Source organism: Capricornis sumatraensis, chromosome 9 (assembly GCF_032405125.1).
Source record: "Capricornis sumatraensis isolate serow.1 chromosome 9, serow.2, whole genome shotgun sequence".
NCBI classification, from domain to species: Eukaryota; Metazoa; Chordata; class Mammalia; order Artiodactyla; family Bovidae; genus Capricornis; species Capricornis sumatraensis.
The window spans coordinates 60,571,977-60,644,065 of record NC_091077.1 but is presented as its reverse complement, the minus strand read 5'-3'; the positions used below and the strand labels follow the sequence as shown (position 1 = coordinate 60,644,065).

At 45.2% G+C, this 72,089-nt stretch overlaps 1 protein-coding gene and 1 non-coding gene across 2 annotated transcripts; one reads left to right on the top strand and one right to left on the bottom strand.

Moving 5' to 3' along the window:
• Positions 1-28,100: 28,100 nt before the first annotated feature.
• ARHGEF37 (Rho guanine nucleotide exchange factor 37) lies at positions 28,101-66,530 on the bottom strand. Its single transcript, XM_068981295.1, has 12 exons — positions 66,345-66,530; positions 64,721-64,844; positions 55,416-55,563; positions 46,788-46,987; positions 45,496-45,626; positions 42,835-42,939; positions 40,833-40,943; positions 39,850-40,179; positions 36,095-36,223; positions 33,093-33,288; positions 31,443-31,600; positions 28,101-28,361 (listed from the first exon to the last, which is right to left on the bottom strand). The coding sequence occupies exons 1-12, from the start codon at positions 66,528-66,530 to the stop codon at positions 28,152-28,154; spliced, it is 2,028 nt and encodes a 675-aa protein (XP_068837396.1). The 3' UTR covers positions 28,101-28,151.
• Positions 29,042-29,114, top strand: TRNAC-ACA (transfer RNA cysteine (anticodon ACA)). Its single transcript has one exon. It is a non-coding gene; the product is annotated as a tRNA-Cys (tRNA).
• Positions 66,531-72,089: the final 5,559 nt, after the last annotated feature.

The window sequence follows — 72,089 nt, the reverse complement described above, 5'->3', positions numbered from 1 at the left end:
TTTGTCTTCCATACTGCCAGCCCAGAGGTGAATGCAGCACCTACTGATAAATGCTGGAGTCAGGCACTGTGACTTTCGCAGTCCTATCTGACAAAAATGTGTTCTGAGACCATACAAAATTTTACAGTGTTTTAGTTCTCCAAGATTTCATTGCAGATGTTAGAGCTTCTATCTGAGCTGTGCTGTCTTCTAAGCCTTAAAGAAATCAGGAATCCTTGACTCCTGGTCTAGAGTGCAATTTTTTAGTGAACAGCAGAACAACTTGAATACCTGGTCAGGCTGGAACATGGGAGTATTTCAAAACAGGTCCTAGGATCCTGAGGAACAAGAAAACTCTTTAGCTAGAAACCTCCTGATACCATCATTCAAATGGAATGCAAAAAAACCTTAGGGGTCATTTAAAGCTATCTTATTTGTACAAATCAGGAGACCTAGGCCCCAGCTAGAGAAGTGATTTGCTGCAGGTCACATAACTAGTCAAGAAAAGAGCTGTGAGTGCAGCTGAGATTCTGATTCCAGGCCAGGGCTCTTTCCTCAAAACATGTGGAGTCAGAGAATTCACATCTAAACCCCTTCCAAAGCTCCTCTGCTCCTAATTGGAGAGCATGACCTTTCTCAAAGCAGCACAGACTGGGGATTAAGGGCCCTGTTTTTTGAACCAGACAGTTATAGATTTAAATCCCAGCACAGCCACCAAGGTCTAGTAACTTTGCTCTTTGATCCTTAGTGTCTTCTTCTTTAACAGTTAATACTACCTACTTCAAGGATTATATTTGTAGTTATTATTATCTATCTTACAGGACTATATCAGATTTTGTTGTTTCGTCGCTCAGTTATGTCTGACTCTACAGACTGCAGCATGCCAGGCTTCCCTGCCCTTCTCCAACTCCCAGAGGTTGCTCAAACTCATGTCCATAGTGTCAATGATGTCATCCAACCATCTCATCCTCTGTCGTCCCCTTCTCCTCCTACCTTCAATCTTTCCCAGCTTTTTCTAATGAGTCAGCTCTTTGCATCACGTGGCCAAAGTATTGGCGCTTCAGCTTCAGCATCAGTCCTTCCAATGAATATTCAGGACTAATTTCCTTTAGGATTGACTAGTTTGATCTCCTTGCAGTCCAAGGGACTCTCAAGAGTCTTCTCCAACACCACAACTCAAAAGCGTCATTTCTTCGACGCTCAGCTTTCTTTATGATCCAACTCTCACATCCCTACATGACTTCTGGAAAAACCAAAGCTTTGACTAGACAGACCTTCGTTGGCAAAGTAATGTCTCAGCTTTTTAATAAACTGTCTAGGTTGGTCATAGCTTTTCTTCCAAGGAGCAAGCATCTTTTAATTTCATGGCTGCAATCACCATCTGCAGTGATTTTGGAGCCCCCCAAAATAAAGTCTGTCACTGTTTCCATTGTTTCCCCATCTATTTGCCATGGAGTGATGGGGCCGGATGCCATGATCTTAATTTTTTGAATGTTGAGTTTTAAGCCAGCTTTTTCATTCTCCTCTTTCACCTTCATCAAGAAGCTCTTTAGTTCTTCTTCACTTTCTGCCATAAGGGTGGTGTCATCTGCATATCTGAGGTTATTGATATTTCTCCCAGCAATCTTAATTCCAGCTTGTGCTTCCTCCAGCCCGACATTTTGCATGATGTACTCTGCATGTAAGTTAAATATACAGCCTTGATGTACTCCTTTCCAAATTTGGAACCAATCCATTGTTCCATGTCCGGTTCTAACTATTGCTTCTTGACTTACATACAGGTTTCTCAGGAGGCAAGTAAGGTGGTCTGGTATTCCCATCTCTTTAATAATTTTCCACAGCTTGCTGTGATCCACACAGTCAAAGGCTTTGGCATAGTCGATAAAGCAGAAGTAGATGTTTTTCTGGAATTATCTTGCCTTTTCTATGATCCAACGGATGTTGGCAATTTGATCTCTGGTTCCTTTGCCTTTTCTAAATCCAGTTTGAACATCTGGAAGTTCTCGGCTCACATACTGTTGAAGCCTGGCTTGGAGAATTTTGAGCATTACTTTGCTAGCATGTGAAATGAGTGCAATTTAAATGAGCCTAATTCAGTAAGCACTCATTAAACTGTGCCTTTAATTTTCCCCCTCTAACTGCCTCCTCTCTTGGGTGATTTGGCTACGAGGATATAAAGATTAATTTATCATAGCATAAGGAATTCCTAGTTCAGACTGCAGGAAGTTAGGTGGATCATGTGTCCCCCACTTTGTTATTTCATCTGGGTTGGCTTGAGTTGCCACCCCCCAAGTCATTCCTTTATTAAACCAACATTCACAGCAGAGGGACTGTCCACATCCTTGTTTATCTCCACTGTATAAATTAGAAAGAGCTGAGAACAGTGGTTTGGTTTGGTTTTGATCTCAGTGGTTCTGTCAACCTTCACTGCCGTTAGAATCATTTGGGAGCGTTACAAAAACACCAGAGATGGACCCCATTCCTTCACTTACCCCTTATCCTGATCAGATTGGGAGTAGGACCCAAGAGGCTTAAAAGTTCCCGATGATTCTCAGTGAAGTCAGGCTGGAGGGCTACTGTTCTACATGAGTGCTTCTCAACTTTACCATCCATCTGAGTCACCTATAGAGCTGGCCCCCTTCCAGTCAGTAGGTCTGGAGTGGAGTCTATGAATTTGCAGTTCTTACAAGTTTCCACGTAATGTGGATGCTACCAATCTGGGGAACAGTGCTCTTCATTTTTTGTTAATTCTTTGTTTATTTTTGGCTGTGCTCGGTCTTCACTGCTGCAAGGGCTTTACTCTGGCCGTGGTGAGCAGGGGCTGCTCTTCGTTGCAGAGCATGGGCTTCTCGTTGCAGCGGCTCTTGTTACAGAGCGCTGGCTCTAGTGTGTGCAGGCTTTGGTAGATGTGGCCCACGGGCTCAGTAGTTGTGGTTCTCGGGCCCTAGAGCACATGTTCAATAGTTGTGGTGCACAAGCTCAGTTGCTCCACAACATGTCTGATCTTCCCAGACCAGGGAGTGAACCCATGTCTCCTGCATTGGCGAGTGGATTCTTCACCACGGAGCCACCAGGGAGGCCCTGGGGAACGCTCTTCAATAACCGCTGATCTAGATGAACCTGAGTGGACCTTTGGGTTTCTTTCCTTCCCAGCATCATTTTCCACTCTGGTAAGAGCTCGTGACTTGCCTTTAGTGAACTACCCATCCTCATATCTTAGGCCATAGATGTAAGTGGCCTCCCAACTTTGGAGGTAAGAACATGACCAAGCCTGGCCAGTAAACAGACTCTACACCCTGGCTCCAGCGAGTGATTGGTTCAGCAATGGGCATGTCACTTAACAGTCAAGTGAGAGTCAGCCCTGGTACTTTTGCTGGAACTCTTGGGAAGAAGTGCTAAGCTGGTAAGATGGAAGCCTAGGGCTGCTTGGGAAGAACCTGCCCAAGGATGAAGCAGGCAAAGGAGAGCAGAAGAGACTAGAAGAGACCAAGTCCTGGATGATAACCTTCTTATCTCCTGGATCCAGCCAAGCCTGAATTCAGACCTAAATATTTCAGTTATCTGGGTCAATAAATTCCCTTTTGGTACATCACAGGGAATATAACCAATATTTTATAATAACTTTCAGTGGAGTATAATATATAAAAATATCAAATCACTATGTTGTGTATCTGAAATGAATATAACATTGTAAATCAACTACATTTCAATAAATAAATTCCCTTTTTAGCTTAGGCCAGTTTGAGGTGTGTTTTTTCATGTGCAGTTCAAGAAGTGCTGGGAATTACATGGTGGTCCAGTGGTTAGGAGTCTGTGCTTTCACTGCCAAGGGCCTGGTTTTGATCCCTGGTTGGGGAACTAAGATCCAAAAGCCATGCCACTTAGCCAAAAAACAAAAAAAAAGTGCTGCCTACATGGAATATCTAAAGTGCCTTCCTACCCAGAGACTGGGTGGGACTCCAGGTTCTATCCTGGTTGCTGCTCCTGCTAGGCAATGATCTTCCAAAAGCCCCCAGAACAGAGCAGCAGAGCTCCTAGAGGTCATTTAGTGCCACTCTCTTCCTTGTTTCTGTGGGAGACCTGGGGCACAAGGAGGGGTGAGGTCATGTCCTGAGTCATGCACACAGCAAAGCTGAAAGGATATCAGATCTTGGCTCTGTCAATAAATCCACCCAAACCAGTGGGTGATAACAGCCACCACTTCGATGCCCAAACACTGACAAGTCTCCTTCTCAAGGACACCCACACAGGGACTGAGGCTCCCTCCTTCAGCATGAGAAGCAGCGTTACTGTGTCTCAGTTTCTGTAATTGCAATTGAACAAACACAGAGGTAAATTCTATTGTTCTTAATAAAGTGGAATTTATGGAAATAGGGAAAAATTTTTTTTCAGGGGACAAATATGAGGAAAAAGAAGAAAATAAAACCCCCAGTAGTCTCACCACTTGGCTAACATTGACAACATTTGGGGAGCGTGTTCCTTTGTGTTTGTTTGCTTTATCTATACAGATTTACATAAGGTAAGGTGGAGACTGGCCCTGAGAGACCCAAACTACCTTCAATCAGGAATGAATTGGGGTGAGTCTTAGAAGTGAAAGAGGAGGAGATTTCTTCCTGTCTTGGGGGTTGTATCAGACAGGGTTCTTTGTGTAAGCACCAGAAATGAGAGAGGAGGGGATTCTTTTGGAAGACCAATGAGAGCTTACATAATTGATAAAAGACTAGAAGAGCACACTTGGGTCAGCAGGAGTTAAGGAAACTCTGAGGGTCAAGAAGAAGAAAGTAGGAAAACCATCATTCACTTGATAGGGACATAGGTCAGGATGATATCAGTGATCCACAATGGCTATTGCCACAAAGAGAATGACCAGAAACCATTCCTCTGTCCTTGCCAGAGTCAGAGTCCTGAGAAAAGACCATTTGGGACCACATGTTCCCCACTAGTTCATCCAGGTAGAAAGAGGAGGGACCTGATCTCTTTGACTTCAACTGGAGGAGGCCAGCAGCGGAAGAAAGGATTCAAGAAGTATTGCTCCCTCAAAATAGTCAGGGATGGACAATTTTCCTTAATGAAAGGAGGGTGCCCTTAGGAGGGGGTGGTGTACAGCTTCAAACCAAGAGTTACCCACTAGAGAGCTAGAGGGGGCAAGAGCTTCGAGGTTGCTGCTTCTAGGACCAGTTTATCACTGATGCTGCAAATCAGTCCCAAGCCACTACCCCAGCACACTGTTGGCATACCTGGGAAATAGAGCAACCATGTTTGAGTGTAGGCAGAAATAAAGAGCCACAACATTGGGTGTCCAGGCTATGGGTCATGGAGTGTGTGCAAGAAAAGTTTCTTCCTTTTCCCAAATCCCTGTGGGAAGCACCTGCAGGACCAGCGAGATGGAATTTGCCTCCATCAGTGAAGTGGTTTCCTTAGAGGGCAGGGGCTGTACCTGGTGCTGGGTATTGTTGACTGTGTGTCTCCAGGCTCTGGAGCTGTGTTAGAGGAGCACTAACTGTAGGCAACCCAGCCGCCCGGTTTTAACAGTGTCCCCATGTGGCAGAATTCAGCAACTGCAGGATACACAACCATCAGGCTTCCAGGTTTTTCTCCTTCAGGAGATGACAATGAGAACTGCCCCTTTGGACTAAGTAACTGCTCTGAGAGTTATCCTGGAAGGGAGGACCCCATGCTGGGGAGAGTCATTCTCAGAAGAGAAGAGATGGGAACTCAAGTCGTTCAATTTTAGTAATAAAAATCACATGACATAGCATCCTCTTCCACAAAACCCAATTCACCAAGATCCTTCTGGTACTGATCTCCTACTGGCTATAATCTATCCAGCTCTCCTTGAATCTGTCTCACAGTTTTCCATCATACATAACCTTGGGGATAGCATGCATCTGCTTGTCCACTGTCTTGCTCAAGTTCAGACATATGTGCTAACTTGCTTCAGTCATGTCCAACTCTTTGTAACCCCATGGACAATAGCCTGCCAGGCTCCTCTGTCTATGGGATTCTCCAGGCAAGAATACTGGAGTGGGTTGCCATTTCCTTCCCCAGGGGATTTTCCCAACCCAGGAATCAAACCTGCATCTCGTATGTCTCCTGCATTGACAGGCAGGTTCTTTACCACTAGTGACACCTGGGAAACCTATGTTGCTATCATTTCCTTGTCAAAGAGGGACTTAAGGGGCTTACTGAAGGGAAGTGAAGGTACTGAATCCCTGACATTCAATGTCCCCTTTATTTCTGTGGGTGGTTTGTTGGAGACTCACATTGTACTGGAAGTTTGGAGTCTTGATCCTCGTTTCGAGCTTGACCATTAACTTGCTGTGTGATCTTGAGCAAGTTGCTGGAGCTTTCTGAACTCTACATCCTTCCTCAAGCAAGTAGCTTCCACATTGCCCATTTCAGGGGCTGTTCATTGGTTTGAAAGAAGTTAATGTTGCAGAACCCTAGAAAAGACAAAACAAATAATTATTAACAACAAGTAATATGGGGAGATTTTCTGCTGCAGTACTGGCTTTTCTGTGTCTGCAGAGCTAAGGAAACAGGAAATAGGGTTTTGGTTCAGAAAAACAGCTGTTAAGGGATATTTCTGTGTGTTGGTGTACATGTGTTTGAATCTCTCTCTGATTCATATTTCTCTCCGGGTGTTCCTCTGTCTCTCTATCTCTCCCCTTCCCCTACTCCTTCTGGACATTTTCCCAGTCTTACCCTGGCCAGAGCTGAAGTGTTATCATGAGTGATAGTCCCCTTAAATCAGGTCTGTCCTGCCCTAATGGTTGCAGTAGGCAAGATCAGGCCAAGCCAAAACAGTCTCTGGGCTTTTCTGGCTCCAGACTTGAAAGACAGAGCTTTTCAGTCTCTTGCAAGTCCTAGGACCTCAGTGGCAGATCAGGGCCAAGGAACTCCAGGCTGCTGTACTAGGCTCCTGGGGATTGGGGTGAAGAGACAGGAGGGGGAGGGGAATTTGCCAGCACTTGGAGACTGACAGCTTCAGGCCAAGGTAGGCAGCACTGATGTCACCAGCTCAGCCCTGCCTCTTGCCCACCCACTGGCCTCTGCCTGCTTTCTGCCTCTAGAGCCTCTGGGATCAAGACAAACCTGGGTGCAAATCCTGACTCCCCCCACCTACTCAGTGTGTAACCTTGGGCAAGTCATCATTAACTTGATGAATTGGGTTTCTTTGTCTGGGAAATGAAGATGAAAAGAGGTAAGGTGTAAGGACCAGGTTGAACAACAGTATAGCATAGAGCAGGAGTCAGCCAGTCATGGGCTGCCTATGAAATCTGGCGCACTCTCTATTTTTGTATGACCCTGCAAGCTAAGAATTTGTGTTTGTGTGTGCCCAGTCATTTCAGCAGTGTCCTACTCTTTGCGACCCCGTGAACTATAGCCCTCCAGGCTCCTTTGTCCATGGGATTATCCAGGTAAGAATACTGGAGTGGGTTGCCATGGTTTCTAAATGACTGGGGGGAGTGGGACAAAAGAAAAAGTAATATTTCCTGACATTGAACATGATATGAAATTCAAACATCAGTGTCTCTAAAGAAAGTTTTATTGGCACACAGTCATACCCATTTATTTATGTGCTGTCTAGGACAACAGAAATGAGTCATTGGAACAGGGACTGTATGTGATACTCAATGCCTAAAGTACTATCTGTGGAGAAGGGAATGGCAACCCACTCCAGTAATTCTTGCCTGGAAAACCCTCATGGACAGAGGAACCTGGTGGGGCTACAGTCCATGGGGTCACACAGAGTCAGACATGACTGGAGACACAGGGCCCCGTCAAATTATACAACTTCCCAGACCTCACGCTGCATTAGAAAACGCTTAAACTTGTGTTGAAAATGGTACAGGTATATAGATTTTGAGGCAGAGGAAATTGCCACCAACACAGTAAACTGAAGAATAGATTCTGGGTCCTTCGAAACATGGGAAAGATCTATACAAGGGAGCTTCCTGAGAACTGCCACTGGGGTCTGAACAACGGGGGCTGTGTGATTGCATGTCAGTGTTCCAGTACAATAAAACGTCCAGGGAAAAGGAACACCAGCAAAGGAGAGAATGTTATCTAGTCACCTTAAGTCTTTCGCACCATCATCACTTTTGCTTGGCAGATCTCTAAGAGAAAGTGAGGGAGGAAATATGATGATCACAGGTTATAAATATAAAACTCTTTAGGAATTCTAATCATGTTTGAAAGTAGATGTAAACTATATTTTAGAAAACAAAAACACTGTAAGTTTTCATTTAAGGTATGTTAAGTTGCAATTTCATTCAGATATAGCTATAGTACTAGAAGTTCAGATAAGTTTTAGAGTAAATGAAGCCTACTTAATTTTGTTAAGAAAAAAAAATGGGAACTTTCAACAGAGTATGGCAATAAAAACACTTACCCATACATTATACCAGCAATGCTGCACTTCTTAAATGTCATAATATTGCAAGTGAGGGTTCCTGTCTTATCAGAGAATAAGTATTCCACCTATGCAAAGAAGAAATACATTTTAAATTTAGCTACATGAAGAAAAACTTAACATGATAAATGACATAACTTAAAATGTATTTAGAGAGACAGCAAAGATGGCATTCTTTCTCTTTAAATCCTCAAATTATATGAATTTTTAGAAAACAAGGATTTCAATCTATGAGAATTCTATCTTTAATATTTACTTCTTTCAGAAGCCATACTCTTCTCTTTGTTTTACATTGGAGATGAAATTCTATAGTAAGATGCAAAGTAAACTTCAAGTCATCAAACCTAAGAAATTCAGAAGTCCAAGTTCATTTTCCTGACATAAGAAATCTCATTAAAAGTACCTAGAAAACATTAAGTAGGTAGATTGATATTGATATACCAATATATGTATACCTCACATGAAAAAGAAAACCAGACTCAAAGCCATTTTAATCATGATCGTGAATATAATGCTCATTTTAAAGACAAATGGAAATTTTGTAGGTGATCATTTCTGTCCAGTGAATACTGCAATGTGGATTTAAAGTTTTAAGATCTTTGCATTATTTGGATAGACAAGAGGGATGCCAACTATTTATTAAGTAAAGTCACCAAAAATGATAATAAAAGGCAGAAATTTTCATGTACGCTTTCAGAAAAAAATAAATAAATAAATAAAGTACTATCTGGCCCTTTACAGAAGAAGTGTGCCTACCCTTGGCACAGGTTAAAGAGTACAAACCACCTGGGTTCAAATTTCTGTTCTGTCACTTCCTAATTTTGTAACTCTGGGAAGGTCACTTAATTCATATGTGCCACAACTTTTTCTTCTGTAAAATGCAACTAACAAGTGTGATTAGAGGTTGTTTCCAGGATGAAATGAGTTAACATTTGTAAAGCACGAGGACCAATGTCTACATGCAGTAATATGTAAGCAAACAAACAAGATCATGTATATGAGGAATTAAGCAATGATTTTGTGTTTTGGATTTGGTTGGAAGGAAAATCAGAAGCAATGGTGGCTTTATTCTTGATACCGTCCTGGGCAACCGTTTTTTTGGGTCAGAAACCTCAATGAAGAGGTGAGATAGTAGAATGCATGGACGGTATGGTTGGGAGTGACTGGGGGAGGATGGAATTGGACTCCTAGAGACCCTGTCAGGAACAAATGTATGGACTATACAGGTAACAATTTGGAGGGCAAAGGCCATGTGTGGCTGATTACAGAGACACTAATGTGTGTTTTGTCATTTTATTTCTGTGGGGGGGGTGGTTTTGCTGCTATTGAATATTAAAAAGAATGAGAGCTAGTTTCTTATCTCCTCCTTGATCACCTCACCTCTTCAAGAGCACAAGACTTTTGATTCATGTAGTCTTAAAAAGAAATTGAAGGGTGGAGGCAGTTCTGCCAAGGTGGGAGAGGGTTTGGAAGACTTAAGGTGACTGAGGAGACATGACCTGGTAGCTGCACATATAATATCCATTTTAATACAAAGCAAAGTGTGCTACACCAAAGTGAGTACAATGTCAGGCCACATTAATAGAAGTAGATATGGTAGAAAGAGGGAAGTTATGTCTTTCTACCTACTCTGGGCAGCCCATTTCCTACCCTGGGCAATTTAAGAGAGATTCGAATAGATGGGAATCCACCTGCCAAAGCAGGGGACACAGGTTCGATCCCTGGTCCGGGAAGATTCCACATGTCACGAGGTAACTAAGGCTGTGCACAACAGATACTGAGCTCATGCTCTAGGGCCCTTGAGCCACAACTACTGAGCCCGAGTGCTGCCACTACTAAAGCCCGTGTGCCTGGAGCCAGTGCTCCAACGCTCCACAACAAGGGAAGCCACCGCAATGCAAAGACCATGCGCCGTGGCAAAGAGTAGCCCCCACGCACCACCGGAGAAACCCTGCGTGCAGCAATGGGAGAAGACGCAGCACAGCCGACAATAAATAAATGAATAAATTTTTAAAAGAGCTGTCTACATTTGCTGTTATCCCCCACCTTCTTGTCAGCTGCACTGGGCTCCTCCCCACCCTCATCATTCCTGGTGCATAGGCGCCGTTGGTAAATGCCAGTAGCTCCCATCTTCCAAACATTCTCAGTTATGCGGAACTCACCCACTCTTTCCTGTGGAAGGCGGGCCTGGAGGATGAATCCCACTGCAGATTAAGAATTCTACTTTATCAGCAGCTACAAAGACATTAACCTGATCCCCGGGCGCAGGGGTGGCGGGGGCGGGGGGCGGGGGGGTGGGGGTTGGTCAAAGTTTAGCTTGTTTTGGGAACTCTCTGGCCTCAGGAACTCCTGTGCTCCCCAGTGGTCTCAGAGCCTGAGTGGCCCACCTCAAAGTCTTCAGTGGCCTCTGCCATGTGTCTGTAGCCTGATTTCCCAGCTTTATCTCCCATTACTCCCCTCTATACTTGCATGACTCAGCCAAAGGAGAGCACAGTTCAGCTTTTTCAAAAGCACATGCTATATTAGTTGCTTTTTGGTTGCGAGGGGCAGAACGCCAGCTCAGACTGGGTTGACCAAGAAAGGAAGATTCATTGGTTCATGTGACCAAGATGTACAGAGCTGTCTGGCATCAGGCCCAGTTGGATCCAGCACCTTAAGATCTCTCTATCTCATTCTCTCGGCTCAGTGTGAGCTTCATTTGCATACCAACTTTCCTTTAGGAAGTTGTAAAATGGTTACTGAAAGCTCCAGGCTCAAATCTGGAACTCAACAACCCTAGTATAAATAGAATTTCACTCCCCCATGAGTTTAAGCTCAAGGCTCAGGAAGTGGCTCTCAGAAAACAGACTGGGGTTATTGTCCATTCCAAATCAAGTCCTGTGGCAAAAGGCATTGAACAGTGATTGAACAGGCTCAAGTCACATGCCCCAGGATGCAAGGGAAGAGACCCTGTTAACAGTTGGGAGTGGACTTCCCTCAGATGGTAAAGCATCTGCCTGCAATGAGGGAGACCTGGGTTCGATCCCTGGGTCAGGAAAATCCCCTGGAGAAGGAAATGGCAACCTACTCCAGTACTCTTGCCTGGAGAAGTCCATGGACTGAGGAGCCTGGTAGGCTACAGTCCATGGGGTTGCAAAGAGTCAGACATGACTGAGTGACTTCACTTTCACTTTTCCAATACAAGGATTACAGGTTCAATCCCTGGTCAGGGAGCAACATTCCCACATGCCTCTCAGCCAAAAAAAAAAAAAGAGTTAGAGGTACAGTGAGAGTCAGTGTTGCTTACACACATGATCTGAGAGTGGGAAAGGGTGACCCTTAAAGACAGTGTGCATTCTGTGCTTCAGAGAAGGGGAAATGGGTGATGGGCATGCAGTGACACAGGCCCACAACCACACATGTTGTACCACTCCTCCTGGCAACCTAGTGACCTAGCATTAGTCTGACAGAGAGCAAGGGAAGTAAAGCCAGGAGAAGCACCTCTGGATGTTGGCGGGAAGGTCCTGTGTTTCTTTAGGACACCTTGCTAGCTATGGGAGGGGAATGGAGGGGAGGATGAGGAAGCCATGGGGAGGATTTTGAAATCTGAAAGTCAACCTTCCTGCAAAGACCATGACTAATGAAAAGAAGGATGCCTCTGGAGCCTGGGCCCAGAATCAGGGAGGAAAATCCAGGGAATTGGGGAGGAATTGTGGAGCAGACACTACCCAACACACTTCCACCTCTTCCATCCTTCTTGAAGAGCCCTCTACTGTTCAGGTGTCCACTCAGCCCAGACTCACGGTGCATCGTAATTGGTTCAAGCTTATCACAATGCCCCACCCTTCTTGCCAACAACTGAACTAAGTCTGAATGTGTGATGTAATTCTGACCAATGACCAATGGCTTTTCAGAACCATTTTCTTTACAGACAAAAAGAAACACATAGGAAGACTCAGACCATCTCCCTGTGCTGGACATTGTCATGTTTGGAAGTGCAGCGGCTATCTTGTAGCCAAGGAGAGTCAGACTGAAGGCCTTGTGACTCCTGAAGAAGACAGACAAGAAAAAGTGAAAGAACCTGAACCTTTGCTTATGACACTGAGCCCCCAAATTAATCAGTCCTGGAATCATCCTACTTTGGGCTTCTTAGAGTGTAGTATAATACATTATCCTTGTTGCTCAGGCCCATCACATTGGAGTCCTCTCTTACTGTGGCCACAAGACACTAGGTGACTCAGATAGGCTCTGCTTATTGAAAGAGCTTCTGAAGAGAGAGGACATTTCCAACACTGGGTGTGGAGGCTCTAAGCATGTTGCACAGCCCCTCTGGAACACGTAGAGTAGTAGAAAAAGGATGTACTTCAGAGACTCCTATGCCTAGATCTGTCGCTTACTAGCTGTGTGCCCTTGAATACATTCATTCACCACATCTCTAGGCCTCAGTGTTCTCATCTGTAAAATAGGAAGAATAACCTGTACTTCATCAAGCTGTTGTGAGGGTCAAGACCATGTACAGAGTTCTGACATATAATTATAATGGCCACATATGGAAGGATCACTTTTGTCTGTACATCATTGGACAAGGATCTCAATGACGTCCACACGATTGATAAAGTAGCGACCCTTTATCAGAACCTCCTCAGAAGCTTCTTGAAGAATCCAGATTCCTGGACTCCATCAATGGGAATCAAGAGTCAATAGATCTGAGGTGGGGTCTGTGTATTAGTCTGGACTCTTTCAGTCACAAATTGCAAAAACCCAACTCAAAGTGACTAAAGCAAAAGCAAAAAAAAAAAAGAAGGAGAAAGAAAACGAAAAAAGAAAAGAGTAATTTATTGGCTTAGTTTAGTTTATTGACTATGCCAAAGCCTTTGACTGTGTGGATCACAATAAACTGTGGAAAATTCTGAAAGAGATGGTATACCAGACCATCTAACCTGCCTCTTGAGAAATCTGTATGCAGGTCAGGAAGCAACAGTTAGAACTGGACATGGAACAACAGACTGGTTCCAAATAGGAAAAGGAGTACGTCAAGGCTGTATATTGTCACCCTGCTTATTTAACTTCTATGCAGAGTACATCATGAGAAACGCTGGGCTGGAAGAAACACAAGCTGGAATCAAGATTGCCGGGAAAAATATCAATAACCTCAGATATGCAGATGACACCACCCTTATAGCAGAAAGTGAAGAGGAGCTAAAGAGCCTCTTGATGAAAGTGAAAGAGGAGAGTAAAAAAGTTGGCTTAAAGCTCAACATTCAGAAAACAAAGATCATGGCATCCGGTCCCATCACTGCATGGGAAATAGATGGGGAAACAGTAGAAACAGTGTCAGACTTTATTTTTGGGGGCTCCAAAATCACTGCAGATGGTGATTTCAGCCATGAAATTAAAAGACACTTACTCCTTGGAAGAAAAGTGATGACCAACCTAGATAGCATATTCAAAAGCAGAGACTTTACTTTGCCGACTAAGGTCCATCTAGTCAAGACTATGGTTTATCCTGTGGTCATGTATGGATGTGAGAGTTGGACTGTGAAGACAGCTGAGCGCCGAAGAATTGATGCTTTTGAACTGTGGTGTTGGAGAAGACTCTTAAGAGTCCCTTGGACTGCAAGGAGATCCAACCAGTCCATTCTGAAGGAGATCAGCCCTGGGATTTCTTTGGGAGGAATGATGCTAAAGCTGAAGCTCCAGCACTTTGGCCCCCTCATGCGAAGAGTTGTCTCATTGGAAAAGACTCTGATGCTGGGAGAGGTTGGGGGCAGGAGGAGAAGGGGTCGACGGAGGATGAGATGGCTGGATGGCATCACTGACTCGATGGATGTGAGTCTGAGTGAACTCCAGGAGATGGTGATGGACAGGCAGGCCTGGCATGCTGCGATTCATGGGGTCGCAAAGAGTCGGACACGACTGAGCGACTGAACTGAACTGAATTTATTGGCTCATGCATTTGAATAGCCCAGAGGAGTAAACTTCAGACATGGCTGGATCTAGGCGCTCATAACATGCTATGAGCTCTCTCTCTCTCTTTTGTCATTCCTTGTCAAAATTTACCTCTGTGTTGATTTCATTGTTAGCCAGCAGTTCCAGTCTGACAGCTACCAGCCTCTGAAAAAGAGAGCATCTTTTCCCCTACAGCTCTGCCAAAATCCTGCAGCTGCCCATTCCAGCCTAGTTTATACCCCTAGGCAGATTACTCTGTGACTGGCCCAGCCTGGGTAACATGCTCACCCCTGGAGATCACCCAAACTCTGTGGGGCTATGTGAGGCAACAATAGCTCTCTAAAATAGGGGCTCTTTTCAGAAGAATAGGAAATGGGTATTGAGCAGATGAACACGCTACAGATCTCACAATCTTTTTCACCAAGTCACCTGGTTGATTCTGATGCACAGGCAGGTTTGGGAACGACTGCTGGACAGATCACTGGTTTTAGGACTCACTAGAGCCATGGAAGGGATGAAGGCAGGAGGAGAAGGGGATGACAGAGGACGAGATGGTTGGATGGCATCACTGATTCGATGGATATGAGTTTGAGCAAACTCTGGGAAATAGTGAAGAACTGGACAGCCTGGCGTGCTGCAGTCCGCGGGGTCAGAAAGAGTCAGACACGACTGAGCAGTTGAACAACAGAGCCACGGAATCCCTCTTTTCCTAGAAAATCTTAAACAGAAGCAAATAAACAAAATAGACCCCAAAGTGGTCCTTTGGGGTGGAAAAGTGTCCTGGTGGAAGGACAGGTTTGGGGGCCTTCTATCATTTCCCAAGCAGCCCCGAAAGCCCCCTAAAAGCTCCCTGCTTTCATTGTTTGCTGAGGTCCCTTTCGCTCTTATTCTCCAGTCCTGCATTTGGTGCAGTGGACTGGATGGGGTGGGGTGAAATCTCAAAGAGCTCACCTAACGCTGTCCCCGCTTCCAGCCCCCACCCGTGCCTCGGCAGTCAGTGCCAGAGGAGTAAATAGGGCCAGGAGGGGCCAGCGGCTGACTTAGGAGGTGCGTCAGACATGCCACATTGGATGCTTCTAGCTTTGAAAGCCCATCCTGGCCCAAGGCCAGATGGCTTCCAGGGCTCTGCAGAGTGCTGGGCCCTGGGGCTGCGTGGGCATTGATGACCTGCCTGTCTGCCAGTGACAGAGGGGATGGCGGCAGCACTGTGTCCACAGTGGCAGGAGGAGACGCTGCAGGGACACACTGGCTGGGGAGACGTGGCGGGGGGTGAAGTCAATTTCACACTTTATTAGTCAGTCTGGGGCCAACTGAGGCCATCCTGAAACTGGGCTGAGGCCCCGATTGTCCCTCCTCCCTTTGCCAGCAAGAAAGGCCTTCATCGCCTGAAACTCTTCTTGTTGAAGGAGCAGTATTTTTTTTTCTCCTCAAAACCCCACAGCATTCAAACAAGGAGCTGGAATCCCTTTTGTTCTGCAAGAGACCAAGGCAGAGGGGTGAACAAATCCAGTGTGTGTGTGTGTGTGTGTGTGTGTGTGTGTGTGTGTGTGTGTGAGAGAGAGAGAGAGAGAGGGAGAGGGAGAGAGAGATGTGAGGCAGGGGATGTTGAACCATGTTGTTTGTTTATTCATGCAGTCATCCATTATCTATTCAACAGATTTGCATTGAGAGCCTACTATGTGCCAGCAAACTGAGGCCAGTACAATGAAACATAGAAGGGAACCCTCATTCATTACCCAGATTTCACTGAACACCAACCAGGTACCTGACCCCAGGCCAAGCTCTGGGGATGCAGTGTGAATAGGCAGACATAGCCCTGCCCTCTTGGAGCAAAGGAGAGCACCTCAGGTAAAAGGCAATTTCAATAGATAGGGATAAGGACCCAATGCTACTGCTACCGCTAAGTCACTTCAGTCAGGTCCAACTCTGCAACCTCGTAGACGGAAGCCCACCAGGCTCCCCCGTCCCTGGGATTCTCCAGGCAAGAACACTGGAGTGGGTTGCCATTTCCTTCTCCAGTGCATGAAAGTGAAAAATGAAAGTGAAGTCACTCAGTCGTGTCTGACCCTTAGCGACCCCACGGACTGCAGCCTTCCAGGCTCCTCTGTCCATGGGATTTTCCAGGCAAGAGTGCTGGAGTGGGGTGCCATTGCCTTCTCCGAGGACCCAATAGAGGCCTACAAAGGAAGAGCACTTGAACCAAGAAAGGAAGGCTTCCTGGAAGAACTGACATGCCACTGAGATTTGAAAGATGATTTGGTAGGAGGAGAGGGAAATGGGAAAGGGTGCACCACCCAGGTGAAGGAGTGAGTGCAAAGGGGACCAGAGAGAGCAATGTAGATTGAACTCAGCCAGAGCACAGAGTTCAAGGAGAAGAAGGGATGAGCAGGGGCCGGACCATGAAGCTGACTCTGGTGGTGGCTTTGTGAAGGAGGTCCCAGGCTGGGGGGTTGCTAGCAGTGGGGATTGTCAGAAGTGGGTGTCTTTGGGAGGTCTGAGGGACATCATGCTCTGGAGGGGGCATTCTCTACAGAGATCAGAGGTTGAGTACAGGGGACAAAGACTGCACTGGCAGTCAGATGAAGCCAAGTTCAGAGCCTGTTCATAACACCTGTGACCTTCAGCAAGTACCTGTGCCTCCTTCATAAAATGGGACTCCATACCCATCTAATGAGATATAGCGCATGAAAAGGCAAGTACACAGGGTATCTGTAACGGACATGAAGGAGCTTATGAAGAGAATGGGAAGAACTCAGAAGTCAATCCACACGAACACATCTCAATGCAAGCCTGTCTGCTTTCTGCCTTCTTCAAAGCAATCACAGATCCAGTGTTCTTTCTTTATAAACCAGGGTTGAGCTCCTAGCTCTGGACCTCTCTCTGTGGCTTTTCTTATAGCTTCAGTTTCCTTGTCTGTAAAATGGGGATGACAATATCAACTTAGTAGGCTGTTGTGGGGATGGCCTGAAAAGATGTATGTAAGTTGCTTAGCACAATGCTTGGTACATAGTAGGTGCTGAATAAACAGTCATTAGGGTTCTCATTAATATTCTTCATTCTTATCATCGCTCACACAGGAACCATGAGGACTTCCTTTGTACCAGATCCTGTGTTGGGCATCAGAGATGAGCTGAAAATAATAAAGATGTCTGTAAATATTTATTAAATGCTTATCTGATCTAATGACTTCTTATGTGTGTGTATAGAGACATTAATTAATTAAGTCCTCATATCAACCCTATGCTGTAGCTACTATTACTGTCAATACCATTTTACAGAAGGGGAAACTGAGCTCAGGGTAATTGGGGAACTTTTCCCAAAGTCACACCATGGGTGAGGAAAGTTGGATTTGAGCCTGTCTAGTTTGGCTCCTGAATCCACACATGATGCCAACTTGCCCCTTGAGGGTCAGCAGTCCAGTGAGCCACTCAGGGCCCCCTTGATTATGAGTGACAGCTGCTCCACGTAGTGGTCAAGCTCTGCCTGGATTTGAAGCCCAGAGTCTGTGTGAACATGAGCACGTTATTTAACTTCTCTGTTCCTCTGTAGAGCAAGCGACAGTAACACCCTCATAGAACTGTGTGAGGTGACAGCCTAAAAGAGATAGTGCCTCCAAAGAGCTTGGCCCAGTGCCTGGCGCACACAAGTGCTCGAGAATGTTGGCTGTTATTTTGAAGCAAAAGGGGAATTTATGGGTACCTGTAAACAAACAAGCGACAGAAAGGATGGGGTGGCCCTGACTCTGGGTGGGTCACTGTGAGACACGAACCCCATCAGAGGGTGTCTACTGGTCTACCTGTGACTTTTGTCTCTCTCTCTCTCACTCATTCTCTATTGCTGTCCTGTTCTGTCTTTGTCTGTCTCTCTCCCTCTCCCCCACCCTCTCTCTTGTCTCATTTTCTCCCTTCTCTTCACATACTGGTTTCATTCTATTGGGACCATATTCCCAAGATGTGGGACCATGAGTCTCAAGCAGGGTTGCCAGTTAAATTCAGGGCACCTAGTTAAATCTGAATTTCAGATAAACTATGAATAATTTTTTTAGTACAAGCACGCTCCATTTGGGACATACCAAAGACTATTTGGATTTAGGACTAAATAAGATGGATAAAAGGGCCTCCCAGGTACCTCAGAGGTAAAGAATCTGCTACCAATGCAAGAAACATAGGAGATGTGGGTTCAGTCCCTGGGTCAAGAAGATCCCCTGGAGAAGGAAATGGCAACCCACTCCACCATTCTTGTCTGAACAATCCTATGGACAGAGGAGCCTGGCGGGCCACTGTTCATGGAGTCAGACATGACTGAGCAACTGAGCATGCACACATGCAAGATGGATAAAATCCTTACCTTTGGGGAGCTTCCTTTCTAATGAGGAAAGCAAACAACAAACAGATAAACAAGAAAATAAGAGAGAGGGGCACGAACTATTATGACAGGAAGACAGGGTGATGAATAGTGAGTGCTGGGGTCAGAGTGCAGAGGGTTGGAGACTACCCAGATGGAGTGGTCAGTGAAGGCATTGCTGAGAAGCTGACCTCTGTGGCAAGAAGCCAGCGAAGGGCAGATCTGGGACAAGAGTGTCCTGGGGAAGGAAAAGGCCAGTGCAGAGTCCCTGAGTCAGAAAGGAGCTTAGAGTAATTGAGGAATAGAAGGAAGAAAGCAAGTGTTGGCCGAATTACAGTGATCAAGGTGGAGGGTGGTACGTGAGGCCATGGGAGGGAGGCAGGGTCCGTTATGCAGGGCCGGTTAGGTCTGAGTAAGGAGTCTGGGTCTTATTCGAATTTAAGCACAGGCGTGACATTCTCTAATTTAGTTTTCCGAAGGATCACTTCGTTCTGTGGAGAGTGGGTGAGGGGAAAACACAGGGGTGGGGATCGAGAGAGTGTCAGGGGGCTCCTTCAGGAGCTCGGGCGAGACAGGAGGGGTGGAGGGAGTGGAGAGGGGAAAAGTGGACCAGCTGGGAAGGTTCTGGAAGTAAAGTTGACAGGCCTTGCTGAAGGACTGAATATAGAGGGCTGAGAGGAAGAGAGGAAGTGGAATGAATCCTGGGTTTTTGGCATGAACAATGGAGAGAAGACTGCAGGAAGAGTGTTTCTGGGCTTATGGTGGCAGATTAGGTATTTGTTGGCACTGTCCCTTACAGGCGCCTAGGGAAGTGTGACAGGCTCTTAGGAGAGAAAGAGATACAATTCAAATTCCATAGTCAATTTTATTAAACATAATATATCACGTGCATATTGTAATACACGAAGAAAGACAAAAGGCACGTGCAAAAAGTGCCTTTTCATAAAACTGAAAAGCAAATCTGGACCAAGTGCTTTTGGTGGAAAATCCCACAGACGGAGGAGCCTGGCAGGCTACAGTCCCATGGGGTCGCAAAGAGTCGGACACGACTGAGCGATTTCACTTTGTGCTTTTTCAGGTGGGGATGGGGACACATGACTCCTAAGGGGAAGTGCCATGCCTTGGAATCTCTGGCTTGGAGGGGGCGTGGGGGGCGGGGTAGTGTAAAGGGGAAGAAGGTAGATGTTAAGATTTTTCCAGTTGTGTACATGCCTCTGCCTCATGTCAGAGGGGTGGGAGAAGGGTGAAAAAGAATTTGAGAAAAAAACATTTAGAAACGTGGCAGGGAACAAACGTCAGGAGAAAGTATATCCACAAAGGCGTATCAGCAAGGCTATCTCCACTGCTCTGCCTGGGCTCTGAGGGAGCTTCCTGACAGGGTGAAGTAATCCAAGATGGCGAGCTCTAATCACCACGGAGTATCCGAGGACATGGTCACATTATGTTCCCAGGGGGACAACCTTTGGCCTCTTAAGACATCCACTTGCTTTCAGTTTGGAAAGCGCCTACGCAGTGAAGGGGTATTTTTTAGAGCCTGAGGTGGTGAAGGGTCAGAAACACAGATGTTAGAGCAAAGGAGACTCGGGTTGGGGTCACGGTGGGCAAACCTTGGGAAGAATCCTTTGGAGGGGGTGGGAGCCAGAAAAACTGGCTGTGTCTTTGAGGATCATTCAAGCAGCATTCCTACGTCACAGACACAGGGCTAATGCCTCCATGACACAGTGCTAACGCCTCCATGAAAGATCCCGTCTCGACATTCCAACAGCCCTTTGAGGTAGGACTATTTCCTGGCTTACCCACAAAGAGGAAAGTGAGGTTTTAGGGAGATGAAGTAACTTGTTCGATGAGGTCACACAGCTGGTAGGTGTGGAGTCGGGATTTGAATTTGGATGCTTTGCAGTGGGAAGTCTGGGCTCCTGACCCCCACAGCCTCTTCATCCCATACCCTCTCCATCCCAGCCCCTCACCCACAGGCAACCCATCTTGTTCCTTAGGTTCAATCCTGTCCTCAGATAGGAGAGTTTCCAGCAGCTCTGGCCCCTAGGGCTCCAAATGAAGCTCCTCGTGCCCAGTGCTGAATCCTGCCTCCTGCCAGTTCCTGATTTTAGTGGACCTGATTGCTAAGTCCCCAGGGCCTAGTACTTGAACTTCAACCCAAAGACTGGTACCCACTCTCTGACCTGGCCTTGATATCTTTCCTGTCTGAACATGAGGTGATACTTGTCCTTAAGTGCCCCATTGCAGTTCTGGACACCTACTATCTGTCCCCATATCTCTGGGGTGTGTGTCCTGGGATCACAGTGATCTCCCAACCTCACAACTTGTCACCTGACTTGACCCTCTTCCTGGCCCTGGCAGCTGGGACTATGTTGCCAGCCCCAGCCCCGCTCCAGGGGAGAGGCCTGGGTTTTACTGCAAACTAGACACCAGCCTATTCCATGAAATGCCTATAGAATAAGGTCCACAGAGGCTGGTTGCTGTTGAGATTTGTAGGGGTTATTTTTTTGTTTTTATTTTTCTTTAGCTTGCAGATCTTGAGAACTTCCTATGTGCCAGCACTGGATTAATCATGTAAAGTGGCTTCCCTCAAACAGCCCTCTGAGACATGAACAGAAGCTGCGGTGATTGCTATTACTGCACTGGCCTTTTCCCAGACCAGAGACTCTGCTGATGTGCCCAGAATCACTGAGACCCCAGAATCAAGACAAGCAGGCTCTTCCCTGGCCAGAAGCCCCACCTCCAGTTCCTCTCTCACTGCCCCTCCCGAGCCTGGGCCAGACTCGAGGCCCTATGGCTAGAAGGAGGTGATCCCCTCCTCCTGCATGCAGCCTGGCTCTGCTCTTACACAGTGATCCGCGGGTCTCCTCTGGGTCTGCTTCTCTGGACCCTGTAGGAACAGCTTCAGCTGCCCCAAACAAGGGTTGATCTGCAGATTCTCACAGCCACTGACCCTGAGCCTGACCCACTCAGCTGCTGTCTACAGCTGAACAGTCAAGAGCTCTGGGTGGGGAGGGCCCGACTGTTCCCTGACCCAGGGAAGGTGTAGCAGACTTGGTGATGCTCCCAGTCTCCTCTGAAGGCTGGGCAGCCCAAGGGGCAGAGGCATCTGGAGCTCCAGCTCCACTATCCACCACCTCCCTGTTCTCTTAGCCACTAAGCCACATAAGAGTCACTGTCCAGTCAGAAAGAGAACCACTCTATGACTTGTGAACAGAGAGACATGGGGAGGGAGTTACACAGGTTAAAGGAGATCCTAGAAGCACCACAGGGATTAACAATAGCAAAAAGACACTCTAGTCTCTAGGTTGGAGGAAGGCAGGGAAGCGGCAGTGTTTCTAGTGCCGGTATCTGACGCTATCTGACAGAAACTGGAAGTACAGCCAGGCCTTCCCAAGGCCAAGAGGCAAGGAACATCCAGTGGAAGCTGGAACCATGGAGGAGACCAGCCGAGGCAGAGATACAGCCTGAAACTGAGAGAGGGAGAAATATCTAGAGTTCTCCTCTCCTCCTTCCTGCCAGTGTCTCCCACTGGCCAAACATACCAGAAAATCAGAGGTCAGAGGAGCTTGGGAAATGTAGTTCTCTCTAGTACACAGCAGAGCTGGTCAGGGAATAAATGTGAGAGCGAGCAAGCAAATGACTAACCTCTGGAAATGAGAGCTGCTCAGAAGTGGATGCAACTCCTACACCCGCTCTGGCCTCAATTTTTCTGAGGCTCAAGGCTGTTCCAAACCTTCAGCCACTGAGCTCCCTTCCTACACATAGGCCTCAAGGCTGCCCAGACCCCTGATGCATGGGTCCAAGGCAGGGAACCCAGAACCACCACCCTGAGGTGCCTGGAAGCATGGGAGCTGCCTGAGTCCTAACGGAACAGCACTCACTAGTGCTCCTGAGCTCAGCATAAATCAGAGCCCGCAAGGACAAATCTAATCTCCCCCTCTCTTTGTTCCTGAATCTGCTACTGGAACCTCCAGCAAGGAGCTTTGGTCCCCAAAGCTGCTGGGTCTCCTGGGAACACCCTGAGAAGATGCTTCTGGATGCAAAGGGCCCTAAGCCTATGAGCAGAGTCCTCCTTCAGTGCGCCTGCATGCCTGATTATCGCCTGAATCCCTGAATTGCTGCCTGACTTGTCCTGAGGCAGTGAACTGCAGAAAGTCCTATCACCAGGGAGAGGCAGGAGAATCTAGGACACTCCTGCCCATGACTGAGATTGTCCTGGATGGGAATGCTGCCCACCCTGACCCAGATGCAGCAGCAGGGATCCAGACCAGGGGAAGTCCCAAGAATCCCTTTGGGGTGTAACAGCAGCCTCTGAGGGAAGGGCTGGAACCAGTCTCCACGAGGCCCTCACAAGCCAGGGGGCTTCATCTACATAAGGGAGTGGCCAGGCCTTGTCACCAGCCCCTATACTGAGAGAAAGGCCCTACAAACCTTCCTCCAAATGTCATGTCATCTCCCCTCACGTCCCCATAATAATGATAAGTATGTTTATTGAGTGCTAATGAGCCAGGCCCTGGCTCATTTATTCCTCAAAAGAACCTTGTGAAACAGGTCCTATGGAGATCCTCATGGATGGTCAGAAAATATGGCTCACAACCTAACAGAAGTTTGATGACAACAATAGTAACAATAGCATAAAAGAGAACGGTGCTCCCCAGAGATCCAAGGAAGGGAAATTAATGTCTGATGAAGTAGTGAGTGAAGTGGAGACACACGAAGGGCTTTCACAGGACATAGACATGAAGCTAATTCTTCAGAGGAGATTCTCCACCAGGGCAGCCAACCCACACTCTGGCAGAAGATGTACTAGGGGGGGATCTTCTGTGACCTGCACAATCTCCACACAGAAGAGTTCACATCAAAAAAAAAAAAAACAAAACAAAACCCTGGTATTTGACTTCTCTCAAAATATCAGAATGCCTGGCACCACTTGGCCCTCATTCTGATGTGGCAACACTGACCGAAGCCGAGCAGCTGCAAGCTCCTGCAGCTGGAGTGTGTTCCTGCTGGTCACAGCCCCTGCCACTCCCTAGGGTCTTTCATCTGGCCCTTCCTCCCATCTGCACCACCTGCCTGGCAGCCTCTGTATTTCAATTTGACCGGGGGCTCTTCCAGGCCCAATCTCAGCTGATAGAGCCCTACTGCCACCTAGTGGTCCGAGTTCACAAGTTCCCTCACTACACAGCAGTGACGCTCCCATTGTGATCAACCACCGTTCACAAGCGTTTCCTTCAATCCTCTCACTTGCCCTGCGAGAAGAGGAATTGCACACACTTTACAGATGAGAAAAACATCTGGGACACTCCAGCCCATGTCTTGGATTACCCTCAATGGGAAAGGTGCCCACCCTGACTCAGAAAAAGGAAGTTCAAAAATTACTGATAAGAAAAACAGAAGACCAAGGGGCAGGCTGGGGAACCCCATCAAGCTTCTTCACATGCACAAACTTGTAGTAAATAAGTTTGCTACTTGGCTGTGGCCAGGTAGGCCCTTACCCTTGTAAGGCCTACACATTAAGGCCAAGTGCTAGACACTTAAACCACGATGCTGCTTTCCAGGGCCTGAGAAGTCTTCCCTTTCCCTTTTCCCAATCCTATGTGCTTAGTCACTTAGTTGTGTCCAACTCTTTGAGACCCTATGGACTGTAACCTGTCAGGATCCTCTGTCCATGGAATTCTCCAGGCAAGAACACTGGCATGGGTAGCCATGCCCTTCTCCAGGGGATCTTCCAACCCAGGAATCGAACCTAGGTCTCCCGCATTGCAGGCAGATTCTTTACCACTGAGGTACCGGGGAAGCCTTGTGGCTCAGTCAGCTCCCCAATCCTATTTATCCACAAACCCAGCACAAGCCCCACTTCCTCCAGAAAGCCTCCCTGATCCCCTCAGCATCCTCAAAGCTCCTCCTTGTCTGAACATCTAGAAGCCTTGGCCACAACAACTTCTGGGGCTGACAGCATTCTGCCCTGTGGTACCAGGTAACTGCTTGATGCTCATATATCCTTTATAGCTGGATGGGAGATACTTGGAGACAGGCTTTGGTGTCCCAATCCCATCTGGGTGTTACCTGAGCAACATGTATTGAACATCTATAACTTGAGGCATGGGACAGATGCTTAGGGAGATCCAGGGATGAACTAGAACTTGCATCCTAAACCACAATCCCGGGTGTCACTCTTCTGCTTGAAACCCTTTAGTGCCCCCTGACTGCCTTCACAATAAACCCCAAAGCTCCTTACCATGCACAGCTCACTAAGCCATCTCCCACTGCACCCACCACCCCTACACACAGCATGTGTTTCAGCCTTACAGCATTTCAGTTTCCAGATGAGCCATGCTTGCTCTTATCTCTGGACCTTTGCACATGCCCTCCCTCCCACCTTCATCCATTCCATTTCCCATCAGCTTGGATATCACTTCTTTCAGGAAGCCCTCCTTAGCCACCAAGTCTAAGTCAGCGGCTGGCCTCCCCCTGGGCTCTGGTGGCACCTGTTATCTAAGTTGTTATCAACAACTAACACTGTGTGTAACTGTTGCCTTGCCTGCCTCCTTCATCAGTATAAGCTTTGGGAGGGCAGGGCCCCGATCTTGGACTTCTCACTGCATCCCCAACAGCCAAGGCCAACTCCTGGAGGCACTGAAGATATGCAGGAGACACTCATTAAATGAACACATGAATAAATGAGGTGCCATTTTTATATACAGCAAGTGTCTAGTGAGCAAAGCTCCAATGGTTAGAGTCACACAAATTTCAGCAACATTTCATCTTTAAGACCTTTATTCCCAGTAGCTGACATCAGTTATTCACCAAGCTAGAACTCAGCACATTAACCAAGAATTTGCTCATCTTTTTGAGCACGGAGATATTGTAATCTGGTCCCCATGTCTAAAACTAGGTTGGAGCCCAAAAGGTTAAACTTCATTGCAGGGAGCAAGAGGCACCCTCGTGAATCAGTCTTCAACTCTTGGAAGTGTTCTAGTCATAGGCAAATACCTTTGCGAGTCTAATATGTGATGGCCCAGCATTGAAATAAATAAGACAGTGCAATGGTTCTAGGCATCTGGAGGGGAAAGGCACATTACACCAAGTCCTCTGGAGAAAATTCAGGCCATTCTCCATATTCTCAGTTATGCATTTCCTTACCCTTCAGTGACTTTTAATCTCATTCCCTGGTATGAAAAACCACAACCCATGTGTTACTGAACACATTTTTATTTTCCTTTTGTGAGATAGACTTGGTTACCAAGTATATTTCAGTTTTCTCCCTTCTGCCTACAAGAACATCCAGTTTTGTTCAGGTCCCTTTTAATGGCACTTAATAAATATACATTCTAGGACCTGAAAGAACAGGCTGTCCTGTTTCAAACCTCCTCTCACGCTGCCTGTTTAAAGCATCTCAGCAAGTACAAAGTTCAGATGGGGCACATCCTAGGTTAGAGCCTGTGACCATTTCTGACCCCAGGTCTATCTCGACCAGCACTGTGTGTCCAGGGCAGAGATCTCCAACCCTGGCCACACACTGGAAGTACTTGAGGAGCTCTCTGATTTCCTGAGGCTGGGCCACACTCCAGACAAATTGCATCAGCATCTCTGAGTGGGAACCTCACTTCAGTCATAGTTGAAAGCTGCCCCAGTGCCAACAGTAGGCTCTCAAAAGTACTGTAGAACCACAGTGGTTCTACCACAGCTGCATTTCCTATTTTATTACCTGTTCTCCTGGGCTACTTGTTTGCATCAGAAATCTGAGCAAGGAAGAGAAAGGAAAATGAGTCATGAGCATCTTAGAGTCAATTTTGTGCTGGGTGAAAGGTTGTGGGGACTGAGTTTCTCTTGCATTATGTATGCAGCCTTCATGCTTTCACAAGCCCAGAGGAGGTAAGTTACAGACTGTCTGACACGGACATGTATAAACTTATTAAAGGCTCTCCAAAAACCAGAGCTAACAATTTTAGGCACTACAGTTATAATACAGAGGTATTCTTGGAATTAAGTCTAAACTGCCACCTGTTTTTACACATAATCTAATGTGGATTTGTTCTGAAATTTATCATTTGTTTTAAAAGGTACACTGAATCACCTTTTCTCTCTCCTGTGAATCTTACAACTTATCTGAGCCCAAAGCAACAACTTAGAAATGATGATCCATAGCTGCTGCACCCAAATTTGCCCTGGTAGTCAGTCTTCCTTGAACAGGAACTCTTTTGAGAGGCTTCAATTTCTAGGTTCTAGAAAGGGATGACAATTAATGTGATCTCACCAAGTTCAAAAGTTTGGTTACCTAGAATGCAGCACTGGGAGGGATCCTGGGCTTAAAGGAAAGGATGGCACACTGATTATTAATGTTGGTCATGGCCATGGGCATGGAGAGTGGCCAGTTGATGCCTGGGGCCATCCTGAGACCACTTCCTGCACAACCTGCAGTTTTACATTTATGTCACACTTCATGATTCACAAGCAGCTTCCAAAACTTTGGCATCTCCTCATTCTCATCACAAGCCTGAGTTAGGTCTTAATAGATGTGAAAACCGAGGTTGTGCTCTATGTCTGAGGTTCCACAGCCAACTGACATCACCTCCACTGTAGCCTCCAGGCCTTCAGCACCCTCCTGAAACCACTGGGGGTTCCCCTGGCTCCCCTTCTTCCAGAAATAGGAAACTAAGTCATTACCCACCCACCAGGTCTTTAGTTACCTGCTTCACAGTTTCCTCTGTGATTTGCATGGCCCTTTGTCCCCTAGTCCAGAGAACACGGCAGCAGTGTACAACTGCTGCCAACCTAACACACACCTCAACTGTACAACTTCACACACCCCACCTAACACACCCTCAAAAACCCCTCTCCTCTGGAGCAGCCTCTGCATTTGCCTACACACATTCCAGAATCGTGACTTGCTCACACCCATTCCAGGCCCAGCCAAAAGACTCCTGGGAACCTTTCTACTGCCCTGACAAGCCCTCATTCCCTGCTAGAGAGGGCTCCTGTGTGTTCACTGCCCAAGGTAATTCAGCTCCCACTTTAGAGAAATAAAAGCCAACTGGTCAGCTATGGTGTCTTTATCACAGAAAGGAAGTGAGCTGTCAGGCCAGGCAGTTCTGGACTCTCTAGGGGCCCTCCATGCAACCACACAGCACACAGGTAATGCTCATCTAGGTGACCCACTCCCGTGGACAGGCTGGGGCAGGAGCACAGGTAAGACTGGCCACAAGCAAGTCCTGGCGCATCAGCTGGGACCTGCCATCCAGGGTGCTGCGACTCAGGTTGGAACGCCCTCTCCAGGCAGATATAATGAGCTGCCCTGGTTGGGGCCTTTCGTGCCCACCCACACCAGGCGTTCTGCAAGGCTCATCTTCTGGTTACCTTCTCCATGCCCTTCACCCCGCCCTGACCTGATCTCCTCATTCACCCCCACCTTCTCTTTGCTTCTTTTCCTTCCCAGGGTCACAGCCTCCAACCCTCCTGGAACATGGACTTCAAGGAGGGCACCCTAAGAAGGCAAACTCCAGCCCCACGGAGCTGGACTTGGGGCCCTGGCCAGGAAGCTGGAAGGCACGTAGCCCCTCTGTCCATTTACTTCAACAAGGCTCCATTCTGGGTTCCCCTTCTTGTCCTGGGCCTCCAGCACAGTCACCCGCTGGCCTGCCTGCAGACTCACTTCATGGCTGCTTCTGGCCACAAAGGGGTACACGGCCACCACCTGAAAGACATGGGGAATGATACAGAAGTGGTCAGGGTGAGAGGACGGACAAACCCAACCCAGAGAAGCTGTTTCCCCTCTTCCCTGCCACCCGACTCAGTGGCTGGGCAGTCACTGCCTCCCAAATGCGTCCTTTGTCCAAAGATGTCAGCTACTTCCACTCTGCTAATACCTACTGGATGGCAGGCTCTTCGCCTGGTTTTGATTTTCACAATTCTATAATTCTATTTCCTCCTTTTTTCAGATAAGAAAATTGAGACTCAGAGACATCAAGGAACTAATTCAAAATCACATAGCAGTGGAGCTGACCTGTCTGACCTCAGGAGGGGTGCTCTCAGCCCACTGCTGCCATCCTACTGAGCAGAAGACTCAGAGTCCCTTCCTCACTACCCTTCTCAGATCCAAGGGTGTCATCGGTCCAGACCAATTTCCCAGCTTGGTGTAGAGACAGGAGGGATGACTGGACAACTTTATTACTTTTTAGGTAAAGGATCCCCAAAAAAAGACACTAATGAAGGGGAGAGCACTTAGGATAATATTTTACCTCCTTGGGCCTCAGTTTCATCATCTGTAACATGGAAGTATGATATTCTTCCCTCCAGGTAATTGTGGGAACTTAATGAATGAATGCCTGTGCCTGGTACATAGTAATGGCTCAACAAATGCAGGCTGCTTTGACTTCCCTGGTGGCTCAGACGGTAAAAGCGTCTGCCTACAAAGCAGGAGATCCAGGTTTGATCCCTGGGTTGGGAAGACCCTCTGGAGAAGGAAATGGCAACCCACTCCAGTATTCTTGCCTGGAAAATCCCATGGACGGAGGAGCCTGGGCAGGCTACAGTCTGTGGGGTTGCAAAGAGTCGAACACGACTGAGCAACTTCACAACTATTATTATTATTTTGGCCATTCCATGCAGCTTGAGGGATCTCAGTTCTCTGACGAGAGATGGAACCCAGGCCTCATGAGTGAAAGTGCCGAGTTCTAACTACTGGATGACCAGGTAATTCCCTGCTTCGGTTGTTTCTACCATGACTTTTTATTTTTGGCTGCGCTGGGTCTTTGTTGCTGTGGCTTTCTCTAGTTGCTCTGCTCCTCTAGTTGTGGGGTGTGGACTTCTCATGGAGGTGGCTTCTTTTGTTGTAGGGCGCCAGCTCTAGGATGTGCAGGCTTCAGTGGTTGTGGCGCCCAAGCTTCAGAGCACAGGCCCAACGGTTGTGGTGCATGGGCTCAGTTACCTCATGGCATGCGGCATCTTCCCGGATCAGGGGTCAGACCCGTGTCTCCTGCATTGGCAGGTGGATTCTTTACCACTGAGCCACTAGGGAAGCCCCTACCATGACTTTTATTACTATGGACCAGGAACAGTCAGAGGCAACAAGGGACTGGAATGACCCCATGTGAGTCCCACTGAGCAGACCCACAAACAAAGAGGAAGCAGCTCATGTCTCTGGGCTGATGGACAGCTAAGCTCTCCACATGAGCCCCTAGGTGGGGGTTCTGGGGACACCATCCACATTGGCTGGCGATGGTGTTGAGTTGGGTGGCCAGCCTCCCTTGTGGGTCCTTTGCCAATGGGTGAGTGTGTCCAGCTGGAGGCAGCCCTGGTGTAGCACTTCTAGCTAATTCTCCTGGCACTGGCCTGAGAAGCTTCTCAAAACGTGCCAGAGCTGTACATCACAGCTTCCACGGGCTTCTATGCAGCCCTCCCTCAGCCCACTCCAGGCTCCCCGGCTATTCACTGCAAGCCTCTGGGCCCCTGCCCCTGGGCCTGGGTCCTTTCTGCTGCTCATTCATCACCTGTGAAGTTCCTTCTCCATAACCGTGCATGCTGCCTCCATTTACTGACGCTCCCATGTGCCAGCGGCTAACTACCTCAATCAACCCTCATAGTGACTCCACTGACCTTCTTCCCCCTAGGATTTGGCTCTGCAAAGCCTTCCCATCACTTTTTGCTTTGAGATATAATGCACATACATACACTCCACCCTTTCAAAGTGTACAATTCAGTAGTTTTTAGTATGTTCTCAGAGTTGTGCCATCACCATCACTGTCTAATTCCAGAAACATCTTCATCATCCCAAAAAGAGACCCTACTCCCCTTGCCCCGAGCCCCTGACAACCACTGGTCTATTTTCTGTCCCAATGTAACTGTCTATCCTACACATTCTGAATAGAGAATCACACGTTACATGGTCTTCTGTATCGAGCTACGTGCGGTAGCATGTGTCAGGACGTCATACTTTCTCTTGGCTGAATAATATTTGAAATTGCATGGATATGCCAGATTTTGTTTATTCTTTCATCAGTTGATAGACATAGGTTGTTTCCACTTAGGGGCTGATATGAATAACGCTGCGATGAACATGCATGTACAAGTTTCCCATGGCTTTTTATGAGAAAGACCGACACCCTTGCCAAGGCCACAGGCCCCAATGGCTGGCCCCACCTCACCTCTTCAACAGCACCTCACTGCCTCTGCCTTGCTGGCTCCCCTCAGTTCCTTACTAACTGTGTCCTCCCCAGCCCTGGGCCTTTGCATTTGCTAGGCATGTTTTCAGGGAAGCTCTTCCCATTCACACCCCTTTATCCAATTACTTCCTATTCATCCTTCAAATCTGAGCAAAAGCATGATTCTTTTCAGAAAAACCTTCCCTAATCCTCTCCCTCACTTAAGGCTCTGGCTCCTATCACTAATAGAACTTTAAGATCATTTATATAATTATTTTATTAATCACTGTTTCCCCCACCTCCTAGATTGTAAATTTGAGGAAGTCAAGAGCCAAGGTTGACCTCTGCTCATCACTGTATCTCTCATCTAACACAGTGCCTGGCGTATACTGAATAATTAATGCATGACTGACTGAATGAATGAAATAATCCCACTTGCTGTGCTTACTGGAGAGTAAAGGATTAGCTCTCTGCTCTTGACATGGCAGGGACGAGAGTCTGCTTTCTCCAGGTACACGGAAACTGGTGTGGCCACTGACCAAGGCCCTGGCCCCTCCACAGGGTAGTAACTCCTCCTGACCGGATGAAAATCAAAGCCCCACTCCAGATGGCCCCCACCCCTCTTCTAGGCTCACCTGGGTCACAGTTGGAACAGAGGGGACCGGGGCCGAGGTGGGCTCTGGTGTCTGATGTTGGGAGTCTTTGTGAGGCCTCGCCTGCCCTCTAAGCTCCTCCTCACTGGGGATCACATGGTACACCTCCAGTTTTCCAGCTGGCAAGTACCCTCGATGTCCTGCAGGACATACAGAACATTATCTGGCTGTGGATCACCCTTTTCAGTGGTAGAGGAAGTCACCGCCATTCATGAATGTGACTGCGTCCAATACAGCTTCTCAGCACTACAGTGGACCTTGAAAAGTCATCTCAGAACCTCACAAAACCACTAACCCTACCCTGCGTGCACTCTTTCTAGCTTCCGCTTGTTTACCCCGGTGACAGGGAGCCCATTCCCCACCGAGGCAACCCAGTTCATTTGGAACAGCTCTGGAGAGACAAAAAGTTCTTCCTTGGACTGGAATGAAAACTGTTTTCCTGGTGCTGGCACCTCTGGCCCCCTGTCCAAGCAAGGCTACTCCTCCCTGCAGGACTGTCTTCCCAGGAGGCAGAAATTGCCTTTCCCTTCTCCAAGTGCCCCCAGTCCCTTCTTGTAACAGCTACCCCAGGGGTGTTCTGGCTGCAGTTACTGTGAATGGCCATCACCTTCTGAGAGCTTGCCTCGTGCTGAACCGCACTGCACCACCTAGTCTTTACATCAGCTCTCAAGGTCAGTATTGTTATTTTCATTTTACTGCTGAATCAACGGGGCTCAGAGAGGCTCCATAACTCCTCTGGGATCATGCAGTTAGTAAAGTGCTGAGTTGGGATCCAAACCTGGCCTTCTTGACTCCAGGGGCCTTGTTTTAATCTTCATTCAGCTCAGTTTTTCAACTTGAGTCCAGAGTTTCCCCTTTTATGATTTTTGCCAGATCTGTACCACCTTAATTTTTTAATAAACTCACTTTTTAAAACAGTGTTGTACTATACATTGATAACAATGAATAAATTCATGGGTTTCTGTACTAATTATATTTTTTCTAATATACATTAAAATACTGAATTAAAATAAAGTATCTGAAGTGGGGAAAAACTGTCTGCAGATCCCCTCCCAAAAGTCCTGTGTAACCGTCATCTGTGGATCGCATGCCCCTCTGTGGAAGACACTGGAGATGCTGGGGCATCTCGTCCTGGGTTCATGGTGCCCCTTGCTTCCTGCCCTGCTGCCTCCTGGGACCCCCATGTCTGAGCAGCACACCCAGGGATCTGACCAGAGCAGAGGGAGCAGGATAACATCAACTTCATTCTTGATATCAGACTTCTGTCCCCACAGTTGGGATCCAAGTGTTCCTTCTCCATGTACTGCCATTCTTCAAGGTGATCCACAGAACTGCGTCTACACCAGTGACTTGTGAGGTCCCCAAGGCAGAGTCCTCGGGAGTCCTTGCCTTCCTTACACACAGTAGGTGCTTGATACGGATGTTGCAACATAAGACAACTTCTCTTTTTGGCATCTCATACACCACACTAAGCTGACTATATCCCCAAGCCCTCCATGTTCACCTGTGTTCATTCCCATCCTGGATCTGCATAGCCAGACCCCACCCACAAGAGCACCCGTGTCTCCCCACTGGCTCTTGTTGGGTGGTTTTCCCAAAGGGCGGGGAAGTGCCCCCTGAAGTCCCACGTACCTCCAGTGTCCACCAGCCATCGGCTGCTGTTGCCTTTGGTGTCCTTGTTTTGAAGGAGGGCTACGATGTGGCCCCGTGGCAGGGTCAGGTCCAGAGTCCCAGCCCCGCTGATGTTGCTGGTCACCTGGTACAGCTTTCCCGGGCCATACCTGCTCAGGAGCGCCTGCACCTGGCGTTCAGCCCCTGGAAGGAGTGGCTGGGAGAGGGAGAGAGACAGACACCAGTGCTGGAGCTGGAGGGATAAAGCTAACACCAGTGCTGGAGCTGGAGGGATAAAGCTAACACCAGTGCTGGCCGACATGCGGACAGCCAGGAGTCCTGGGCCAAGTCCACCTCTGCTCCCCATAGACCCATCCCAGTCAGGGCAACAGCCTCCTCAATAACAAATGGATGGATCAGATGAGAAACACATGCTCTTAGTATCCAAAGGCATTTCAGAAGAAATGAATTCAGAAGAAAGGCATTTTAGAAGAAGCTTCTAAAATCCTTCTCTGGTGTAAATTTCTTGGGATTTCTAAAATCCTAAGTCAGTTTCTGAATCTCCCAGTTACAGAACTCCAGGACTGGGCCGTTAATTCTGCCCATAGCATTAAGCTAAGCTGTCCCACAGGAAAATGCCTTACACACATCCTCCAGCACCAATGAGCAAGACTACGAGTGTCATGTCAGCATCACCCCTTACTCACCTGGGATCTTAAATAGCCAGCACAGGGCTGACACACGTAGACCCCTCACACACGGGTGAACAAAGGAAATTCAGTGTTTTGTTCCATGGGTTTTGAGTCCACAAGCCTTTATTGAGCCCCCTCCCATTTACAAGGTATGGTAAGCCTTGTGAGTGACAACAGAGTTTTTCCTTAATGGAAATTGCCATCTAGCTAAGGAGAATGATTCAGTGCACTTTCAGAGCATCTAGAAATTTGGCACTGTCTTTGTTTTTTCATTCACTGCTTCCAACTAAAGTATTAACAAGAAGGGACTCAGGAGGTTGTCCCCTTTTGTAAAACAAAGAAACTAAAAATATTGAATATAGATTTATTATATATTCTCTCTCTATAGATATATATGGATGGACATATATTCACTATATTCTATATGGCTATTTCCAGATGGAGAGGTGCTAGGTGTAGGGAGGTAGGCAGAGATGCCCTTCAGGGACACTTGGGCATGGACTCTGCCATCTCCCTTACTTCCAACAGGTTCCTGAATCAGGATCAAGAAACAGGAGAATCCCAGGCCTCAAACAAAAGTGTACAGACAGAGTAGCTCTTTTTCAGAATGGTGGTGTTAACGCAAGCATAGGGTAACAAAGGTTTGTCTTCTTTCTCAAGTCTCTGCCCCTCCCTGTTTGAAGAACAGCAGCACTCCCTGGAGGCACTGGGGAGGCCTGCAAAGATCACACTGGTACTCTCATGTCCTGGGGGGTGACCCCATTCCTCTGGGATCTGTACTCGTAGCCAAATAAGTCAGGAATTTATAGGAAGGTGTGTGTCTGTGTATCTGTGTGTGTCTTGCAGGGGTACATGAGAGGAGAGATGGGGAAGTTGGGGGTGGGGCTGGGATCATGGCAGTCCCTTCTCTTCCTACCAATTTGCAACACACCAGGACTATGATGTTCCCATTTCTTTCTATTTTTATGTATCGTCTCTTCTTTTTCCTGCAATCACCATGGCTTGATTTTCCAATAAGAAAAAATGTTATTTTGTCTTAAGTAGAAAAAGATAGACGTTTCCATGGCTCATCTGAGTGGCCGCTCTGTTCTTGATTTCCTTCACCCTTCCTTCCCTTGGGTCGCAGAGCCCATGTAACAGCCCCAGTGAGTCCTCTGCTGGGCGTCTCAGGGTGAGCAATGAAGTGGGGACAGCTCACTCCCAGGAGGAGGCCACCCCACCTGAAGTGCACACACCCCTCTGAGGCTCTTTGATATCCTCTACGCTCTGGTCAAGTGCAAAGGCCACCTGTCTCTGCCCAGTTCTTCTGGGCTCCTTTAATGTTCTCTGACGTCTCTTGGGCCCCCTTCTCCCTTTGGGGGAACCTTGGACCTGTCTCCTGACCCTCACTTCACATCTCACATGTGACTGAATATAGTTTCAGTTTTCTCAAACCCAGGTTTCATCATACTGAGAGCCCCTTTGCCCTTCAGCTACATCAGTTACTAAAACATACATAATATTTTATATATTCTTTTAAAATTTTTTTAAAGTTTATATATCTTTTCAAAATTATTAGGCTGATTTTATTCTTTTTTATGGTTTTCTCTTTTGTTTAATTGGAAATAATTGCTTGATAATATTGTGTGGATTTTTGCCATACAACAATGTGTATCAGCCGTAAGTATACATATATGCCCTCTCTCTTGCGTCTCCCTCCCACCCCGCCCATCCTACTCCATTATTTTATATATTCTTGAAGAATTCTTCAAGTGGACTACAACATACCCTTTCCTTATATTTTAGAGGAAAACCATTTTACCCCCCAAAAAAGCCTTTGGCCAGCCAAAGTTCTGTCAACCACAATGCAGCTCAAACACTTGTCTTTTGCAATTAAAATTTACATAGCAAAAAGAAAATCTGAATTACTTCTAGTTCAAACATTTTATTTGTCCTGAATACTCATATTTGAAGCAAGTTTTATGGGAAAGTGATGAGGAAACAAGGTTAATTTTGCTGAAAAATCTGAAGAAGTTGCAGGTTTCAGGGTGTTAATGCCACTTGTCTATTGTGATGTCATTAAGAGCAAAATGTTTAGGTTATCTTCTTAACCTGCTTTTACACTTATCAACCATGAAGAGAATGTGTGTGTGTGTGTGTGAGAGAGAGAGAGAGAGAGAGAGAGAGATCTCTACCCCACCGCCACAGAAAAGAGAGAGGGAAAGGCAACGTGTTTCTGGGGTAACAGGAAACAACTGGGAAGACAAAAGGGGAAGGAAATAGGGGGCTGACTTCACCCCACTGGCAGGTGAAGGACTGGATAGTCTTTGAGGGGGAAGGAGGGACACTTACTTGTGTGGTGGGAGGTGGCAGCACTTTTTCAAAGTTCTCTTGAAAGGTGCGAAGCTGGTGACTGGTCTGGCCTAGTGCATCCTCCACCAGCTTCCTGAAGGCCGGCTCAGACAGGTGGTGGTGGGGGAGCTGAGGGGCACAGACACTGTCGTCAGAGCCCTCCTTGGCAGAGAGGAGACCTGACAGCCACACTCCAGCCCCAGCTGTGTTAGGATGGGCCTTTATGTCTTTGTCTTGGTTTGGCCTGGGTACTGCCCCACCTTCCTTTAAGAAAGCATCCCTCTATGGGGGTCCAGGAGTACTGTCCCTCCTGGTACCTGGCCACAGGACTAGCAGTCACAGCATCCCTTTTCTTATCTACCATGATTGGTCAAGGAGTGGACAATGGACTAGAGCAAGGCCAATCGGAATCTTCCCATCAGATTTAGTACATGAAGGCTGAGAATGACAAGCTGATTCTTCTTTTAGATCGTGAGATGTTAAGGTAAACACTTGAGAGCCACTCTCTCCCACCTTGCAGAAAACGCCTGCTTGACAATAAAGTCAGCCCAGGGAGGGAAACAGCCAGGAGATGCAGTGAAAGCCAGAGCCTCAACAACATTGTTTGTTGTCTCTCAGTTACACAATTGTATAATATGTTCTTTATGCCTAAGCTGGTTTGGAGCCCAAGGAGTTCTGAATGATGCTTCATCCTGGGAATGTGGCCCTGCTGGGCAACTCTTGCATTTTCATCAGACAGTCTAGAAGTGACCAAGGCCCCACAGCTAACAGACACATGTGCTCTTGCTGGTCACCAAAACCACCAGGGCCTTTCCTCTGCCCCCAGGATGCAGAGAGATTGAGGTTCTACCATGTGAGCCTTTCCCAGGTTCCAGAAGACTGTCCAGGAGAATGGGACATAGGACACAGACAGGAAGCTGTATTCAATCATTAACAGGCCTTAAGATTCTATATTACAAGATCAATCAAGAAATGCCCTCTTCCTGGGACTTCCATGGTGGTGGTCCAGTGGTTAAGACTCAGTGCTCCCAATACAGGGGACACAAGTTCAATCTCTGGTTGGGGAACCCAATGTCACATAGCACAGTCAAAAAAAGAAAAAAAGGAATGCCTTCTTTCTGCTCTTATGAAGTTGACCTCCCCACTACATATCCTAGAATACTCCCCAGCCCTGCATAGCCCAGTGTAAACACAAGAGGGTCTGGCTGCCCTAGATAGAAGAGACTAGAAGGTGAGAAGAGAATGAGAAGATTATCTGATCAGATTTACCCTCTGCCTTCAGGAAAGAGAAAAGCTTCTTTTTGTAGATGGTTTGGGCTTAATTCAAAAACAGTGTCTGAGGACAGAACTCTGTACTAAATGCTGTGAGGGCCAAAAAGAAGAGAAGCTTAATGAGGGGAAACAGCTCCATCCATCACCCCAGCAGGATGCAGGCTCTGATAAGCGCTTAGGAGAAGCACATCCTGAGGGCTGCTGGAGTACAGAGAATGGGGAGATGGGTTCTCCCCGCTGGAGAAAGGGGATTCTGAGAGCTTCGTGGAGAGATTCATTTGTCCCTTATTTGTGGAGGTCCTATCACATGTCAGGCACTGTGAAAAGTATGGGGGAGTCGGGGAAGGACATTCCAGGCTGAAGAAGGAGTCTGTGCAAAGTGGCTGTGATCATACTCAGAAGTGGTGGGAGGCTACAGCTGCAGAGTGAGACTATGGGCTGGGAAGGTAGTGGTAAGAGTTCAGTTCAGTTCAGCTCAGTTGCTCAGTCATGTCCGACTCTTTGTGACCCCATGGACTGCAGCACGTGAGCATTCCCTGTCCATCACCAACTCATGGAGCTTGCTCAAACTTGTCCATTGAGTTGGTGATGCCATCCAACCATCTCATCCTCTGTCATCCCCTTCTCCTGCTACCTGCAATCTTTCCCAGCATCAGGGTCTTTTCCAGTGAGTCAGTAGTTTGCATCAGGTAGCCAAAGTATTGGAGTTTCAGCTTCAGCATCAGTCCTTCCAACAAATATTCAGGGTTGATTTCCTTTAGGATGGACTGGTTCGATCTCTTTGCAGTCCAAGGGACTCTCAAGAGTCTTCTCCAACACCACAGTTCAAAAGCATCAATTCTTGGGCACTCAGCTTTCTTTATAGTCCAACTCTCACATCCATACATGACTACTGGAAAAACCATAGCCTTCACTAGACAGACCTTTGTCGGCAAAGTAATGTCTCTGCTTTTTAATATGCTGTCTATGTTGGTCATAGTTTTTCTTCCAAGGAGCAAGTGTCTTTTAATTTCATCTTTTAATTAATGGCTGCAGTCACCATCTGCACTGATTTTGGAGCCCAAGAAAATAAAGTCTGTCCCTGTTTCCATTGTTTCCCCATCTATTTGCCATGAAGTGATGGAACAATGATGCCATGATCTTCGTTTTCTGAATGTTGAGTTTTAAGCCAACTTTTTCACTCTCCTCTTTCCCTTTCATCAAAAGGCTCCTCAGTTCCTCTTTACTTTCTGCCATAAGGGTGGTGTCATCTGCATATCTGAGGTTATTGATATTTCTCCTGGCAGTCTTGATTCCAGCTTGTGCTTTATCCAGTCCAGCATTTCACATGATGTACTCTGCATATAAGTTAAATAAGCTGGCTGACAATATATAGCCTTTACATACTCCTTTCCCAACTTGGAACCGGTCTATTGTTCCATGTTCGACCTTAACTGTTGTTGCTTCTTGACAGATTTCTCAGGAGGCAGGTAAGGTGGTCTGGTATTCCCATCTCTTTAAGAATTTTCCACAGTTTGTTGTGATCCACACAGTCAAAGTGGTATCACACAGTGATAAGGGTTGGGGGTGGAAAATTTCAATGGGATTTTTATGCAATAAACTGGATGGATAAAGCTGAGCTGGGGCACATGAGGCACAGGAAGCACCATGTGGAACAAGCAACACTGACATTTCTGCAGAGCTTAGACCCACAGGCCACTGAGCTCTGATGTTGATATCAGAGAGAGATTGAAGAACAGTTGAGTGTTCTTTCCTATACCAACCCATCTTCAAAATTCTAAAATCAAAGTTTACACTTGGAAATGTGTTTAAGCCTCTCTGTGCCCTATTTATGCTTTCAGCAGATGGCTGTTTTTAACAGGCTGTCGGGCATTGTGGTTCAGGCTCTAGAGTTCACCAGCCAGGATTTAAATTTAGCCATGAGCTATACGGCTTGGGCAAGCTGCTTAACATCTGTGGTCCCGGCTTCCTTTTGAAATGAGAATAATAACAATACCTACTCTGTGGGGTTATAGTGAGGATTAAGTGAGACAATATATGGAAAGTGTTTCAAACGCAGTGCACAGTAAAGGCTCATAGGGAGGCAGCTGCTAGAAGTAGTAGCAGGGGCAGGAACACCAGCTTGAAGCATTTACTCCTGAAAGGGCCCTGTCTCTTGTCACCTGTTTCTAATACACTCCAGGCAATGGCCCTAAGGCCTCTTATTTTTCCAGGCGAGCCTCCTGTGTTTCTGAGTCCCAGAGCCTGCAAGTGGCCTAGAGTCCCAGTTCTATACTGCCCTTGCTTCCACGGTCTGACTCTATTAAAGGAGGTAGAACAGGCATGCGAGAGATCCAGAAGGTCCCCATGGCCTCCTCCTGAGCACCTGGTAGCCTGTTTGGGAGGCCCAACTTCACTCCACCTCAGCCCCTTCAAACAACCCGCTGAAGGGCTGAGGAAGCCCATCCAATTTACCAGACGCACCCCAGTCCCAGAGGCCTTACCTGGGCCAAGCTGTCCTCTGCCCTCTGCAGCACTTGCTTTGCAAGGTCCCTCTGGAGAGTCACAAATGCGCACAGAATCTGGCCGAGCCACCGCATGGCCAGCTGGTTAAACTGTGGGAGTTCAGCCACTAGCAGGGAGTTGAGTGCCTGGTACGTGTGCCGCGCTGCCTCCTCCTCGTAGGTCATGCTGCCCACCTCCAACAGCTTCTCTTCCACCCTCTCAAAGTCCAGTAATTTGTCCAGACGCTTCTTGATCAGGTTCTGAGGGCCTGCCAAGGCTTTGGCCAGGCTGCACAATGGCTGCCACACCTGGGCTTCCAGTTGCTGCTTCTGTGGGGAGAGGTGAGCTTGGGAGTTGAAGAAAGAAGTGGCAGAGGGTGGCCACAGGAAGAAGGAGCTTTGGAGAGAGGCTCCAGTGCCACTCTTACTGAACAGCTGTGACCTCTAGCACGATATTTAACCTTTCAGGGCCTCAAGGTACCCATCTGAGAAATGGGGACAATGCCATGTAACAAGCTTAGCAGAGTGCACAGAATAAGTATTCTATATATGTCAATTTCTTAATATGGTTACTATGCAGAGATGTTGAAAAAATTTTGTATAGGATGGCGATCAAAACCATAGTCCTTGGGGCTAAGATCCTAGCTTGCCATTGATCATCTAAATAACCTGGGAAGTCATCCTCTCTGAGCCTCATCTCCAGAATGGAGTTATTAACAGTATTTACCCTGTAAGCTATGTTGTGAGGATTAAATGAGTAAAGAATGTAAAGACTTTAGCACAGTGCCAGGCAGATAACATGGCTCAATAAACATTAGCTGGCCCTATTTTTATCAGGAAAAGGCACTAATAATAATCTCCACCCTGCTGACTACCCAGGACAGTTATGGATGTAACCATTGAGGAAAGGACCTCACTTCTAAATATTATTCTTATAGACTCTGCCACCTGCCTGGAAAAAAGAAGAGAGAAGTTCCACTCACAAACTCTGGGAAGGCCTGGAGCTGCAGGTCTCTTGCCAGGTAACAGTACAGTACCACAGGCCCCCCAGGGATTTCCAGATTGTAGTCCTGGGGCCGGAAGCGGAGGAAAGCCTAGATGGGGGTCAAAGGAGAGCCAATCACAGCCCACTGAGACCATCTCACACCTGAAAGCCCCTCCATGATATCCTGGAAAAGGTTGCCCAGGCGGTCTGCACACCCTCCAAGTGTCTGCACACAGCTAATCTATCCTTGCACAACTCAGGTGATTACAATCTTCTTTCTCTAAGCCCACATCTTTCTCCCTATTCCAGTGTTGCCTCCAATTCATACACTTCTCATCACCTTTATGAATTTTTTTTCTGCCATGTCTGCTCCTCATGTTCTAATAATACTTTTCCTTAAATCAACCTAGCATCCCTATTTAAATCAGTGCATTAAAACAAACAAAAAACAACAACAAAAAAACCACCTTATGGGGAATTCCCTGGCAGTCTAGTGGTTAGGAGTCTGTGCTTTCACTGCCGAGGGCCTGGGTTCAATCCTTGGTCAGGAAACTAAGATCCCACAAGCTGCATGGCATGGCCAAAAAACAAAAAAAAAAACCACCTTATGATACTTCCATAAAGGAAAAGCCAGTAATAATTGCCATAAATAAGCATGTTAAAAATAACTGCTATAAAAACAATGCTATTAAATTCTGTCTGGGTGTCATGGCCAGCTGAAGGCTTCTAGCCTGAGACTGGTTCTGCTGGTTTATTTACATGCCAGCAATAGAGGCTTTTCCTGGACTCTGAGGATTAAAAGAGAGAGTCAGTTTTTTGCTATGGGATTTCATGTCAACACTATATCTATCATGTAAATCCTGCATTCAGGGCAACGCAGTCTTAATGCTTTTAAGTATCTGTTCTCTGCAAAGCCAGACGTGTCTGTTGGGGGCTTCTGGTTTCTCTCTCTCAAGGCCCCTCCTTTCTTTCCCTGAAGGCCTTCCCCTTCTCACTCACTGTGCTGTTATCTTTCTGTGTGGGCTGGGGCAAGATGGAGCAGGAATAAGCAGGGGGTGTGCCCCACACACAAAAGCATAGAGCTACAATCTCTCTCCTTGTACACACTTCCAATAATGCCACCCCAAATCCTATTATCCAAAGAGCCTGTTCTCATCTGACTGAACTAGTCTGTGCAAATGGATGTGACTGAGAACAAAACCACGCAAAAGGGACAGAGTGGACGGAATGAGTCAGCAGTGATGACAAGAACGAAGTGGGAATTTGGGCACAAGGAAAGTAACGTGCTGGTTGGGAATGCAAACTGGTGTCCCTGTGCACTGAATCTGGCTTGCAAAAATGTATTTTGTTGGGCCCACATGACATTTAGATTCTTATTTAATTAGATGCTCACATGGGCACATCATGAGATTTCACCTAAAGGTCCCAATTTTCAGTTTTCTTCTTCCTTAAAATCAGAAGAACTGGCAGCATTGGGTCCACACTCCCATGCAGCAACCACTCCCGTGAGACAGGACATTTAATTTTATTTTATTCATTTATGCATTTATTCAGTCATTCAAACTCCAAATATTACTACATATTGAACTCTACCATAAAAGTCTCATAAATAGACAATAGGCCTATACATCTATACACTTCAGTCAATAATATTACCTGCCTGGTCCCTTTGAGCACCTGTTTGTTACTCCTGCTCTAGAGCCGGTCTGGCAGGGTACTTCCAGATGACTCTGCTTCCAGTGAATTTGACTCTGCCCAGTGGGAACCCCAGTCCCTGAACACTCAATGAACTCAGAAGTTGCCCCAGCCAGATAACCTCTAGAATAAGGAGTGCTTGCCCATGGCCCTTCTCTGGCCTCCAACCAGCAACTGTTATGATCTCTTCCAATTGGTTCCTGAAGCTAGTGCCTTTGTCAGGAGCTTGTTCCATGGGCCCTACGTACCTGCCCAGGTATCCCAGCCCCACTCCCCACCCCCATTATTTACCACAGGGCCCTCACCTCCAAATTATCCAGGTAAGCAGCCACATTGCTCTTCAGCTCAGTCACACACAGCGACACCCAGTGGAACTTCTCTTCTAAGTCGTCAAATTCCTTGTCTTCCGTCTGAGTAAAGTTACGCTTATGAGGGCCGAGAACATCCACATGGGGGCAGTGTACACCTCTGTCCCAAGTCCTCGCTAGGAACCACACACACACACCTTTCCACAGACCCGGACATCAGAGCCATTCCTCCAGTCCCCAAACTGAGTGGGATGGTTAGAGGCAGTGAGTGCAGCTTATTGGTTTTGTATTCAGACCATGAAATCAGACACATGAGCCCTGGTTCACTTGCTTCCTGTCTGTGTGAACTTAGGCAATTGTTTTGCCCTCTTGGAGCCTGTTTCTGCATCTGCAACACGGGATAATATGAACATTTACTTCATTGTATGGAACCATTAATGCCTGGTTCAGAGTAAGTACTCAGTCAACCTAAGTTTCTACAAGTAGCTATTTAAGGCTGGTTCCTTGCCCAGGCCCAGACATAAATTCTCCTATCTGCATCAAGAGGCTTTGCTGGTGGCTCAGAGGTAAAGAATCTGCCTGCAGGGCAGGAGACACAGGAGATTCAGGTTTGATTCCTGGGTCAGGAAGATCCCCTGGAGAAGGAAATGGCAACCCATTCTATTATTCTTGCCTGGAGAATCCCACTGACAGAGAAGCCTGGTGGGCTACAGTCCATGAGGTCGAAAAGACACAACTGAGTGTCTGAAAACACACATACACCTGTATCAAGAGGACCCGGAGAAAGAGCAGCACAAGGCACAGAGGAGAAACCCCACCCTGGCTATTCAGAATCAAGTGGAGGGACTTTCCTAACTTCCAGTGCAGGGGTGTGGCTTTGATTCCTGGTTAGGAAGCATCACTATGAACAAAGCTAGTGGAGGTGATGGAATTCCAGTGGAGCTATTTCAAATCCTAAAAGATGATGCGGTGAAAGTGCTGCACTTAATATGCCAGTAAATTTGGAAAACTCAGCAGTGGCCACAGGACTGGAAAAGGTCAGTTTTCATTCCAATCCCAAGGAAAGGCAATGCCAAAGAATGTTCAAACTACCACACAATTGCACTCATCTCACAGGCTAGCAAAGTAATGCTCAAAATTCTCCAAGCCAGGCTTCAACAGTACATGAAGTGTGAACTTCCAGATGTTCAAGCCGGATTTAGAAAAGGCAGAGGAACCAGAGATCAAATTGCCAACATCCTATGGATCATGGAAAAAGCAAGAGAGCTCCAGAAAAACATCTACTTCTGCTTTATTGACTACGCCAAAGCCTTCAACTGTGTGGATCATAACAAACTGTGGAAAATTCTTAAAGAGAAAGGAATACCAGACCACTTGACCTGCCTCCTGAGTAATCTGTATGTAGGTAAAGAAGCAACAGTTAGAACTGGACAGGGAACAACAGACTGGTTCCAAATAGGAAAAGGAGTATGTCAAGGCTGTATATTGTCACTCTGCTTATTTAACTTATATGCAGAGTATATCATGAGAAATGCTGGGATGGATGAAGCACAAGCTAGAATCAAGATTGTCAGGAGAAATATCAATAACCTCAAATATGCAGATGACACCACCCTTATGGCAGAAAGTGAAGAGGAACTAAAGAGCCTCTCAACGAAAGTGAAAGAGGAGAGTGAAAAAGTTGGCTTAAAACTCAACATTCAGAAAACTAAGATCATGGCATCTGGTCTCATCACTTCATGGGAAATAGATGGGGAAACAATGGAAACAGGGACAGACTTTATTTTGGGGGCTCCAAAATCACAGCAGATGGTGATTGCAGTCAGGAAATTAAAAGATGCTTACTCTTTGCAAGAAAAGTTATGACCAACATAGACAGCATATTAAAAAGCAGAGACATTATTTTGCCAACAAAAGTCCATCTAGTCAAACCTATGATGTTTCCAGTAGTCATGTATGGACGTGAGAATTGGACTATAAAGAAAGCTGAGCACTGAAGAATTTATGCTTTTGAACTGTGGTGTTGGAGAAGACTCTTAAGAGTCCCTTGAACTGTAAGGAGATCCAACCAGTCCATCCTAAAGGAGATCAGTCCTGGGTGTTCATTGGAAGGACTGATGTTGAAGCTGAAACTCCAATACTTTGGCCACCTGATGCAAAGAACTGACTCATTTGAAAAGACCCTGATGTTGCGAAGGATTGAAAGTGGGAGGAGAAAGGGACGACAGAGGATGAAATGGTTGGATAGCATCACTGACTCAATGGACGTGAGTTTAAGTAAACTCCAGAAATTGGTGATGGACAGGAAGGCCTGGTGTGCTGCAGTCCATGCAGTTGCAAAGAGTCAGACACAACTGAGCAACTGAACTAAACTGAACAGGAAGCTAAGATCCCATATGCCTTGTGGCCAAAACGCCAGGACATAAAACAGAAGCAATATTGAAATAAATTCAAAGACTTTAAAAATGGTCCACAGCAAAAAATCTATAAAGAACCAGCAAACTTTAAACAAAAGAATCAAGTGAGGGTGCCTACTCTGCCCCTTCCTGGCCTCAGTCTCCTCATCTCTGAAAGCAGTCTAAGACTCCGCCTCACCACCGCACCGTCTTGCCCCTTGGGATGGCTGGCATGCAACCCTTCCTCCAGTCCATTGCTTACCCTGGGAACGAGCCCCGCCTCCTGCTTCAGCAGCTGGCTTAGCCGGGTGGTCTTCTTGGAGAGGGTGTGTGTATTGATGCGAGCCAGTCGCTCCCGGAGGCTCAGCGGCTCCACCTTGGTGTACTTGGAGGCTGCACCAACAGAGGAAAAGGAAGGCACAGGGACCAGAGCTGACCCGGGAAAGTAAGAGACCCTGACATCCCAGCTGGGCACCTCTTAGGCCCTCTTCTCAAACGTCAGGGCCACACCCATTAGATGGCAGATCTTGGAGGTAAAACACAGGGCTCAGAGTCCTCACTGACTGAAGAAGTTCATACCAGCTTGATTTCTTGCGCCTCAGTTTCCTCATCTGTAAATGAGGCCAACCACTTCCCAGGATTGCTGGGAGATCACATAAGTTGATGGAAATGAAGCAAATGACTTAAGTTCTCATTTTACCCAACTGTGAAATGAGACTAACAGTGCCAACCTCAGGACTATCGTAAGGATCAAACAAAATAAGTGAAAAAAAACAAGTCATAGCTACCCCTTAGTAAAGATTAGCTAAATTATCATTACTATACTGTCTTAGTTGTGTAAGCTTTTCCTCTACCTAGGACACTGTGACACTCTGCAGACCTTTCTGTTTTAGCAACTTGAGAGGCAACAGTCTCCCCATTTTCTCCTCCTACCCTCATCCCTGATACATACACAGCTCTTTGCCTCCCAGTATTCATTTCTCCTTAGTGTAGCAGCCATGTGGTTTGGATAAGAATGATTTCACTTTAGTTCAGGGAGTGGTTGCTGACTGTTATAAGCCAATTCACACAATCCTCACTCCTCTACCACAGTGACAGGTTCAAAGAGAGGCTTACAACCCAGGCATAAGCCAAACAGTTCATGGCATACCCCTAACCATGGCAATTGGTTCAGGGTGAGCATATGACTCAAATAAATCCTATTAGAATGAAGCTCCAATTTAGTGTTTACAGCTAAGTGGAGAAAGGGTCCATGTTCTCCTGGAAGGTGTAGGGTTCAGACTTGAGTCTTAGGACAGCAATAGCCACTTATTGTTATGAGGGAGGCCAGTTTGAAGAGGCAAGTGACACATAGTGAAGGTCAGAGACAAGAGAATTATAGGGAAATGACACCAGCTCCCAGATTAAATCCTACTTAAAGCCCACGTTACCTCTGGACTTATAGGTTACATAAGTGACTGTCTTCCCTTTACTAGTGAAGCCAGTTTGAGGTGAGTTTTTTGTTAACTAGAAGCACTCTCACTAATGTATCACCTAAATGCCCCAAGTCCTTACCCACTTCTTTGCGCCTCTTGTACTCATTGATGTTGGTGACCACATCTTGGAGGGCAGAGGTAGCCCTCTGAAGGACAGCGTAGGCACTGGCATCAGGGAGTGTGTTTTCCAGAATTTTCTGCAGCAGCAATGGGTATTTGGTAATCCTCTGCAGAGGAATTACCAGCAAGAAACTGAGGCCTGAAGGTCCAGCTTGCGGCCTGAGGGAGAAGGCTGGTGTTAAGTAGGTCAAGTCCACCCTTGGGGGCACCAAAGGGCCTGGGGTCTAGTCCTAGCTCTGTTGTTTAACACTCTGTGTGATCTCAGGCAAGTCGCCCTCCTTTGGGAGTCCTCAATTTCCTCATCGGGTACTGCTAGTCCTCACTTTACCCTTTTCTGGACCTCGGTTCCCCATATGTACTAATTCCGAAGGTCAGTTCTCTGTCCTCAGTTTACTTGGTCTCTCAATAGCAGATACAGCAGACCATTCCCTATTTCTCAAAACACTTGCTTCAAAAATTTTGGCCCCAGAGATGCCCTTTGTCCTGTTTCTCTCACTCCATGGGCCACTTTCCTGGCTTCTCTCCAACGCTGGAGTGCCCTGGGGCCTCCTCTCTCCACTCACTCTCTTCCTGAGCTCCTTTAGTCCTACGGCTTTAAACACAAGGCAAACCCAGATCTCCACTTCTTACTTCTGCCCAGAGCTCCAGACTCACATGGTCAACTAGCCTACTTGAGATCTCCACTTGGGTATGTCTCAAGCACAACTCCATCTGCTGGACACGCACGTGGTATTTCATTTTAAAAAATGGTCCTGCTGCTTCAAAAAAGAAGCGCTTTTAAAATCACAAGAACTTGGGAAATCCCTGGTGGGTGGTTTGATGGTTAGGATTCAGTGCTTCCACTGTGGTAGGCCCAGGTTTAATCCCCAGTGGAAGAACTAAGATCTCACAAGCCTTGGGGCACAGCCCCCTCCAAACATTTTTTTTTAATCATAGGAATTTAATGTTTAGAGAGGCATGTAAAGTATTTAAGGGTAAAAACTCATAGTATCTGTAATTTCCTTTAAATTACTTAGTATAAAGCTAGATGCAGCAAACAGAAGGCATTTATACTTGCTCATTTCAGGTGATGGGTGTGTGTGTTCATTACATTATTCTATTTTTCTATAGGGCTGAAAATTTTAATTTGAAAAAGGAAAATACAAAACACAGGAACTAATAGTGTCAAGGTCCCTTACAGATGTACCATTTGATGCATAAATGATTATTTCTAGCCCCCTTCCTGATGATGTCTGGAATTTGCAGAAAGAGTGCCCATGTCAATGGCATCTGGGACAAGGCTCCAACAGTCTTTCTTTGATCATGACCAGTAGCCCACAGACCCACCTTCTGAGAAACACACGAGGGTTTCAAACATCAATGTCTAAGCATGCCTCCTTCACGAAGACTCACAAATACCTCTCATGACTATTATCTGGCCTCCTCTCTACAGTACCTTTGCCTCTTGCTCTTCTTCCTATGGAAAAAACCTCCAGACCAAATGTCCAGGAAAGATCAGCCATAAGGCCTAGAACAGACAGCGCAGGTAGGAACTACCCCCTCCCTCCCATTAACTGCAGGAGTTGGAATGCAGGGGTTGAACTATCTGTCAGGTTATGCCTGTGCTGACCATCTGCTCTCACCAAGGGTTTCCTAGCGCCTGGCTGACTGTGGGCAGGAGAGGTGGAAACGGTGGTCAGATATTTGTAAAACTCTGTCCTCTGGGCTTACTTTTGATAGGAAAAGGACAACTGCCTCATGGGGACAACTATTGCCTCACAAATCAGAGACGACAGAGGGCAGGGAGCCTTCAAAGAGATGATTACATCTCTTCTCCACAATCATCAAGAACTACAGAATTACAGCAACCTCTTTCTTTACAGCCTTCCTAAAGTAATTTGGAAAAAGCTCTTTATGTAGCCTATCAGATGGGCAATAAAAATTAAAAGACTTGGGACTTCCCTAGTAGTTTAGTGGTTAAGACTCTGTGTTCCCAATGCAAGGGGTATGGGTGCAATCCTGATTGAAGAACTAAGATCTCCCATGCCACATGGTGTGGCCAAAAAAAAAAAAATTGAAAGACTCACCCAGAGTTGTATGAATATGGGGAAACCAGTCCTCTTATATTCTCTTGGTGAGAGTATCAGTTGGTGGGATCTTTTTAGAGAGTAATTTAGCAATTTGTGAAATATACAATTCCCTCAATCCTACTACAGAAATCTACCCACAGAAATATTAACTCAAGTGAGCATGGGTAAAGGTAGAAGTTATTCAGCAACTCTGTGACAGTAACATTTGGGAAACAACTCAAATATCCATCAACAGGGGATGAATTGACTATAAGCTGCCCTGGAAAAGAACCCTATGTAGCCACTAAAGAAGAACATGGTTTAAAAAAAAAAAAGGAACTTGGTAAAATAATTCATGGCTATGGTTAAGTGAAAAAACAAGTCCTAGAATGTAGAGTGCTGCTGCTGCTGCTAAGTCGCTTCAGTTGTGTCCAACTCTGTGCGACCCCGTAGATGGCAGCCCACCAGGCTCCCCCATCCCTGGGATTCTCTAGGCAAGAACACTGGAGTGGAGTGCCATTTCCTTCTTTAATGCATGAAAGTGAAAAGTGAAAGTGAAGTCGCTCAGTTGTGTCTGACTCTTAGCGACCCCATGGACTGCAGCCTAACAGGCTCCGCCGTCCATGGGATTTTCCAGGCAAGAGTGCTACAGTGGGGTGCCATTGCCTCCTCCAGAATGTAGAGCAGGAGTCTTAAAAATTCATTAATTCATTCATTCTTTCTATTTATCTATCCATCCATCTAACATCTAGATTTTCCCATGGAAAGTCTATTTCTTACCTGTCTGTAAATACACAGAATCAAATTTGGATGGAACATGTTAACTACTAGGGGGAGGCATGGGAAACAGGAAACCAAGGGGGAATGGACTTATACTTTTTACTTTACATAATCTGTGTATTGTTTGAAATTTCCTTTTTTCAATAAGTATGTTACTTTCATACTTAAACAAAAAACCGCCAATAAAGGAAAACAGATTATGTGTCTTCTCCCAACACTCTGCCAAGTTGTTGTGGAACTCCGGGTGCTTTGTGTTAGACTGATCCACCTCTCCTCCTCCCTGAAAGCTGTACCATTAGACTGGTCTCCCTAAAGCAAAGCTTCCTGTGGCTGCAAGGACAAGCCTCTGATTCCACTGGCCACCAGGTGGGAAGCGCTGCCTTAAGAGCTGCTGCTGCTGCTGCTGCTAGTTCGCTTCAGTCGTGTCCGACTCTGTGCGACCCCACAGATGGCAGCCCACCGGGCTCCTCTGTCCATGGGATTTTCCAGGCAAGAGTACTAGAGCGGGGTGCAATTGCCTTCTCCGGCCTTAAGAGCTAGGATAAACTAAACACCTCACCAACTCACCCACCCAAATAAAAAGTGGGAGGTAGCATATATTTTGGAATCACAAAGATCTATTGAAATAGTGCCATTTATCATCTCTGGATATCCAGCTGGTATGATCCTAGTCAGCCAGGCTCCAGAAAGAGCCCCATGATTATTAGCACAGAAAGCCAGGATGACTGTTTCAGGAGGGAGGTGATTAATAGTTCTAGAGCAGCATACATAGTAGGAACCCCTTAAAATTCATTCTATCTACCCATCCATCCACCCACCCACCATCCAATGTCTATACTTTCCCATAGGAAGTCTATTTTCTGTCTTCCTGGAAATACACAGAGTAAAATTGGGATGACTGAAAGGATGTCCTTCCTGCTGCAACATTAGACCAGAGGATTTCACTGAGGGCAATCTTAAAACTGCAGGCTCTGGGGTGCTGCAGGCATTTAGTGGACAGGGTCCCAGGGAAGCAGAATATCCTTCAAGGACAGTCTTGCATTATAGAGAATTGTTCTATGCTTCATATGCCCCTCTCAACATTCAGAGACTGAATGAATGCCTTGAAACGGACTGCAATTTCAAGAACTGAGATATTTTTGTGACACCTGGACTTCCAGTCACATATCTTCACACTGGGAATTACTATGGTACTACCTTTTGTAAATACGGCACAGGCCATCTGTAAGAATATCATTCCTCATTTTCTCTGCCTCCCAGTATGTAATATTATCCCTACTTCAATTATGTTGTTTCCTTCTTTCTCTTACCATACACAAGGAAGTCAAGTTTGTGTCATTCCAGGGTACACATATTATCTGCTCTTTTGGTTTTCTGTACTTTGTGTACAGAATGGCTTCTGATTCTTTTTCGCTTATAACCATGTGATTGCTAGTGTAGTGGTGCCCAAGCAATTTGCATACATCATATTATACATGTTATATATTACATATGTAATACATATTACATTATTAGGAGTTATTTTCTTTTTATTTCTCTTTTAATTATAGCTAAGCCATTATGTTTATTTTTTTCAATTATGTATATGGGTAGGAGAATTTTTTTCAGAATGTAACTCAGGATAATAAATTTGTTATAACAACAAAGGAAAATATAAGCAAGGTGAAAAGACAGCCTTCTGAATGGGAGAAAATAATAGCAAATGAAGCAACTGACAAACAACTAATCTCAAAAATATACAAGCAACTTATGCAGCTCAATTCCAGAAAAATAAACGACCCAATCAAAAAATGGGCCAAAGAACTAAATAGACATTTCTCCAAAGAAGACATATGGATGGCTAAGAAACACATGAAAAGATGCTCAACATCACTCATTATCAGAGAAATGCAAATCAAAACCACAATGAGGTACCACTTCACACCAGTCAGAATGTCTGCGATCCAAAAATCTGCAAGCAATAAATGCTGGAGAGGGTGTGGAGAAAAGGGAACCCTCCTACACTGTTGGTGGGAATGCAAACTAGTACAGCCACTTTGGAGAACAGTGTGGAGATTCCTTAAAAAATTGCAAATAGAACTACCTTATGACCCAGCAATCCCACTGCTGGGCATACACACCGAGGAAACCAAAATTGAAAGAGACACATGTACCCCAATGTTCATCGCAGCACTGTTTATAACAGCCAGGACATGGAAACAACCTAGATGTCCATCAGCAGATGAATGGATAAGAAAGCTTTGGTACATATACACAATGGAGTATTACTCAGCCGTTAAAAAGAATACATTTGAATCAGTTCTGATGAGATGGATGAAACTGGAGCCGATTATACAGAGTGAAGTAAGCCAGAAAGGAAAACACCAATACAGTGTACTAACACATATATATGGAATTTAGAAAGATGGCAATGACGACCCTGTATGCAAGACAGCAAAAAAGACACAGATGTGTATAACGGACTTCTGGACTCTGAGGGAGAGGGAGAGGGTGAGATGATTTGGGAGAATGGCATTGTAACATGTATACTATCATGTAAGAATCGAATCGCCAGTCTATGTCTGACGCAGGATACAGCATGCTTGGGGCTGGTACATGGTGATGACCCAGAGAGATGTTATGGGGAGGGAGGTGGGAGGGGGGTTCATGTTTGGGAAAGTATATACACCCGTGCTGGATTCATGTCAATGTATGGCAAAACCTATACAGTATTGTAAAGTAAAATAAATTAAAAATAAAATAAATAAAAAGTATTAAAAAAAATTTGTTATAAAAAGGGAGCACTGGGACTGAAGGAGCAGAGAACCACAGTGTGGTCTCAGGGAAGCATAATCCCTTCCTAACCAAGATAACCACCATAGCTATGGCATCACTAGGGAATTACTGAGTATTACCTGTATGCAGTGAGTCTACATCCCCATGAGCTGTTGCTTTTACTCCCACTCTACATATAGGGAAACTAGGTTCTGAGACACTAAATGGCTCCTGCCAAGGAGAATAAAGAGCAGAGAGCTCAATTCGTTGCCAGGCTGCCTGGCGCCAAAGCCCATGAGAAATGTCTGGCCCAGTTGGGAAACACCGGAGTGCAGAAAATGTGACAAAGAGCAGCCTCTGTGCCAACTAGGGCCCCCCACACAGTGCTTCCAACATGTCTGAACTAGATGCCAATATTTAACACTGCAGAGACTTACATCAAAGCTTCTGGTTTCTCTTGAAAGATCAGAGGATCTGGCCACAGTGGAATCATATTTCTACACAGCAACTGAGGTAGGTGGTTTACCAAAAAATGGCTGCAATTACTTTACTCTCTGTATCTATACCCTTTGAATATGACCTTGAAGCTTCTCCCACCAAGAAGTGGGGACTATTTTTCCACCTCCCAAGCCTGGCACAGTATGCCAGTTCTAAGCAGAGATCTCAAAAGGCAGAGCTGAGTCAGCTCGTGTGTCCCACGTTCATAGGAAAGTCCAGCAAACGTCAGCAAAACTGACCTATGGTTGATCACAGACATGTGAGGGAGTTCAGCCAGGACTAGAAAAATCATTTACTGAGTCCAGCTAAATTGCTAACATGCACAAATGTGACCTTGAGAAATATTTGCTTTAAACAAATTTTGGAAATGATTTCTATTTTAAACCACAATATTTGGGGTGATACGCTATAGCAAAATTTACTTGATATAACAGTGATCAGCTGAGGCTGGGCTGCAGCTGCACTCTATACAGGGACTGCTGGCTCTGATTTGCCACAGTCTCCATTACTCCCTTTTGTCTCACAGCTGGCATCCTGCTTCCCTCATTTCTGTTACTTGCCTCACTCCTGTAGAAATGTATTTAGTGACCCTTACAAAAGCCTAAGTTTGTAAGATCCACGAAGGGATCCAAGGAATCAAAGGAAATGAAAGTAGGCTTTTTTGGGGCTGGGAGGGGCTAGGACATGGCTACTTCAAAAGAAGGCTTCAGGGGGCACAGGGGTTAAGGATATGATAAGGGAGAGAAGAAAGAGAGGTAGCAGGAGGCTCCACATGAGATATTGCTAGCTTTAAAGACCAAAACCTACACTCTCTTGGGTGTAAACAGGAAATGCCTAAGTAAGATGAAATAACAATGATAACCTCTGTTCCTCCTACACTATTCTGACTTCCAGAAGATGACCTTCATCTGTCTTCACTTGGTAAGCTTGGGGAAGATATAAGCTTTTTTTTTTTTGACCATGCTGCATGGCATGCAGCATCTTAATTCTCCAACCAGGGATTGAACCTGTGCCCTATGCACTGGGAACACGAAGTCTTAACCACCAGACCACCAAGGAAGTCCTAATGCAAGTCATTTTAAATATATGATGATGCACTTTACTCATAAGAAGATAAATACAAAATGAAACATTGAGATGCCATTTTTCACCTATCTCAGTGGTAAAAACTCTGAAGTTTCACAATGTACTCTGCTGGTGAGGCTGAGGGGAAACACCCTTATATTTGTTCATGGGAATATCAACTGGTATTACCTTTACAGTGAGAAATTTTGCAATAGTATCAAAATTATTAACATATACTTCCTTTAATCTAGCAATTTCACATCTGGAAATTTAACTTATAGATACTTTTATTTGCACCTTAGTAAAATAACATATGTTCGTGAATAATCACATAGCTTTATCTATAATGCTACAAAGAATAGAAACAAACCAATATCCATCAATAGAGAGCAGTTAAATAAACTGTGGAACAACCACATGGTAGAAAAATACATAGCCATCCAAAGGGTCATACATATATGTATTGGATCGGAAAGACCTCCAAGATATAACATAAGTGAAAAAAATTATAAACTTTTATAAGAAGATGGGAAAATAAGAGTATATATTTAGATTTACTTGTATAGGTATACAGGAACTCTACAAAGATCCACAAGGAATTTAAAAGTGGTTACCTTGACTTTGCAGGTAGTTGCAACAGTTGGATGGAGGAAGGGACAGGGTGGGGGAGATCTTTCACTTTTACTGTTTAAATTCAGATGTTTTAAAGCTTTTAAACTGTGTTAAGTGCTACCTGTTCAAAATTTTAATTTAAAAAATTTATTCTCTACGTATCTCTACCCCGAGCTCCCACTCACTGGTGCCAGCTCTGGGCTGCGAGGCCTCCCAAGGCAGTTCTGATCCTTTCCTGTGGGGCAGGACTCCAGGCATCTGTAGAGAAGTCTCCTCAGGTGGTGCAAGCCTGCTTCCTGCCACTGCTGCTTACAGCACATGGTTCCTACCATCTCACTGCCCTCCCTATGGTGCGCACAAGTGCTGTTCACCAAATGTTTCTGTTTTTCCACCTCTGAACACATGGCTGGAAGGCATGCCCTGGCCTCCTGGTACTGGATGAAGTCAGGTGATTAGTTCTGTACTCTGAATTATGAGAAGCAATGGATGTGACTTCTGGCCTGGAACATTTAGTAACCAGTGTGAGACCCTCCAGAGTTCTTTGTTCCTTGCCAAGTCACCGGCCATGTTCCAGACAGTGGCTGGTGTCAGCTTGAATTCCAGAGTGAGCATGACACTGGGAAGAGCCCCAAGTTAACCCATATTGGAGCATAAGGAAGGCGGAAACCTCATTGGCTGAAACCACTTAAAGAGTTGGGCGTTGTTTGTCTCTGCAACATAGCCTAGCCTAGCCTGACTAGGACACTCCTGAAACAGTGTGAGCAGCCCCAAGCTAGGGTGAGACTTTAACAGCCCCTGACCTCAGCATCCGTAGGGATCCTTCTACTCACAGCACTGCCTCAATGATGCCCTGGATCTCCCGCTGCAGCTCTGGCTCCTTCCGGTAGGTCTCTACCAGCAGCAAGGCCTGTTCGTAGCTGGCACAGTACACCTTATAGACTTGCTCCAACTCCTCTTGAAATTCCAGGAATGCGTTACCTGACAGTGAAAAAGCAGCAAGTTCTCAAAAGCGTTTCTGCATGTCCTCTTGCTTAGAACAGGGAGGCTGTGAGTGACACAGCTAAGCACTTTAGCTCTGACGTAAGACTGCCGGGCTTAACCAGCTTTGTAACCTTGGGCAAGTCACCTCATCTTCCTCAGCTCCCATGTTTTCATCTCACTTTCAAAAGGCTGCTGTAGGATTAAGTGACACAATGATGTAGTGTGTGTGCTTAATAAACAGTATCTATAATTACAGTAATGATACTGATAATTGTCACATTTGGACGATGCTTTATAGTTTACAAAACACATTCATGTTATATCTTTATAATTACCATGTATGGTAAGTATAATTCCAAACCCTGTTTACAAAGACATTCTACAGCACAGCATGGATAGTCACAAATGTGGGCTTTGGAGTCAGAAAGAAGTAGAGCCAGATCTCCAGCCAATCCTTTCTCAGTAGTACAGTCTAGGGTGAGTATCTGATCCCTCTGACCCTCCATATTTTCATCTATAGATGGGAATACAGATAGTACTCACCTCCAAGTGTTCACTGGAATGATTAATTTTAAAAATGTATATAAAGCACCTGACACAAACTTCATTTCTCAAAAACTTACCAACTACTTTTGTGCTGACTGTGTATGAGGCACTCTTCTAAGTTCTTTGAATGAAATAATGACCCTGCCTCATGGGGCTGATATTCTCATGGGGAAGACAGACAATAACAAATATATTTATTTATATATTACATATGCAAGGCGATCCAACCAGTCTATCCTAAAGGAGATCCATCCTGGGTGTTCATTGGAAGGACTGATGTTGAAGCTGAAACGCCAATACTTTGGGCACCTGATGCGCAGAGCTGACTCATTTGAAAAGACCCTGATGCTGGGAAAGATTGAGGGCAGGAGGAGAAGGGGACGACTGAGAATGAGATGGTTGGACGGCATCACCGACTCAATGGACATGAGTTTGGGTAAACTCTGGGAGTTGGTGATGGACAGGGAGGCCTGGTGTGCTGCGGTACATGGGGTCGCAAAGAGTCAGACACGACTGAGCGACTGAACTGAACTGATGCCAGGTAGTGATGAGTACCACAGATTTAAACAAAGCCAGATAAAGAGTTAGAGGTGTCACTGTGGTCAAGAATCTGCCTGCCAATGCAGGACACACAAGAGACATGGGTTCGATCCCTGGGTTGGGAAGATTCCTTGGAGTAGGAAATGGCAACCCACTCCAGTTTATCTTGCCTGGAAAATTCCATGGGATAGAGGAGACTGGCAGGCTACAGTCCATGGAGTCGCAAAGAGTCAGACATGACTAAGCAACTAAGCACATACACACAGGAGATCTATTTAGGAAAGACCTCCATAAAGATGTGGATGTTTATCATAGTGCAAAAGAATCCATCCATCCCTGAAAGTCTGAGGGAAGAGCAGTGCCAGGCTTACGGAAGGATAAACACAAAGGCCTTCAGGCAAGTGAATGCTTGGACATGCAGGTGACACAAGAAGGCAGGTATGGCTGGAACACAGTGAGCAAGGGCACGAAGTAGAGAAAATAAACAGAAAACTGAAGCCAGATTATGCAGGGCCTTGAAGTAAGTAAATATGGTGCAGTAAGGTGTTCAGGCTTTATTCTAATGGTGGCAGGAAGCAACTAGGTTTTGAGCAGGGGTGACAATGATCTAGTTTTTGTTTTAAAAGGATCACGCTCATGCTCAATTTCAATAGCACTTACACTAAAGTTATAACAATACAAGAAAGACTGGCAGTCCCCTGCACACGAATGACATGCCAAGTTGTGACATTCTATATCAAAAAAAAAAAACCAGAAACTTATGAGATTAGTTACTTACTGGGGAGACAGAATGGGATGGAAAGAAAAGGGAATGGGATAGGACAGTAGGGATGAGAGGGGAACAATGCTTTACTGAATATACCTTCTTATATAGCTCTGATCTTGGAACCATGGTAATATTTTACATACTCCCAAAATAAATATACAGCTAAGACCAACCAGGATGTGGAAGGGGAACCCCAAATAGAATACAAGCAATAAGGAATGAACCTAATTCTATTACAAATGAATAACATAATCACACTGAAGGGTGTATGAAAAAATTAACATAAGTATTTTTCACAAAGGTACAGGCTAGAATTTTTTATTAAAATATAACATAACCAAAAAAAAAAAAAAACACTCTAAGTGACTACTAACTTCGAACAAATAAGTAAATACACTGTAGATAATGGCAACCATTTCTACCTGTCCCAGAAAGATGCTGCAAATAAGAAAAGAGGAAAGATCAGAATGAACCCTGAGATACTGGACTGGAATTGGAGGTATTAGTAGGAACTCATGGTTTTATGTATTTTAAATATATAAATATAGACGAGCTTCCCTGGTGGCTCAGTGGTAAAGAATCCAACTGCCATTGCAGGAGATGCAGGTGTGACCCCTGAGTCGGGAAGATCCCCTGGAGAAGGAAGGAAATGGCAACACACTCCAGTATTCTTGCCTGGGAAATCCCATGGACAGAGGAGCCTGGCAGGCTATAGTCTATGGAGTTGCAAAAATTTGGACATGACTTGGCAACTAAACAACAACATAGATGGATAGATATAGAAAGAAATGTAGATATGTGTACATGCATGTGTTGGTATATATACATATATTTCCTAAATATCAGCTAAGAGGGCCTAGAAGCAATGACACCCCAGGAGCAATAAGCACACCAAAGGTAGGAATCAGGTTTCCCAGGAGAAAAGCTGATCGCAAGGATAGGGCAAGGAAAATACAAGATGAGCTGAGAACACCTTGTAGTGTCAGAAAGCAAGAAAATGCTCACAAATTGTTAAGAGACACATTGAAAGGACACAGGTGTCAACTTGAAAGAGCTCCTATGGCCAAAGCTGATAAAATTTGAGCAAGAAAATGAATAATAATAGTACTGGATTCTGATTCATGGAATAAACCAAATATCCATGAGTTTACACTTAAAAATCTATACTATAACCTTTAAAAATTATGAACCAGTGCCACAACTACTGAAGCCCACATGTCTAGAGCCCATGCTCCGCAATAAGAGAAACCACTGCAATGAGAAGCCTGAGCATAACTAGACAGTAGCCACCAATCACCTCAACTGGAGAAGGCCTGCGTAAAGCAATGATGATCAAACACAGCCATAAATACAATAAATAAATAATAAAAATTGTGAATCACTATGCTGTACAATTAAAACATATAACACTATAAATCAACTATACCTAAAAATTTGACAACTAAAAATAACTTTTAAAAAGTGAATGGAAGGGACATTTCTTGCTTATAGAATAAGAATTAATAAATGTAGGTGGAAAGGGGAATTGGGGGCAGGCCAAAGCCTTTGACTGTGTGGATCACAATAAACTGCGGAAAATTCTGAAAGAGATGGGAATACCAGACCACCTGACCTGCCTCTTGAGAAACCTATATGCAGGTCAGGAAGCAACAGTTAGAACTGGACATGGAACAACAGACTGGTTCCAAATAGGAAAAGGAGTACGTCAAGGCTGTATACTGTCACCCTGTTTGTTTAACTTATATGCAGAGTACATAATGAGAAACGCTGGGCTGGAAGAAACACAAGCTGGAATCAAGATTGCTGGGAGAAATATCAGATATGCAGATGACACCACCCTTATGACAGAAAGTGAAGAGGAACTAAAAAGCCTTTTGATGAAAGTGAAAGAGGAGAGTGAAAAAGTTGGCTTAAAGCTCAACATTCAGAAAATGAAGATCATGGCATCTGGTCCCATCACTTCATGGGAAATAGATGGGGAAACAGTATCAGACTTTATTCTGGGGGGCTCCAAAATCACTGCAGATGGTGACTGCAGCCATGAAATTAAAAGACACTTACTCCTTGGAAGGAAAGTTATGACCAACCTAGATAGCATATTAAGAAGCAGAGACATTATTTTGCCAACAAAGGTCCGTCTAGTCAAGGCTATGGCTTTTCCAGTAGTCATGTATGGATGTGAGAGTTGGACTGTGAAAAAAGCTGAGTGCCGAAGAATTGATGCTTTTGATCTGTGGTGTTGGAGAAGACTCTTGAGAGTCCCTTGGACTGCAAGAAGATCCAACCAGTCCATTCTAAAGGAGATCAGTCCTGGGTGTTCTTTGGAAAGACTGATGCTAAAGCTGAAGCTCCAGTACTTTGGCCACCTCATGCAAAGAGTTGACTCATTGGAAGAGACTCTGATGCTGGGAGGGATTGGGGGCAGGAGGAGAAGGGGACGACCGAGGATGAGATGGCTGGATGGCATCACCAACTCCATGGACTTGAGTTTGAGTGAACTCTGGGAGTTGGTGATGGACAGGGAGGCCTGGCGTGCTGCGATTCATGGGGTCGCAAAGAGTCGGAAACAACTGAGTGACTAAACTGAACTGAACTGATCTGAAAATGGTTAAAGTGGGTCAACTGCTTGCTGACAAATAAAAACTAAATTTTCAGTTGTGGGCACGTTGTAGTATATATAAAATCAAATGAAATGTTGTACACATGAAACTATTAATATATATTAAGAATATTATAAATCAATTTTAATGCCATCAATCAAGCAATATATGTAGAAGAAAACTAATTACTGGGAATTCCCTCTACTTAATTTTTCTGTAAATCTAAAAGTGCTCTAAAAAGATAGTCTATTAGAGCTATACTATGTTGAGACTAAATCAGGAGTAAAACATGGCAAGAGGAATAGCTATTAAAAGGCTACTACAGGACTTCCCTGATGGTCCAGTGGATAAGAATCCTCCTTGGAATTCGGGGGACACTGGTTTGATCCCTAGTCTGAGAAGATACCATGTGTCTTGGGGCAGCTAAGCCCATGAGCTGCATCAACTGAAGCCCATGTGCCCTGGAGCCTGTGCTCTACAAGTGAAGCCACGCAATGAGAAGCCTGTGCACAACAACTAGAGAGTAGGCCCCACTCTCTACAACTAGAGAAAGCCCACGCAGCAACAAAGACTCAGTGCAGCCAATAATGAATGAACAAATGTTAAAAAAACAAAAGGCAAGACTATCTGGCTGTCTAAGGGGATAGTGGTGAGGGTGAAGAGAAACGTATTAGCCACAAAAGGAAGCCACAGACCACAGGAAGCCACGCTAAGCCTAAAGCCTGCTGATCCCGTGTTGTACCTGTGAAATGCACCCAGCCCCCCTTGAGACAGGGAGTAACTGGACCAACATGGTCCAGCTCTCAGCAAAGGCTCCCACAGCAAGACTACCACCCCAGGAACCAAAACCTCTCCCCAGTGCTGGTCAAGACAATCCTCAGAAAGAACTCCCTTGGGAGAAGCCCCCAGAACAAGGGAGAAGCCCCCAGAACAAGGGAGAACGTGACCAGGAAAGACTACCCAAAACTGTAGTTAGGGAGAATGCATAGGATAGGGAGGTCAACTAGTTGCAGAGATGACCTCACTAGAAGATAGCTTGGGCGTAGCCCTGTAACCTGGGGCGGTTCCCACATTCTTCTCTACTTAGGCTGTTCTGCAGGAATGTGACTTTTGCCAAAGAAACTGCATCACACTGGCATGGCCAGGGGCAGGGGTGTTTCCATAACTGAAGGTGGAGGAAAGCAAACTTCCCTAGAGCAGAGAGCAGAGCTGTCCAACAGGCAGGAATGCAGGGGCACCATTTCTTCTCCTCTTGTCCTCCTTAGTCACAGATTGGAAAGAAGTCAGCAGCTAAGAGTTACTCTCAGTATCAAAAGTCCACTCTACCTCTGGCTGGATAAATGAGAAAGGGAGGCAGGCTGTTGTCTGAAGGAGCTGCTCAAATCATGACTGCCTGGTCAAGCTGTTTGACCTTAGGAAAGTTACTTAACCTTTCCGAGTCTCGGGTTTGTCTTCAATAAAATGGGGATGATAATGTTTTTGTTCAGTCACTAAGTCGTGCCTGATTCTTTGGGACTCTATGGGCTGCATGCATACCTGGATCCTCTGTTGCCCACTAATAATAATAATCAATAAGTAACAAGGTCATGAGAATAAAAAGGGCTATTTCATGTCCAGTTCACTTCAGTTGCTCAGTTGTGTCCGATTCTTTGCAATCCCATGCACTGCAGCATGCCAGGCTTCCCTGTCCATCACCAACTCCTGGAGCTTACCCAAACTCATGTCCATCAAGTCGGAGATGCCATCCAACCATCTCATACTCTGTCATCCCCTTCTCCTCCCGCCTTCAATCTTTCCCAGAAGTAGGGTCTTTTCAAATGAGTCAGTTCTTTGCATCAGATGGCCAAAGTATTGGAGTTTCAGTTTCAGGATCAGTCCTTCCAGTGAGTATTCAGGACTGATTTAGGTACCCATAGTCATGGCTGGCACCAAAATGGGTACTATTTTCATACAGATGGCATGAAACTGAGGCTCAGAGACATGAACGAGATGTGGGTGACAGAACCTTGCAAGTCAGATTCCAAAGGCCCTGCTCTAAACCACTTGACCTATAAGCCACGAGCCATATATAACTCCTGGGAACTTGAAATATAGAGAATCCCAATTAAGATGTGCTGTCAGTGTAAACGACACTGGATTGCAAAGACTTGGTACAAAAAAAAAGTAGAATGTACCATGAATAAGTTTTACACTAATTACAAGTTGAAATATTATTTTGATATATTGGGTTAAATGAGATATATCATTAAAATTCATTTCACTGCTTTAGTTTTTTTAATGGAGCTACTCAAAAGTCTTAAGTTAAATTCATGGCTCACACTGCATTTCTTTTAGGTAAGACTGAACTAGAACACGGTGCCTTCCCGTGACAGGAGCCCGTGGGGGAACTCCACCTGGAGCTGCATTTGAAATCATTCATAAGAACATGGAACCTGACTCATTTGGGAGGTTCATGCCTGATGTCCAAAAATCTTTTAAAATGCTGTGGTATGGAACTGGGATAAGGGCCTCCCTTGCATAGCAGGGCCTGGGGGATGAGAGAGGAATAGGAAGAGCTGGTAGAAACCAGCTCAGCCATGATCAAGCACAAAGTTGCACCTAGGAAAAGAAAAGCCCGTGTGGATTCTTTGTATCTCTTTTTGGCTAACCACAAGGGGCAGAGGATGAGAAGGCTATTGTCTGTACACTCAGTAAAGGCCAGGGGACAGGCTTGACAAAATACAGGGGGGCGGTGGGGCAGGGGAGGACGACACATAAGATGCTCAGTTAAATCTTAACTTCAGATAAATAGTCAAAGTTTTAATATAAGTATGTCCCAAGTATTCCATGGGATAAACTTGGTGTAATTCAGTAAACTTAGTATAATTTTCATTGTTTATGTGAAATTCAAATGTAACTGAGCATCCTGTATTTTATGTGGCCAATCTATCAGGGAAACAGGGAAGTCAGGGAATGGAGATTTCACCAGGCTTGGACAAGGTAGCATCTTAACTTTTTACAGGTTAAGCTGGAAGGCAGAAATGAACAGGTAAGGACCCTTAACAAGGAATTAGTTGAATCTCAAACCCATACCAACAGAAGATGCTGACCTCAGAGTCCCCAGGTCTCTGGAGCATCTTCAACCTGAGGCTGTAACAATTTCTACTCAAGGGACTTCCCTGGTGGTCCAGTGGCTAAGACTCTACATTTCCAGTGCAGGAGACCCGGGTTTGATCTCTGGTCAGGGAACGAGATCCCACATACCTTAACTAAGAGTTCACATGCTGCAACTAAAATCCAGTGCAAATAAAATATAATAAAAAATCTCACTCAAATAAGTGGTCATCATTAACAGAAATATAGATACAGTGATAAAAGGTAAAAGTATTACCTAGATACTGTTAAAAAATCTCATTCCTTAATTTTGTATTCCTCTATAAAGCTCTAGGAAATAGTTGGGCTTTCCTGGTGGCTCAGTGATAAAGAATTCACCTGTCAATGTAGGAGACATGGGTTCCATCTCTGGTCTGGGAAGATCCCACAGGCCATGGAGCACTAAGCCTGTGCATCACAACTGCTGAGCCTGCGCCCATCCACCTTTGTGAGCCCATCCACCTTTGTCCTCTGACTCCACCTGAAAACCTCTAACCATAGAAGTTTTATCAAGTAGCCCCAGAACAGGAGACGGGAAGGGACTGCAGAAGTTTGAAGTTTACACCTACTCATCCTCCTCCTTTATGTCTGGTCATCCTAATTATTTCAGAATCAGGAGTCCACCTCCATCTCTCACCTAGGTGAAGGTAAAACCACCAGCTGATCTCATTACTTCCACTCTTGCCACTCTTTCACAATCTACCAAAAGGATCTTTGTACACAACTACCAAAAGGATCTTTGAAAAAGAAATCTGACTATATCACTCCCCTGCTCAAAATTGTCCAATGATGTCTCATCACACTTGGGAGCAAATCCACACTCCTAGAAGGCCTTGCAGGGTCTGGTCCTTCTCTGCCTCTTCTATCCTATCTCCTATACTCTTCCCTTACTCATTGCCCTGGAGCCTCATCAGCCTTGTCCATCAAATATCCCAGGCTCATCTCTGCCAAAGAATAGGGCCTCTGAATACCTATTTTCTCTACTCTTTGTCCAGATCATCTCATAGCTGGCTCCTCCCTAACAGGTCTCAGTTCAAATGTCCTCTCTTCAGGAGGCCTTCTATTTTCTCAAAAGTTAAGGTATTTGTTATTCTTTAAATTACAAATTACTACTTAAAATTCTCCTGTTTATCTCTGTATCTTCTGTCTCTCTCACTCACTAACCCAAAAGAACAAAAGGTCAGACCCTCTAGTTGACCGGACCCTTCTGTTACCTCAGCACACAGCACAATGAATGGCACACTGCAGGTGATCACTAAGCACCTACTGAGTGAACGACTGTGAAAAAATCCTGGGATAGAGTCTCAGCCACACCACTAACTAATTATGTGTCCACCAGTAGGTCCTCTTTGTCTTGAGGCCTCAGTCTCTTCATCTATAGTGATGGGGTTGGGCTGGATATCATTTGAGAGTTCTGCCAGCTCTGACATGCTGTATTTCAGGGACTCCCAAAACAGCCTCTCATTGAGCTGCATCTCCCTGGAATGCTGGGGAATGTACAGCAATGACCACATGCCTAGAACAATTCCACGGGAATCTCAGGCTGCCAACTGCCTGGTTTTTTGCTCACCGATCAGCTGCACTTGTTCCTCTTCCCTGGAGGCTGTCTCCTGCAGATCATGAAGCAGTCTGCTGTTCACCTTGATGATGTCATCAATGTTTGAGAACAGGACATCCAGATCTCCCTGTGGCAGCTAAAAGGAACAAAGACTCCATGGAAGGTCGCTCAGGAGTTCAGTAAGAGTGATTTTTTGGTAGGTTTCGGACAGTAGTCCAGAATAGTCACACCATCGGAGTTCCATCTCTCTTGGGAAGACCGTTCCAGAGGAATGCTTGAAAAGACTTTGAAATTTTATAAGTTAGGTATTTTTATTACTCTAAGAGATGAGAGGAAGAGATGGAGTACTCAGCATGAAAGGAATGCTGAACTGCGTTATCCTAGGTCTGCTGCCAACTATAATTTTTCTTCTCTCATTTCCCCAGCTGCCATATAAATGTGGGAAGTTGGACTTCTTTCCAGCTCTGACACACTTGGCACCTACCACTATTACCTTTAGATATATTCTGAACTCCAGCCCCTATGAACTAAACTACACCACTGTTAAAAGGATGCAGGATATTTACATATGTTGACTGTGCTCAGTTGCTTCAGTCATGTCCAATTCTTTGCAACTCTATGGACTGTATCCTGCCAGGCTCTTTTGTCCATAGGATTTTTTAGACAGGAATACTGGAGTGGGTTACCATGCCCTCCTCCAGGGGATCTTCCTAACCCAGGGACTGAACCCACATCTCCTGTGTCTCCTGCACTGCAGGCAGATTCTTTACTGCTGAGCTGCCAGGGAACCCCATATAGAATATATATAAAGACAGAAGCCCTGGATGCACAATCAAGTGGGAGAAGGTAACTGTAGAAAAATATCTAGAGTCTGCTTTATTTTTGCTAAAATAAGTAACAATCTATATTTGTTTGTTTAATGCCTCCAGAGGAAAAATCCCAATTTTGGAGGGTAAAATAAGAGAGGGTTTTCATCTACATTATCTGCTTATTTCATTTATTCAATAAATACTAATTGGAGTCCATTATTTATATGTCAAGAACTGGAATACACTGAACTATTAATAAACAGCGTTTTCCCTTATGGACCTTACATGCTAGAGGATGGTTGAAATTTTAGAAAGAGAGCCTGTGTTATTTCTGAAACTGGGGCAAAAAAGATGTAAAAAATGAATACTAAACTAGAAACCCACGTAATGATTACTTTTTCATGTTCAGTTCAGTTCAGTCGCTCAGTCGTGTCCGAATGTTGAGCTTTAAGCTTTTTCACTCTCCACTTTCACTTACCACCCTCTAAATGAGACAATTACAAAATAGGTCACTGAAAACAATCTGTTCTAAACTTAATAAAGGGCTATCTTATCCATTAGCTCATTTAATTCTCTGAGGTGATTCTTCTCTGCTCATTTAGCAGAAGAATATACTAAAACTGAGCAACTAACACTTTTTATACTAAGGCTCCGAGGTGTCAAAAGCCTTGCTGAAGGTTGCAGGGCCAGTAGTAGAAGTAGCATGACTTCACATTCACCACTTTCCCCTCCATCAAGCCTGCCCCAGGAACAGATGTGAGGTCTCAGAAGCCGGGACCCATGTCTGCCTCTCTGAAGACAGGCCGAGTGTGGCCCCACCCAGGTACCTGCTGCAGGCGGCTCCTAATGTCAGAGGCACAGAGCTGGAGCACGTGCAAGTAGGAGACCTCGGTGTCGAGGAGCTCCCTGACGGCCAGCCTCTGCTGGAGCAGGGATCTGTCCTCAGAGAGTCGGTCATCCCCACCTGGAGCACCAGTTCTAGAGGACAGCGCATCGTCCCCATGACTCGTCATGTCAGCAGGTTCTGGAAAGACAGACACATCCAGATTCACTTCTGGGAGCTCTACTGGCACATGCTGCCTTTAGTCCAGAGACAACTATTCACCGAGCGGCCTAAAAACATCTTTAGCTGCCTACAGAGTCAAGATGAACTATTTATTAGTATCTGAACAAATCTTAAAAGGTAGAACGCAGCTCAGATAATTGTTGACATTTTTAATTCATCTCCCAGGATTCAGACAATGTGCTTACTTGGCTTTTTCTTCCTTTCCCCACCCCCAGCTCTCAACCCAGATTTCTTTATCTGGTTCACTGACTCTCTCTCACCCTCTTTCTCCCAACGGTTCCATCATTTTCACCTGCCACTACCCCATTCAGGCCACACTACCTATCACCTTGACTATTTCTACAGCCTCCAGAATCATTTTTTCAAATCCAAACCCCTCTCCCACCTGCTGCCACCCACACCCATTCATCTTGGATATGCTTCCAGTTTAAACTTCCTGAAACAAAGCTTGTGATCTGGTATCCTCTGCCTCTGGGCTCATTTTTCCTCTTCCCTGACACTCCAGCGAAAGAAAGTCACGTGCTTTTCTCCATTCCTGCATAGTCATTTCCTGCCTCTGTGCTTTTGCACCTGCTGTGACCCCTCCCATGCCTCTAGGCTCTTGCATCCATCTCTAAGGCCTTTCCTGATCCTCCCAGCCAGATGTTCTTTTCTCTTCCATCTCTAAGTTTAAAAAGTACAAATGGCAATACTATGGACAAGAAAAATCTCCCTACTACAAAACACCTAGAAATGCAAGATCAGCTTTAACAAACTTCCTTTTCACTGGATGGCAAGTATTACAAGAAAGTAAAGGAAATCAGTAGGGATCCCCAACCAAAGGGAATGGAAAACCAGGGCAGAAGCAACTAAGCTGATGCAGCTGCAGTCAAAGTGGACAGGGTGGGCAAAGAAGAGAGCACTGCCCAGCTCAGTGATTCAGAGACTTGGGCATTAGTGCCCAGGGAGAATCAGGAAACAAGCTCCTTTCCTCAAGCACGCTAGAGAAATGGGGGAGTAGAAAAGAAATGCCCCCCCTACCTACACAGAAAATGACAAAGATGTTTCTTCATCTTGACTTGGGTCCTGAATAAAGGAAAAGTCCTTTCTGACAACTCATAACAGGCCTGCTTTCACTGGATTGCAGGTTCAAATGTATACTACACATGTGTTCCAAGGAACTCAATGCTGAGAAATATGCCACAACAAAAAAGAAGTCTTGAACTAATGCTAGTATTAATATCCACAGAAAAAATAAAATGTCTCCAGGAGGACACATTCTTAATCTAGGCCACATGGTACTCCAAGAGATAACCCTGTCCTGAAGATGAGCTTAAAATCCAAAATTATATGAACTCCAGTGTAAGTGAGCATCATCAGAGACAGCAAGAGCAGGATTAGATCCCCAGAACATCAGACAATCAAACTGTTGGACAGAAACTATAAAACAAGCAGGAGAAGAAAAGACATACAAAAAATGAAGACCTGTACGATTTTTTAAAGCACCAAGCAGAACTTACAGATGTTAAAAATTTAGTCTTTGAAATTAAAAACTAAAAGGACACTTTAAATATTTAGGAAAGAGAAATAGGAAAGGAGCAGATAGATATGAAGAAATTATACAGACTGCTAAAAAGAAAGTGAAAATCATGCAAAATATGAAAGAGAATTAAGGAATCTGGACACTGAAATAAGATCATGTACCAACTCTGTGTTCCAGGGGACAAGAATAAAGAGAGTGAGAAGAGGCAATATATGAAGAAATGAGACTAATAATTGTCCAGAATTTATTATAAAAGATATTATTGCTTAGATCTAAGTACAAGTCCCAAGCAGGATAAGTTTTTTTAAAAAATCAAATCTAAACACACTAGGAGGAAATTTCAGAATCCTGAAGACCTGGAGAATTTACCTTATAGTTTCCTTGTCAGGAAACTGTTCGACCAAAATAAAGAAATAAATCACACACAAAAAGACACTAGATACAGGAAACTGGTAACCTGATATGTGAGAGGCCAAGGAAATTCCCAAGATAGATAAAAGGAAATCCTAAGTTTGACTGTTGGTGACAGACAGCAAACAGTCTGGGCTAGATACTAGAATGTCTTGAGGACAAATTTACTGAAACAGCAGAGAATAGGGTCCTTATTTAGGCAATTACACAGACAATACATGTGAAACTAAGAAATAAACCAACAAACAAAAAATTGTTATAACAATTTTTACAACAAGATTGTGTAGAAAAGGTAAAAGTAATTATGCGTCACTACCTGATTCAACTATAAATAGATTCTACACAGGTAATAATGCAAGTGATCTAATTCATATTATGTACTGAGAGGACAGGGTGTGGGAGGAGGAGTCAAAAAGAGCTAACGCCTAATCCTCCATAGTGGAAATCAAAGAACAATGCCTAAATTGTGCTGCTCAAGAAGGAACAGCACATGTGTGCAATCAGCTAAAATCAGCAGAAGGAACTGCCTGGTAGTGCCTGGAGAAGGCAAGAGAAGAGGACAGGGTGCTTTTTATAACAAACACTGTACAACAGAATTATCTGTTTTTCCTTCTCATCACAAATGTAGAACTATCCATCTCTTTAAATTGTATGCTTTCATAGCTTTGAAGGGGCTTCCCAAGGTGATGCTAGTGGAAAGGAATCCACCTGCCAATGCAGCAGACAAAAGTGATGTGGGTTAGATCGCTGGGTTTGCAAGAGCCACTATAGTAGGAAACGACATCACACAGACACACACACACACACACACACAAACTGCTGTGAAGTGAACTAAAAATTAAATAATGAAGGACAGAGTGGTATGCACCTAACAGAAGAAGGAAAGTTATGACCAACCTAGACAGTGTATTAAAAAGCAGAGACGAAAAAAATTAATTAATTAATTAATTAAAAAAAAATAAAAAGCAGAGACGTTACTTTGCCAACAAAGGTCCGTCTAGTCAAAGCTATGGTTTTTCCAGTAATCATGTATGGATATGAGAGTTGGACTATAAAGAAAGCTGAGCGCTGAAGAATTGATGCTTTTGAACTGTGGTGTTGGAGAAGACTCTTGAGAGTCCCTTGGACTGCAAGGAGATCCAACCAGTCCATCCTAACGGAGATCAGCCCTGAATATTCATTGCAAGGACTGATGCTGAAGTTGAAACTCCAATACTTTGGCCACCTGATGCAAAGAACTGACTCACTGGAAAAGACCCTAATGCTGGGAAAGACTGAAGGCAGGAGGAGAAGGGGATGACAGAGGATGAGATAGTTGTTGGATGCCATCTCTGACTCAATGGACATGAGTTTGAGTAAGCTCTAGGAGTTGGTGATAGACAGGGAAGCCTGGCATGCTGCAGTCCATGGGGTTGCAAAGAGTCAGACACGACTGAGCGACTGAACTGAACTAAACTGAACAATTAAATGTAAGAAAAAGTGAGAATTTCTCAATTTTGCTGGAGATCAATATTCCAAAATAAATTATATTCCTGTGCAAACCAACAACAATTTTCAAGAGTTCATTTAAGGAAAAATAGCACGATAAGAATAAAAAGATTCAATAATAATGTATTATTTATTCCTTCCTAAATATCTTAATTTAACAAAAGATGGGGAATTCCCTGACGTCTTAGTGCTTAGGATTCCAGGTTTTCACTAACATGGCCTGAATTCAGTCCTCGGTTGGAGAACTGAGATCTCAAAAGCCACACATACAATTAAAAGAAATAATAATAGGTGTACAAAATCTTTATGGAGAAAATGATAAAGCTTTATCTAAATATATTTAAGAACTAATTAGGAATTCCCTGGGGGTTCAGGAGCTAGGACTCTGAGCTTCCACTGCTGAGGGCCTGGGTTCAATCCTTGGTTAGGGAACTAAGATCCCACAAGCCATGCAGTGCAGCCAAAAAAAAAAAAAAAATCAAGCAAACAGAAACATAATGAGATACCATTCCATGTCGAAGAGATCAGCAAAATATGAAAATAAAACGCTGGTATGACACTGTATGAATGGGAAATCTCATATACTGATATGATGATATAAATTGTTGCAACCACCCTAAAGAGCAACTTGGCAATATTTAGAAAAGTTGAAAATTCACACACTATCAGGCCAAGGAGTGCTACTCCTGGATATAGCCCCACCTCTGAGAAACTTCTCCATATACACACAAGAAATATAGATGGGAATGTTCACTGCAGTACTGATGAAATAGCAAAAAATCAGAAAAAACATAAGTGTCTCAATGCAAGTGAATAAATAACTTGTGGTATAATCATATAATAGAATTCTGAACAGTTAAAAAAAAAACTATAGATTCATGTATCAATATGGATATCCTCATAGATGTTGTAAACAGGAAAAATATATATATAAGCAAGTCCTAGAAGGATATACAGTGTATGTGTTAGTTGCTCGATCATGTCCGACTCTTTGCAACCCTATGGACTATAGCCTGGCACTCCTCTGTACATGAGACTTCCCAGGCAAGAATATTGAAGTAAAAAAAAAAAAAGAATACTGGAGTAGATTGCCATTCCCTTTTCCAGGGGACCTTCCTGACCCAGGAATCTAACCTGGGTCTCCCACACTGTGGGCAGATTCTTCACCCTCTTTACCTGGGAAGCCAGTATGATACTATTTCTTAAAAGTGTAAAATGTAAAAGGAAAAAAAAATTAAAAAGTTTTTAGAAGTTTAAAATATGTGAAATAATGCTAGATTTTGTTTAGGGACAAATACATGTAGCATAGGTATTAAATATTTTGTAGATGTAATTAGCAATGCTGTTGCTGCTGCTAAGTCGCTTCAGTCGTGTCCGACTCTGTGCAATCCCATAGATGGAAGCCAACCAGGCTCCCCTGTTCCTGGGATTCTCCAGGCAAGAGTACTGGAGTGGGTTGCCATTTCCTTCTCCAATGCATGAAAGTGAAAAGTGAAAGTGAAGTTGCTCAGTCATGTCCGACTCTTAGCGACCCCATGGACTGCAGCCTACCAGGCTCCTCCACCCATGGGATTTTCCAGGCAAGAGTACTGGAGTGGGGTGTCATTGCCCTCTCCGGTAATTAGCAATAGATCCAGGTAATTAAGAAAATTTTCACATATTGAGGTATAGGGAACTCATTCTGGCTTATACATGATTTAACTTGATTTTCTGCTACCTAAAATGGGCTGTTTGTGACTTATCAGACATACACTGTCATATCTGCTTTAATTATTAAAGAAAACGGCACAGTGACCACAAGGAAAGAATGTCTACGTTAAGGACTAAATGTCTCCTTTTCTGGAATACCAATGTTGGTATGCCTTCGATGATAAGACTCCCTCCCCTGAGGTCATACTGACTTACTGTGAACATGCTGATCTGTTGGACTGTTTTCTTTAATAATTTATTTATTTCTTACTGTGCTGGGTCTTCACTGCGAGGGGCATTTCTCTCATTGTGGCGAGTGGGGGCTACTCTCTAGATGCAGTGCTCTGGCCTCTCACTGCAGTAGCTTGTCTTGTCGCAGAGCATGGGCCCTGGGGC

Excerpts from the sequence above, each read along its gene's own strand:
- ARHGEF37 (XM_068981295.1), bottom strand. The coding sequence starts at position 66,530 with ATGACGAGTCATGGGGACGATGCGCTGTCCTCTAGAACTGGTGCTCCA. Across the intron at positions 64,845-66,344 it reads TTAGGAGCCGCCTGCAGCAG|CTGCCACAGGGAGATCTGGA; the intron begins GTACCTGGGTGG and ends TGTTCCTTTTAG. Across the intron at positions 46,988-55,415 it reads GGCATCATTGAGGCAGTGCT|GCCGCAAGCTGGACCTTCAG; the intron begins GTGAGTAGAAGG and ends CTTCTCCCTCAG.